Source organism: Salvia hispanica, chromosome 1 (genome assembly GCF_029641045.1).
Source record: "Salvia hispanica isolate PSC_SH4W2 chromosome 1, Shi_PSC_v1, whole genome shotgun sequence".
Taxonomy (NCBI): domain Eukaryota; kingdom Viridiplantae; phylum Streptophyta; class Magnoliopsida; order Lamiales; family Lamiaceae; genus Salvia; species Salvia hispanica.
Window position 1 is genome coordinate 54,721,080 of NC_142692.1, and position 72,089 is coordinate 54,793,168.

Here is a 72,089-nt window from a genome sequence, read left to right on the forward strand (position 1 = left end):
AAACCAAGGAGGACCCCGAGATTTATGTTATCAAAACAAATAAAGGGAAATACAAGTGGTGGAAGAAGCTATGGACCAAGTTGCTCCCTATGCCCATTTTCAACACTAGGGTCGCTGATCCGCCCAATTAGTGGGCCACTTCAAGTCGAGCTAACGACTAAAAAGAAAAGCGCTTGTTGGGAGGCAACCCAATTTTTTTTCGTTGATTTAGTTATTTTCTTTTATTTTTTTCGTTTTCGTTTTCGTTAAAAAAATAATAATAATTTAATTCACCGCGTGGCAGTCGCCGCATTTCACATGGCGGTTGCCACACTTATTTTCACATGTGCAGGATAGGACGGGCTTAGGGAAGGCTTAGGGTGGGCCAGATGAACCGCTGAATGGGCCACGGCGGCCCGCCAGAAATCGTTGTTTTAAAACGCCCTTGCGGCGGCCCGCCGCGCGCAGTCCAGAAGAGGGGAATGCAATTAAAAGGTAAGTTTTCCATCCTTCTTCTCATTCCTTCTCAAAATTCCTTCCTTGCACACAACCCCCACCTTTATAAATCACCAATTTCACACACCCACACCATAATTCTCTCAGTTCTCTTCAAGTTTAGAGTTCTTCATTCAATTCTCAATCAACACAAGGTATGCATCCTAACTAAATTTCTGAGTTTTGTTCTACTTCTTCCATGGATTTAAGCATGTTTTGGATGAATTGTTTGGTGAAAACTCTTATTTTATGATGGAGGATGATTGTGTATGCTTATTTGTGGATTCCCACGGTGATATTGTGTTTTGGTGATAGTTGTGAAGCATTGTGAATAGTAATTCCTTCTTGTTTCTACTTGTTTTTAAGTTGCAATCATGTTCATAGCATTGTGAGGCTATTATTACTTCCATGAATTGCAATACTTTAGTATCCTATAGAGATTGTTGATATATATTGAATTATTGTTGATACGTCTCTGCATGGGGGATGAATTCACGTTGGGGGTTGGTTTAGTGTTTCCTAGTTGGGAAGTTTATGTTTTACATGTTTCCTTGTTACCATCTAGGAAAATTTCTACACCTAAGCTTGCTTCTGTTTATCCGTTGAAATTGATTATAAGAGTGCAAGTTTGGGGGAACCTTTGATTTTCCCATTATTGGTATACTTTCTAATTGTTGAACTTCTCGTTTGTAGAAATATGGGATCAAAGGGAAAGCCTGAGAATGCGAAGAACTATGGTGTTAGCCTTGCTTCGGATGAGCAAAAGGCTATGTGGAAGAAATTGTGGGCACGAGAGACGGCACCTTCGCAGTATTCCCACGATTTCCCTCTTCAAACTTTGGGAATTGCGGAGGACTTTTGGGAATTATGTGATGTAGGTGACGGGAACGGCCTCCGGTACATGTTTGAGAGGAAGTGGCCGTCGTTTAGGAAGTATACTCTCGAGTTCCTAAGCTCGTTGAAGGTCACAAAGGATCACTGGCAAAACATCCCGCTTAGCATTGATTTCCGCATAGGCAACCGATGGCACTCGCTCACCATGGAGGAACTTTGCGGAATCTTCCATTGCTTCGACCCCGACCCCGAGACCGATAATGATTACGACTTTGATGAGGTTTGGGGTACAATGACGAATGAGCACGAGCATGCCGCGGGCTACGCCAAGTCTTCCTCAATCCGTAACCCGGTTTTGCGGTACCTCCACCGAGCCATGACCCAACTTATGTTTGCTAGGGTCGACGGGGGAAGTGTCTCCCAAATGGGGTTAAATGTGATTTGGTGCCTCCTCAACAAGAAGGGATTCGACTATGGAACCCTTTTTACTATCTATGTGGATCGGATCACGAAGAAGTATAGCGGCGTCATATGTTGTGGTGGTTTGATCACGGAAATCGCTGAGCATTTGGAGGTGAGCGCTTCATCACTTATGAGGTGTTATTTTCAGTGGGGCTCTTGAAGACTGATTATTGGGGGTAAGGATTTTTCCTACAAGTGGCGGGAGATCACTTCCCCGTTCCCATCCCGCAGTTGACTGAGGTCGACGTTTGGGCAAACCAAGCCAATTGGAAGCGTAACACCCCGGCACACCAGAGAGCCATTGAGGCTAACCTAGTAAATGGGGAATTTAGGAAGAGGAACATCCTGGCTCGCATCCCCATCTTTGAGGCCGATGAGGACTCCGCCTTCGATGCTATTGATCACTACACCGAAGAAGGGGAACACTCGCACGCCCAAGAGAGTCAAGTGTCGCCGCCACCGCCGCCCCAACGCCGCCAACAAGAAGAAGAAGAGGTGGAAGTCGAGGGACATCGCCGCCGGACTAGAGCAAACCGCCGCCGCGGAAGGCCTGATGAGGAGTTTCAAGCAAATACCTCCGCCCAACTAGGAGATATCTACTCCTACATGCAAAACATGTCCAACACTTGGGACACCCGATGGGTGGAGCAACAAAAAGAGAACGCCTACAACTGCCAAGGATGGACGGCTTAAGGCGATTGGCGCACGGCGGAGCAACAATTTTGGGAGCAACAAAGGCTAGAAGACGTGCATCGCCGTCAACAAATTGAAGAGCTCCAAAGGATGGCCGCCAAGGCTCGACAAGAGCGCCAAACAATGAGTGGCGATATCGCCTATCTTATTAGCGCATTCGACGACCTCAATGCCCGTTTCCCTCCTCCTCCTCAAGATTGAAGAAGTCAAGCTCAATGACAATGAATGAGCATTTGCGTCAATTTTTTTGGATGATTTTAAGACAATTTGTTACATTGTTTTTGAAGATTTTTGTTTTAAGTTAAGTATTTTTGGTTTTAGTTTAATTTTGTGCATTGAAATTTTTTTCGCAGGCTGTGACCTCTATGCGGCGACCGCCGCATGTGCTGCGGCGGTCCGCCACCTACTCGCTGGAACATTCTGTTGTTGCGCGGCGACCGCCGGACATGCTGCCGCAGGCCACCGCCTGGGCGTATTTTTCCAGCGCGATTTTTCCAAAAGTTTTTCAACTTTCGCCCGGTCAGGCCTCGACACAAGAATTTTCAAGGTACGTTTTTTTTTCAGTAGTTCACTCACACCGACTCTGCAAACTTATTTTACACTTTGTTGTAAATAAGTTTGGGGGGATGAAGTGGTGGACCGTGAGTTTAGGATTTTTTCTTTTTGCTTTAAGTTTTTGTTTTTGTTTCAATAACCCCGTAGGTGAATTTTGTGTTCTAAAAAAATGTTTTCTTTAATCCATGTCATGAACTTAACATGAAAAACTTAGAAACACGCATGCTTAGGGACACACTTTAGATTGAGTTGCCGATAATATTACATTCCATCTATGTTTAAGTGTGGCTTAACGTTTTGATTTGATGGTTTAGTAAAAAGGTGCATAATTAATGAATTGCTTGTTCGCCTTGAATCATGCTTATACCTTGTGAGGATTTGAGCCAAAAATTTATTCTTGTGTGATTTATCTGCATGTATTTATATGTTTCTAGAACTTGTTCCTAGTCTTGCCTAAGTTTACATAGTGTTTAAGTCGATTTAGGAGGATGATTGGCCATCTTTTCTTAGCCTACTTTTATCTAAAAACCATGACCCTCTAAAAAATTTTGAAAAAAAATTTTATTTTCAAAATTTTTCCCTTCGGAGCCAATTTTGAGCCTTTAAGCCTATTCTTTGGAAGCCAAAATAATATGGACAATTCCTTGGGTTAGTTAGTTTTTGCTATCTTATTTTGTAAAAGAATTGGAGAGATAAGGGGGAAATATAAAAGTAGTGTGCTTAATATAAAGAAAGTACAAGTTGTGAAACTGAGAAAAATTCTAAATATGTGCTTGATTTTAGAAAAAAAAAGAGAAAAAAAAAATGTGTGAAAGGTTGTGAAAAGAAAAGAAAATCAAAGGATTGGAAAGTGAGTTGAAAGAGATAAATTAAGTGTTAAAAGTGCCTTGGGTTTAGAAAAGTGGAGTTATATTTACTCTACTTGGGATATTTTTATTTTTAGTCACTTTTTAGCCAAATATTCCTAACCTACCAAAGAGCCTACATTACAACCAAAGATAAAGACCTTTCGGACTTTTGAAGCTTAATCACATTTAGTAGAGGAGGGAGTAGACTTTGAGCAAGATTATGGTAAACTTTGCATGATGTATGATTTGAGTGCTTATGTACACATTATCCTTATACACTTTGAGAGTGAGAGAACACTTCCCATCTTTGGAGGTTTGCCACGTGCGAGGGCTTGAATTCAAGGTGTTCCACGAGTTAGTAATGAAAGTGCACTAATAAGCCTTGCTTGATTTGATTGCGTTAATACATACTTAATCTATTATTTCATCTTTTGAGGCAATTATGACATCTAGTCCTTGTGCATTCCGTGCGTCTATTCTTTTATCTTTATTGTTTTGTTCGAGGACAAACAAAAATGTAAGTTTGGGGGAGTTGATACGCTCGGATTTTGCACTCTTTTAAGGCCATTATTTGGTCTGTTTTTTATGTCAAAGTCACTCTGCAAGTCCATTATTTGTATATTTTGTCTATTTTGGTATTTTGACGTGTTTTGTGAGAAATGTGCACAACTGAGCCGAAAAAGGGAGCCAAAATGCCAAGTTTGGGAATCTGGAGTCAGACGGCGACCGGCGACCGCCGCGGATGTGTGCGGCGACCGCCGGCGCCCGGCGGGCAGATCAATGCAGTGGTCCGCCTCGGAAAAATGTGCTTGGAAGAGAAGTCTCGCCCAGCGACCGCCGGAAGATGTGCGGCGGTCCGCCGCCGAGGGAACAGACTCTCTGGACTCCAGCGCGGCGACCGCCGGCCAAGGTGCGGCGGCCCGCCGGAAAAAGGCGGCGAATCCGAGAAGCCCTAAATTTGTGCCCAGTTTTACCATATTTTGGAGATTTTTTTTCCTTCTACAACAAGGCATGGCTTTTCCCTATAAATAAGGCCACAAGCTTCATCAAAAAGAGAGAACTTCTACTTGCAAAATACTTCATAGAGATCAAGACCTAGAGTACTTCATTGGTGCAAGGAGTTGGAGAAGGATTTCAAGAACATCAAGAACGACAAGGATTCAACCCACGGGTTTTATTTGCTTTAGTTTTATGTTCAAATTGTCTTCCCTTCAATCTATGTTTTTAGCTTATTTAACTATGTGTAACTAAACTCATAGGATTATAGGGAAGTGTTAGTAACGACTTTAGTTATACAAGTTCCGTTTTCTATTTAAGATCCGTTTTGTTTTTACTTTGTTTCTTTCCTAAGTAGTTTTGATGCTGCATGATTGAGTGACACAATCGTGTATGATTTAATATAACTTGCTTCATAACTGTGATAGAGTTCTAGCGAGTTAGATTCACTTAGTAGACACTACGGTTAGCTTCCCTTAAAACGGCACTGTTAATTGAGAGTGATGACTTTTCAAGGGTCTTAGGAGCTTTTTGGAGTTACGAGTTAGGATTGACAACCCTAATCTTGTAATCAACGTTTGTTTCGCAGGAGCATAATCTAGGTGACTCGTTCTATCAAATTAATAACTGTGCTAGGGTATTGTAGTTGGAATTTTGTATAACCATAACTGTGAACACACATCCCTGGGATTCCCTTATCTCTATTGTCTTTCTCTTGATTTATTTTCTTTTAGTTGATGTATGCTTTCTATTGTTTTTAGTTTTTCAAAACTTTTCAAAACCCAATTGTTTCTCCAGATAGTATTTGAATCTTAGTAGACGATAGACACTTTGAGTTCGTCTTCCCCGTGTTCGATATCCGGTATTAACCTTTAGCTATACTATATATACTCTGTATACTTGCAGGTTTATTTAGTGCTAATAAAAAGTGCATCAGCCATGCACTTCTCGGCAGTCGCAGGGCGTGTCTTTATCTTCGCTAAGCGCCGGCGGTCGCCGGAAGTGTTGCGGCGGTCCCCAGACACTACCTGAAGCTCTCCAGCTTTCCTACTTCGCGTTTTAACTCCCTTTTTAGGCTCAAATTTCGCACATTTTTCACAAAACATGTCAAAATACGAAAATAGATCAAATATGCAAATAATGGACATGAAATGCAACTTTGACCTTAAAAACGGGCCAAATAATGGCCTTAAAACCGTGCAAAATCCGAGCGTATCAACTCCCCCAAACTTACATTTTTGTTTGTCCTCGAACAAAATAATAAAGACACAAGAATAGACGCACGGAATGCACAAGGACTAGACATCATAATTGCCTCAAAAGATGAAAGAATAGATTAAGCATGAATTAACGCAATCAAATCAAGAAAGGCTTATTAGTACACTTTCATTACTAACTCGTGGAACACCTTGAAAACATGCACTCACATGTGACAAACCTCCAAAGATGGGAAGTGTTCTCTCACTCTCAAAGTGTATAGAGGTAATGTGTATATAAGCACTCAAATCATGCATCATGCAAAGTTTACCATAGGCTTACTCAAAGTCTAATCCCTCATCTACTAGATGTGATTAAGCATGAAAAGTCCGAAAGGTCTTTATTTTTTGTTGTATTATAGGCTCTTTGGAAGGTGAGGAATATTTGGCTAAAAAGTGACTAAACCCAATAATAACAAAAGTGATCAATTTCTACCACATCAAACATAGCACCCAACCAACAATTCAAATCTCAGTAAACTTAGACTTTGTCTATATTTCTTCTCACTCCCCAAATTCCTTTGATTTTTTCTTTCTTTTCTTCGCAACCTTCCTTTTTTATTTCTCTTTTTTTTCTTTTTTTTTTCTTTTTTTTGTCTTTTTTTTTCTTTTTCATAAGCATCCTATCCAGAATCAAGCACATATTTAGAAATTTTCACTATTTCACAACTTGTACTTTTCTTTACATTAAGCACACTACTTTTTGTACTTTCCTCCTTATCTCTCCAATTCCTTTACAAAAGATAGAAAATTCTAACTAACCCAAGGAATTGTTCCCATTAGTTTGGCTTCCAAAGAAAAGGCTTAGAGGCTCAAAATTGGCTCCAAAGGGAAAAATTTTGAAATTTTGAGAGGGTCGAAAATTTTGGAAAAAAGTAGGCTAAGAAAAGATGGCCAAACATCCTCCTAAATCAACTTAAACACTATGTAAACTTAGGCAAGACTAGGAGCAAGTTCTAGAAACATATACATGCATGCAGATAAATCACACAAAAAAGAAATTAAGGCTCAAATCCTCACAAGGTATAAAGCATGATTCAAGGCGAACAAGCAATTCACTAATTATGCACCTTTTCATCAAACCATCAAATCAAAACGTTAAGCCACACTTAAACATAGATGGAATATAATATCATTGGCAACTCGGTCTAAAGTGTGTCCCTAAGCACGCGTGTTTCTAAGTTCTTCATGTTAAGTCCTCGATATGGATTCAAGAAAACATTTTTAGAACACAAAATTCTCCTATGGGGTTTTGAAAAACAAAAGCAAAAACTTAAAACAAAAAGTAAACCCTAAAACAAAAACCTAAACTCACGGTCCACCACTTCATCCCCCCAAACTTATTTACAACAAAGTATAAATTAAGTTTGTAGAGTCGGTAGGGACGTGAGTGAACTACTAAAAAGAAAACATACCTTGAAAAATTTCGTGAAGAGGTTCGACGGGGCGAAAATTTCGTGTAGAAGTTCGACTGTCCCCAGGTGGCGGGCCACCGCGGCCTGTCCGGCGGTCGCCGCACATCGTCTGATTTTCCAGCGTTCAGGTGGCGGACCGCTGCAGCGATTGCGGCGGTCGCCACGCAAAAGATACTCAAAAACTGGAAATAAATGGTTGGGTTGCCTCCCAACAAGCGCTTATTTTTCGTCTTTAGCTTGACGTTCTTTGAAGTTCATGAGTTATCCCCCATCATGGAAATACCTTTGGGATGCCTTTGTACCTACAAGTTCGCAATGTGAGCATAGAATGAAGAAAATTATAGTAGGATACAACACATAGTATTTGGCAATCCCCCAAACTTGAACCAAATCAAGGTGTAAACATAATCACATGAAAGACCAAGTAATCCATCTTGATTCAAAAATCATCCCCCATCAACATTTCTATCCCCCACTATTTGCAAGAATTTTCAACAAAAGATCAAGAATATGCAAAACAATATAAGCTCAAGCATATACACAAGTCATGCAAGATAAAATAGCCTCACAATGCTATAAACTTGAAATATGCGTATCAACAATCAAAACATCAGGCTATTCAAATTTCATCCACGAAAAGAAGCTAATTCAAGCACACCCAACAATAATCAATTCCAATAACTCCCACTCACAAATTCACCAACAGATTATCAAAAGTATATCATCCCCCATCAAACTCCATGGTAAACTACCAAAACATATACCAATAACAAAATCATCCAATGAAAGTATTCAAGATCAAAGCTCAAAAATTACAAGAAGAACGTACCTTGCGTTGGTTGACATTTGAACACAAGAACAATTTGGCAGAATCCAAAGAATTTAATAGAGTGATGTGAATTTGGAGTGTGGGTGTGTGAATAATGTGGAGAAATGGAATGTTAGGGTTACAAAGGAAAAGAATGAAAGTGGAAGCAAGAAACATACCTTATGTGAAAATCTCGGCGGACCGCCGTGGATGGTCTGTCTTTACTGCTCCTCTTTCGGCGGGCCGCCACAATTAACGCGGCGACCGCCAACCCTGCTACAGAATTTTTTTTTTGAAAAACAAAAATAAACTAAAAAATCGTAAATAATTTATTTTAAAAAAAATGAAAATAAAATTTTTTTAAATTAATTTTTTTTAGAAATAAAAATAAAAAACGAAAATTAAAACAAAGGGTGCAAAAAAAAATAAAATGAAAAAAATACTACTAGCTTTAGTTCTACGGAGGAAAACTTCAACTCTACGGAGGTAAAAAAAATAAAAATAAAAACATACTAAACCAGAAAATTAGCAAAAACAAGAAAGCAATCAACATGGAACTTTATATCTCACCCACGCTCTACGGAGCTTATCAAGTGTTACAGCAGAAGATTGTGCAAACACTGAATTTGACAAAGGATACATAAGATTGAACCAACACATATTGTACCTTAGATGATTCCTCAATTTGGGTTCTTTTGCTTTGCTTCTATTTTCCCCCCATGTATGACTAAATTGCGGATCTTCATCAAAATTAGTTTCGTCAGCAATACAAGTAATTAACACCAATCATATCGTGTTTCTTCTCCCACTTTTCCCATGATTCCTTTGAAGTTGTTAAAGCTTCCATAGCAGTGTCCAATTTATGTTTGCTTTCAGACATCTCCTCTACACGTCTCTTGCTTCTTTCTAAGAGCCCACTCATCAAGTCTTCAAGGCCCTCGTATTCTCATGTCCTTGCCCACATCAGAAGTCTACTAAAACGGGACAAAGTCATTGTTGCGCTCCTTGCCTTCCTCAAGTACCTGAAAGAAAATAAAAATAAAATTAAAAATAAACTAAAATTAAAAACAAAAAGCAATTAAAATCCAAAGTAGTAAAATTGTCCGTTTGAATATATACTCCAAAGTGAATTGTCTTCCCCGGCAACGGCGCCAAAAACTTGATGCACTTTTTATTAGCACTAAAAATACCTGCAAGTATACAGGGTAGATCTAGTATAGCTAAAGGTCACTACCGGGATATCGAACACGGGGAATATAATTGCAACTGGCTATTATGTACTAAGCGTCAAATATTATATAGAGAAATAAGAGAAGTTTTGGGTTTTTGAAAGTAAAACAATTAAAAGCAATCAAACAACTAAATGCAATTAAATCGTTACTAACACATCCCTTAGTGAAGAAATAAAGTAAAAACAAAAAGGATATTAAATAGAAAAAGAAATTGTATAACCAAAGTCGTTACTAACACATCCCTAGAATCCTATGAGTTTAGTTACACATAATGGAATAAGCTAAACACATAGATTGAAGGGAAGACAATTTGAACATAAAACTAAAGCAAATAAAACCCGTAGGTTGAATCCTTGTCGTTCTTGATGTTCTTGAAATCCTTCTCCAACCCCTGCACAATGAAGAACTCTCAAATTTATGCTATGGAAGTAATTGGCAAAAAGATGATGAAGAATTTGGGTTGGAGCAGGAGCTATGAAAGCTCCCCTTTTGGGGTTAAGGAAGGGTTGAATTCTATGAATGAGGTTATGAGGTATATATAGGCTTGAGAAGGATTTAAATTTGGTAATAAGTTTCCTCCAAGAATTAGGAAAGATTTAATTTTCGTTCCCCATAGTAGAAGGAAAAGATTTGGTTTCACAAGGTAATATCTTCTTTCCTTCTTCAAATTTCCGCCTAGACTGCAGCTGGCAGCATTGCGCGACTTTGGTAGAACGACCATAACTTTCTCCACAGAACTCCGATTGAAGTGATTCTTGTACCGTCTTGAACGCTCGGACTTCAGGATCGCTGAAAAATTGAGTTTAAAGACAGCTGTCGCGCCGCGTTTTTGTGGCAGGCCGCCGCACCTTGCCCGGCGGTCGCCAGGCGTGTCTTTATCTTCGCTAAGCGCCGGCGGTCGCCGGACGCTACCTGAAGCTCTTCAGATTTCCTACTTCGCGTTTTAACTCCTTTTTAGGCTCAAATATGCACATTTCTCACAAAACATGTCAAAATACCAAAATAGATTAAATATGCAAATAATGGACATGTAATGCAACTGACCTTAAAAACGGGTCAAATAATGGTCTTAAAACCGTGCAAAATCCGAGCATATCATCTACCCTGTATACTTGCATGTATTTTTAGTGCTAATAAAAACTGCATCAAGTTTTTTGCCCCGTTGCCGGGGAATAACATCACTTTGTGATTGATATCTTCCAACGGATTATTTTGCTACTTTGGATTTCTTGCTTTCAGTTTTAATTTATAATTTTTATTTATGTCTCTTTTAGGTAGTGTATGCGAACGCGCTATGGGAAGGATAACTTAGAGCCGCTCGATCTCGAACTAGAAAGGACACGTATGAGAATAAGAAGTGAACGACTAGCAATGGCGAATGAGGATAACAGAACTGAGCTGGATCAGTTACTGGCTCAAGTGAAGCTGCTGATGGATGAGAATCTTGCTCGGGAGGCTCAGGAGGAAGAAAAACAGGGAGATGGTCCATGTTATGTAGATATTCAAACCACGGGAACGTTCTTACATTTCCCGAGGCCCCTCGTGTCAATGCTAACAATTTTGAGCTGTGCATACCCCGTATTCGAAGGGTTGAGGAACATCCTTTTGTAGGTAGGGCCACGGAAGATGCGAACCGCCACATCTCTAGGTTCATGGAGATTGCCAACACTCTCAAGTTGAATGGTATCGATGACGATGCCATTAGGGTACGGTTTGTGTTGGCGGAATAACCACCCGGCCTACCAGCTTCTCGACGTAGAGTTTCCGAACTTCCTGTGGACTTGGGCGTGGAACCATTCTTTCAGGCATTTTGCGATTTTCTTTCCATCTCTTCCGATAGATTGTGGTGGATTTGGGAATTACGGTTTGTTTTCACCGGAATCTGCAGAGATAGATCGTGATGAGAAATTTGGGGAGTAGTTGGGGGAGTGGAGTATGAAGGTTTCAAAAATTACTATTCTATTATCGACTCTTCATTTGCCCTCCTAAAACCTATGTTTTCCCCCTTTTTTCCTTACTCGTGCCGGTCATCCCCTCTTTTTGACACTTGGCGAAAAAGAAAATTCTATCTAAAAACTTGGGAATTCAGACCAAAAGGATCAAGTTGAAATTTTTATCTCCTTTCAATAAGCGTGGCTTGATTTACCCAATCTGAGCTTCCAAAAATATTTTTTTTTTTTGGAGATATTTACTTTGTTTTGATTTTCATTTTTAAAATTGAAAAAGACACTAATCATTTATATGTACAAATCATGTTAACAATCTAGAGATTCACTTGATCCATCCATGATTTGACATGCTTTGTTCAACTGATCAAGTGGACCACCTAGATCGTTTACAAGCTGATCAATTTAGGCGAGAACAACGGTTGTGCGCATTGGAATTTCTTCCACTGTGCCCACCTCCGAGTTGTCACTAAATGGTTTTACCGTGTGACCATTAACCATGAAAGTGGGAGAGTTAGAGTCACTCCCTTGATGTTCCACATCCCTATTTGCTCTTAGGGCGACGATGGTATATGGTCCTATCCATTTTGATTTCAGCTTGCCTGGCATCAGCTTGAGCCTTGACAGGAACACCATAACCTTCTGCCCCACTTGTAGTTCTTTCTTCCTCAGGCTTTATCGTGCCACGGTTTTGTTTTCTCCTTGTACCACATGGCTGCATCATAGGACTCCAGTCTGAGCTCTTCTAACTCTTGCAATTGGAGCTTCCTTTCTTCTGCACATATATTGGGTTGCATGTTCACTTCCTTGACTGCCCAGTAAGCCTTGTGTTCAATGCCCACAGGAATGTGACACATTTTCCCAAAAATCAACATGTATGATGACATGCTGATTTGGGTTTTTGTACGCAGTACGATAAGCCCACAAGGCATCATCCAACATTTTGCTCCAGTCTTTCCTTGAAGGACTCACTATTTTCTCGGAAATGCTTTTGATCTCCCTGTTTGAAATTTCGACTTGGCCATTGCGTTAGGGATGATAGGGGGTAGACAGACGGTGGTTCACCCTGTACTTCTTCATGAGAGCCTCAATCGTGCGGTTGCAAAAATGAGTGCCCTGATTTGAGATAATAGCCCTAGGGATCCCATACCTGCAGAAAATGTTAGATTTTAAAAACTTTGAGACCTCTTGAGCCTCGAAAGTCACTGATGCTTTCTCCTCCACTCACTTGGATACATAATCAACTACGACCAAGATGTAAGAATTCTCATAGGATGGAGGAAAAGGTCCCATAAAATCCATTCCCCATACATCAAATATTTCATAGACCACAATAGGCAACTGCGGCATCTCATCCTTTGCTGAAATTCCACCTGTAAGCTGACACCGGCTACACTTTTTTCAAAACTCATAGGCATCTTTGTGCAGGTCTGGCCAAATAAACCCACTGTCCAACATCGTCATAGCTGTCCTCTTGGGATCGAAATGACCACCGCAGACTAGAGAGTGACAATGAATCAATATGTCCTCTTGATCCCACTTAGGAATGCACCTTCGGATGACCTGATCAACTCCTATTTTCCGTAGGTAAGGGTCGTCCGAGAAATAATACTTTTCTTCACTTTTAATCTTTAGGCTTTGGGCTCTGGTGGTCACCTCTGGTGCAGAGGGTAACTCTCCAGTCACCAAATAGTTTGCCATATCAGTGAACCATGGTTCGGCCTGCCTCTTACTTACTTCATTCAGGAAGGCTACTGGATCAGCTGCGTCGAGCACATCTTTCCAGCTGATCAAGCCATTCGATCCTTGGGAAAAATATAAATGATTTTATGGAAAAGCATTCGGGACATCTTCCTTACCCTCGCCTTGATTTGTTATGCTTAAGTGGTCGGCCACTCTATTTTCTGTCCCATCTTTATCCTTTGCTTCCAAATGAAATTCTTGCCAAAGCAACACCCAACGGATCAGTTTGGGTTTCGACTCTTTTTTTGCCTAAAGATATTTGATTGCTGCATGGTCAGTGTAAACAATAACCTTAGACACAAGTAAATAAGGGTGAAATTTTTCGAAGGAGTACACTATAGCCAACATCTCTTTTTCCGTCTTATCATAGTTCTTCTGAGCCTGATTGAGAGTTTTAGAAGCATATAGTCCTTTTTATTTTTAAATTAACTCATATATGAAGGAGGAAATTACAAATAAACTCCAAACAATGGAGGAAATTACAACTGACGTCAAGAGGGCTTGAACTCGGCACCTCATACATTGATGTCTAAGCTCCTTGCCGCTAGGACAATGGCTCTGGACCTGCTTGTTAGAGTTTGTATACTAGAAATCACCTTTCAAGTGATTGAATACTGTAAAAACTCTTATTTTATTTTTCAAGCAATAAAAAAGATTATTTTTGTCATAATGTTGATATGTTTTACATTTAGTGGATGTTTATTACATGTTTAAATGTATAAGTGACTTAACAAAGTCTAAGTCTTTGTTTTAGTAGACCGGTTGTGGGCGTCGTCCACTTTAAGATAACACGGTCAGTTCTAAAAAAAGAAAAAGAAGAATTTCACAACCTTGATAGGCTTAGACTACCTATCATGAATGGTTGAAATTTCAGTCCGCGTATTTCTAAGCCTTACTGAAATAAGAATGACATTGGTGTGGTATAGGACTAAATTGGATCTAACAGCGAGAACATGTCTTTATGCTATCTACTGAAAGACGAGTTCTTGATAATTATTATTTCTTAATCAATGTACGTTAGCATTGAGCATACGCTATTGATTATGCACTACTTTGACTTACTAAATGGTGCGGGTTTTTGCAACCCAAATAAACTTGGTATATTGGGTAGTGGTGATTTATATCTAGCGGTGCTAGGATTGCTATTATATTTAATCGTGCGCGAGGTGAGTCTCGTTTAATAACATCCTCAAGAGGAGCTCGAAATAAGGTTTTATTATTTGGAACCTAGCTAGTTGGAGTTTGTTTACTCTATGAATAATAAATAAGTGTTTCTTGCTAAGTCCACTCTTGGAATTAATAAGAGGTTAAATAATTAACTCCATAGCAGACACTGATTAATTAATGGGGAGTGCAATACTACTTCTGTAGTGGCTGCTCGTAATATTCCAATTAAAAGCTTATATTAAATTGGAGTTCAATATAATTAGTAAAAAGCTAATTGGAGGAGCCTATATCCAAATCCTTACATAGATCTCTATCTGGGCCCAATATGTGACTTAATATAAATAAGAGAATAAAGGAATCAGAAAATACATATTATTTTCTTCATAATTTTCGTACCCCCCTCTGTCTAGAAAAGGGGTGATTTAGTACTGAAGATCTTCACGTGGAGAACGAGCTAGCTATCTTCGATTCTTTGGAGAACCATCAAGGAGGAAATAGCTAAACCGTAGAAAAACATGTTTTAGGTTTCAATTAATTTAAAGCTTGATTTATTTGAGTTATGAGCATGACACATGTGATAATTGCGTGAATAGAATTTGTCTAAATAATCTGCTAAATAGATCTTGATTATCTAATTTATTTATTGTGCATTAAACACTGCACGCTTCCGCTGCTAGTCCCTTCAATTGGTATTAGAGCCAGTATTTGGCTCTGATTATTTGGATTTAAATTTCACAAAATTCATGTAAGCATGCGTTTTATTGTCGAAGCATGTTCTTGTATTTAGTTGTTATTTTCTACATGATGAACTCAAGAACATTCGAAACAAAGAACTCAAATATTTCGAACGCACGAGACGTGCGATTTGTCGGCGCTTGCGCCGAGACGTATCGCGCTACAAGCGATCAAAGTAGGGTTGTCGAGCGTGTGGAGGCAAGGGAGGCGATCGACCGGCGACGCGCAGATGAGCTTGGGCTCGTGCACGCCGTTGGCGACACGACCGATCCTGGAAGCCCTCGGAAATCAAGGGCTCATCCACGCCGCCGGCTAGACCGCAACGCGGGGATTGTTCCGTCAAGGAGGCGGTCAATGGTGGTGCTTGTTTCGTCCGAGAGCAGCGCAGGTCCTCCCACCACGAAACCCTAGCCCTAACTCTAGTGGAACCCTAGCCACGCGACCCAAGATCGGAGCAGCACCGCCGCGAGTAGTTGTTGCTTGTTCACGCGAGATCGACAGTGGCAAACGGGTGGTACAGGAGCTGCGCGGTGGTTGCCGCACGCTAGCTGACTTCGACTGAGGAAGCGAACGCAGCGTATCTTCATTATCGCGATTGATCGGCATTCTTTGCGGCAGAGTGGGAGAAAGGAAGCAGCCGCGCGTCGCGCCGACTGCCCTCGGTGGCTGGACGGCAAAATCGTCGTTCCTACGAGTCTTCACCAATCGATCTTCATTTGATCGTGCAAACCTTGATCGACGAGATAACGATGATATAATATTTTAATGATTATTTTATTCCTAAATTAAAAGATATCATCAAAATTAATATTATTTAATGGAAATAATATATTTTGGAAACATTTTCCTAGATTTTAGGAATATTTAGATTTTATTGGTCATATCTTTGGAAATAAATATATTTATTTTATTCCTAGATCATATGGACAAGAATAATTTAATAATTTCCTAATTATTATTATCTATAATCCTAATAAGGATGGATATATAGGATTACATTAAATAATATGATATTATTCTCTTCCCAGTCTTAATAAGAAATTAATTTAGGTTTATTTATTCATGTCATTCCAAGATATAATAATTAAATTATTTTAGAAAAAACTTATAGAAGACATGAATATGGATTAAACTTTAGTAATTAAGATATTATCCTTTAATAAGATCTTTTAAAAGATTGTAAAAGTTTTAATTATCCGGTTAATTAAATACCAACAAAATTTAATTAAGCCTTTAATCTGCACTAAGGCTAAAGATAATTAATGAATACCATAACTCAAATATCTAAGCGATAATTATGAACTATGATTGTATATGGTCTCCATCGATTGGTCCACAACTTATGAAGTTACATTCTGAATCTTATCGACACCCATGCTGTGGGGACAATAATTCTAAGAAATAGCGAGTTCGTATAGGTGGACTTCTCATATGTAAATAGTATGGACTAGAAAGTAGTTTCCAATATTATCGCCACTCATGCTGTGGAGACAATAATCTTAAGAAATTACGAGTTTCAGAAGTCCAAATAGAATTTACGAGATAGCTTGGTCTTGTTATCAACTCATAAGCATTGTTATGGGAGTGTGTTGTAGAAACAAGATTCTGTAATGCTAAATCTGATGGGCGTGCTTATGCAACATTTGGCGGCCATGCCGTGCTGCGGTCTCTGGACTATTCGTCGGTGTTGTGACCGGTAAAATGTTAAAATTTTAATGCATATTGACCTCTGCTTGAGGGTACAAAATTTTAATTTTATAGTTATAAGAATTTGAAAAGTTCTATGGTTAATCTCTTCAATTTCACTATATAAGTTTATGACAAATAGTAAATATTCTGTTTTGCAGTGCAAACTAAACCGTCACAATGTCACTCAATCCTCAATCAGCAATTCTATAAGAAAATAAACTCGAGGGCCAAAATTACATAAAATGGAAACAAAATTTGGATATCGTTCTCACGGCTGATGAGTACAAGTTTGTGCTCACTACTCCATAGCCTCAGATGCCAGCGGCTAATACTGCGCAGGCAATGCGAGATGCGCATAGACGGTTGCATAAGGCAAATGAGATGGCTAAGTGTTATATGTTGCCCTCCATGTCAACAGTGCTTAGACATCAGCATGCTGCCATGGCGACTGCCGCCGAGATTATGCAAAATCTCATGGATCTCTTTGGTACTCAAAATCGAACGACAAAGTCTCATGCCTTTCGGAGTATCATGGCAAAGACTATGAAGGAAGGTTCTTCTGTGTGGGACCATGTCCTCGAGATGAAGAGCCACTGATACACTCAGATTTTGCACGATTTTAAGGCCATTATTTGTTCCGTTTTGAGTTTCAAAGTTGCATTACATATCCATTATTTTCATATTTTATCCATTTTGGTATTTTGACATGTTTTGTGAGAAATGTACAAAATAGAGCAGAAAAATGGCATATAAAGGTGAATTTCCGAAAGCAAGAGCTGAAGGGCAACCCAGCGGCACATTGCACCCAATGCAGCGGTCTCTGCAACGAGTCCAGGGAGTTCTGGAGCTGTCCAGCGGTCCGCTGGGCCCTTGCCAGCGGCCCGCTAGGAAAACGCGGCGCAAGACAGCTGTCTTCAAACTCAATTTTCTGGCGATCCTGAAGTCTGATCAGAGCTTTATATACATCACTCTCTTCTTCGTGAAAAGAGCTTCAAGTTGGTACCAAGATCACCTCAATCAGAGTTCTGTCGAGAGAGTTATGGTCGTTCTACCAAAGTCGCGTGAAACTGTCAACTACAGTCTAGGCGGAAATTTAAAGATCACCATAACCTCATTCATATAATTCACCCTTCAATAGCCCCCAAAAGGGGAGCCTTCAAGGCTCCTCCTCCAACCCTAATTCTTCATCATCTTTTTGTCAATTACTTCCATAGCATAAATTTTAGAGTTCTTCATTGTACAAGGGGTTGGAACAAGAAGCAAGAGATCATCAAAGAGCTACAAGGATTCAACCTTTGGGTTTTATTTGCTTTAGCACTTAGGTTTATTTTGTCTTCACTTCAATCTATGTTTTGAGCTTATTCGATCAATGTTTTGGATGTGTTAGTAACGACTTTGGTTATACAATTCCTATTTTCTATTTGATATCCGTTCTGTTTTTACTTTGTTTCTTCCCGAATTTATTCTTGACGCTTCACGTTTGAGTGACACATTCTATGCTGATCTAATATAACTTGCTTCATATTTGTGAGAGAGTTCTAGCGAGTTAGGTCCACATATTTGTGAGAGAGTTCTAGCTTCCTTTAAAATGACACTGTTAATCGAGAGTGAGGACTTTTCAAGGGTCTTAGGAGCTTTATGGAGTTACGTGTTAGGTGATTGACAACACTAATATTAGTAATCAACATTTACATCGTATGAGCATATGCTAGGTGACTCGTTCTATCAAAGTATAAACTGTGTTAGGGTATTGTAGTTGGAATTTGTATAATTAGTTGTTTTCTCCAAAATTCTCTTATCTCTCATACTTTATCTTTGTGATTTAATTGCAATTAGTTGTTTTCTTGCTTTTAATTATTTTTTCTTTCAAACATAAAAATTCTCTTGTTTCTCTAGATAGTATTTCACGCTTCGTACATAATAGCCAGTTGCAATTATATTCCCCGTGTTCGATATCCCGGTACTGACCTTTAGCTATAATATTCCTACTTTGTATACTTGCAGGTATTAATACTACTAATAAAAAGTGCATCAAAGATGCCAAGAAAGGTTTCTTACCTTTTAGACATGGCATCCATTTATCTCGGTAGATGTGTGCTAAGATATCATCTTTGATAGCAGAGATGAGAAGGATACCATACGCTTCGGCGGTTGGTAGTCTCATGTATGCTATGCTTTGTACAATGCCTGATATTTGCTTTGTTGTTGGCATGGTGGCAAGATATCAGTCGAATCCGGGCCAAGGACATTGGACTGCCGTAAAGAACATACTTAAGTACCTTAACCGGACTAAGGACTATGTTGTAGTTTACAATGCAGCCGAGCTCTGTCCTTTGGGATACACTGATTCAGACTTTCAAGCTGATTAGGACTCGAGAAAATCTACTTCAGGATATGTGTTTACCGTAGGAGGTGGAGCCGTAATTTGGAAGAGTGTAAAGCAGAAATGCATTGCAGACTCAACCATGGAAGCCGATTATGTGGCCGCTTCGGAGGTTGCAAAAGAGGCTATATGGCTCAAGAACATTCTTATGGACTTAGGTGTGGTTACGAATCTGCCCAAGAGCATCACCATTTATTGTGACAATTCGGGTGCTGTGGTAAACTCGAAAGAACAAAGGGCTCACAAAGCGATCAAACACATAGAGAGGAAGTATCATATCCTTAGAGACATAGTGCAAAGAGGAGACATACAAGTGATCAAGATTACGTCAGAGAACAACCTGGCAGATCCATGTTGAAGGAATGAGAGTTCGACTCGCTAGAGACCTCAACTCGCTTTCAGTATAAGTGGAAGAATTAGACGTAGTACACATTTTTTTTGGTATATGGGAAAGTTGTTTTGAGTATAAGTGGGAGATTGTTAGAGTTTGTATACTAGAAATCACCTCTCAACTGATTGAATACTTTAAAAACTCTTATTTTATTTCTAAGGAATAAAACATATTATTTTTGTCATAATGTAGTTATGTTTTATATTTAATTGAAGTTAATTACATGTTTAAATGTATAAGTAACTCAACAAATTCTAAGTCTTTGTTTTAATAGAACGGTTGTGGGCGTCGTCCACATTAAGGTAACACGGTCAATTTTTAACATTCAAAAGGAGAATTTCATAACCTAGATAAGCTTAGACTACCTATCGTGAACGGTTGCAATGTCAGTCCGCATATTTCTAAGCCTTACTGAAATAAAATGACATTGTTGTGGTATAGCACTGAATTGGATCTAACAGCGAGACATGCCTTTATGCTATCTACTGAAAGACGAGGTCTTGATAATTATTATTTCTTAATCAATGTATGTTAGCATTGAGCATACGGTATTGATTAGGCACTACTTTGACTACCAAATGGTGCGGGTTTTTCGCAACCCAACAAGCCTTGTATATTGGGTAGTGGTGGTTTATACTAGCGGTGCTAGGATTGCTATTATATTGAATCGTGCACGAGGTGAGTCTCGTTTGATAACATCCTCAAGAGGAGCTCGAAATAAGGTTTTATTATTCAGAACTTAGCTAGTTGGTGTTTGATTACGCTATGAATAATAAATACGCATTTCTTGCTAAATCCACTCTTGGAATTTATAAGAGATTAATTAATTAAGTCCATAGATGACAATAATTAATTAATGGATGTTTAAATCTTAAACGCGGGATATAATGGAAACCCGAATTACTTATAATTTTTTATTTGGATGGGGAATGCAATATTACTTATGTAGTGGCTCCTCGTAATATTCCAATTAAAAGCTTATATTAAATTGGGTTCAATTTAATTAGTAAAAAGCTAATTGGAGGAGCCCATATCCAAAACCTTCCATGGATCCCTGTCTGGGCCCAATATATGACTTTATATAAATAGGAGAATAAAGGAGACAGAAAATACATATTATTTTCTTCATAATTTTTGTCCCCCTCTCTGTCTTGGAAAGGGGGGATTTTTCTCTCCTCCGTAAGATAGGTTTTCCGTCTTCTTTATTTAAGTCCTACTATACTGGTGAGATCAGCCCACCCTGATATCAGTTTACATTCTGGGAACCAGATAGAAGATCTGTGGTTTTACTATCTTCGATTCTTTGGAGAATCATCAAGGTAAAATAGCGAAACTGTAGAAAAGCATGTTTTAGGTTTCAATTAAGTTATGAGCATGATATATGTGATGATTGCGCGAATATAATTTGGCAAAATTATCTGCTAAATAGATCTTGATTATCTTATTTATTTGTTATGCATTAAACATCGCACGCTTCCGCTATTAGTCCCTTCACTGCTTCCACTGCAAAATAACTAGCGTAGCACATCACCTCAAAAGGGTGATTCTAGTCGGGAGCCCTGTTGATAGGTGCTCAGACAAGGCGATCAGAGCTGAAATGCCTTCTGAAACGGCTCATCGATCACAAATTCCATGTCATTTTTTAGCAGATGGGTCAATGGCTGAGGAATCTTCGCAAATTCTCTGATGAACCTTCTATTAAACCCAGCATGTCCAAGAAAAGCTCGTATCTCCTTTGGGATTGTAGGAAAAAGAAGCTTGTTGATGACCTCCACCTTTGCCTTATCAACTTGAATCCCCTTCTCTGATACAATATGCTCCAAAATTATTCCTTCTGGTACCATGAAATGACACGTCTCAAAATTTAAAACCAAATTCTTCTCCTGACATTTTTTCAACACTCTATCTAGATTGCCAAGGCACGACTCAGAAGAATTTCCATAGACTGTTAAATCATCCATGAAAAACACTTCAATCGAAGAAAATACTCATCATACACCTTTGGAATGTCCCTGGTGCATTGCAAAAACCAAAGGGCATCCCTCTATATGCATAAGTTCTGAATGGGCAGGTGAAAGTTATCTTGTCTTGATCCTCAAGATCCACATAGATCTGGAAATATCCATTATATCCATCCAAAAAGTAGAAATATTGTTTCCCAGCCAATCGCTCCAGCATTTGAGCTATGAATGGCAAGGGGAAGTGGTCTTTCCCTGTAGCATCATTCAGCTTGCGGTAATCTATACACATCCGCCACCCTGTGACTAATCGTGTGGGCACTAGCTCATTTTTTTTCATTCTTTACCACCTGGAATTCTGACTTTTTAGGAACTATGTGAAGTAGGCTGAATCATTCACTATCCGAAACCAAGTAGATGATTCCCAACGACAGCAGTTTCAATATTTCCTTTAAGACCTCTTCACGCATGTTGGGATTCGACTTCCTCTGCGGGTACCGATGCACTTTAGCTCCTTCCTCTAGTCTGGTATGGTGCATGTAGAGGTCAGGGCAGATCCCGACCAAATCTGACAAAGTCCATCCAAGAGCCTTCTGGTTCCTTCTCTGTACCACTAACACTTCTTCTTCTTGCTTTTCTGTCAACTGGCTGTTTATTATATCTGGAATGGTCTTCTCGTCCCCGAGGTAAGCATACTTTAAGCCCGGGGGCAACGTCTTCAGCTCCCTTTTAGGTGTAACAACCTCTTGGGCCAAGGGATTTTTCTCCATATTTTTCGCTGCTAGCTCCCCAAAATCGGGCACCTTATCCAAACTGCTTAGTTAAGCAATTCCAGCTGATCCAGTTGATGTTGACTTCTGGCAGAATCCCATGATTGCATCGTTGATCTCCTCGTCAGTCATGTTCTGTGTCAGTGTCTCGCACAATTAAGAATTCTCTTCCTCAATCAAGTAATTCATCTCAGCAGCTACAAGTTGTTCATGAAACAGCTCAGTCTCCAGATATTCCATGGAATGTAGATTTTCAGTGTCCAAGGGTTTTTTCATAGCCTCATCAATATTGAACGTGAACTTCTCCCCATGACAGTCCAAACAAATCGTACCGACACTTACATCGATTATAGTCTTGGCCATCCGCAGGAATGGACTTCCTAATAATACTCCACTGGCTTCACCAGCTTCGGAATCATTCATCTGAATCACATGGAAATCTGCAGGGTATAGGAAATTATGCACCCTTACGATCACATTCTCCAGCACTCTCTCGGGGCTGATTAAGGATCCATCCGCTAGCTGGATCACCACCTTCATGTGCACTAGGCTGACCTTAGTCAACCTTTTGTAAATAGAGAACGGTAGCACATTGATAGATGTTCCCAGATCACACATGGCATGCTCGATGTTCACGTCCCCAATGACGATGGGTAGGGTGAACATCCCTGGATCGGTCATTTTTTAAGGAAGCATCCTTTTCTGGATCACAGCAGATACACTCTCCCCGATTACAATCTTCTCGTCAGCCTTGGCCTTCCTAGCTATGAAGTCTTTGATGAACCTGCTAAACGGAGGTAGCTTTAATGCCTGCATATAGGGTAGGTTGATCTTGAACTTTCCAAAAATTTCCTTGAAGTCAGTTGGCTCCTCCTTCTGCCTCTTGACCTCTCCCCTGTATGGATAAGGTTTCATGCGCTTTACTGAGTTTCTAGTTCCTTCACCTGAGTCATCTCGTTCATGTTTCTTGACTTCCTTCCCAAGCTCCTCTAGTTCTGGGTCGAGAGTTCGTGGTTCGGGAATTTGCGGGAAATGGGTCTCTCACCTCCTTCAAGGGGGTACTCTCACTGCTCTCTTCTCCATCTTCCTCCCCTGTTCGGCCCAAAGGTTCATCATAATCCCTAACTGACCTCAGAGTGATTTAGGGTATTAGCTGTGTCTGGCATCTTCACAGTGGCAGGAAGTCAGCCATCGTGTCAACGTATTTCATTTAGTGTTGTGGATATCTAGGATAGTTATCTGGTGAGCATATCCATGGCATCTTTCTGCTCTTACTGAGCATCTTACATTTTATGTACCAAGTCATTAATGGCTTGTATGTTCCCTTGAATGTGTTGTTGAGCATTCAGCAAATCCCCTACTACATCATCAACTTGCCTTGGCCATTTACCCGCGTTCATTCCCGACGGTTGGCTTGACGAAGACCGATGCCCTTGGTGGAAATTCTCATGCGGAGCTTGGTTTCCATGCGGTTGCGACTGGGGGTTCTAGTTGCTGTTTTGATACCCTCTCTGATGTGGAGGAACATAGGAAACCATTTGATTACTCTGATTTCGGTTCTTCCAATTAGGTTGGTTCCACTACCCCCTATTGTTGTTCCACTGGTTCTGACCTTCTAGGTTACGATTCTGCCAATAAGGCTACCCTTCCGACTGTTGTGGATAAGTAATAGCCGGTGGTTGTTGATATCCAATAGCTGGAGGTTGCTGCTACGTGAGTGCCAATGGTGGTTGTTGAGCTGTATTGGGATCTGACCACCTAAAATTTGAATGGTCCGTCCATGGAGCATCTTCAAATTTCCACGGATTCCAGTTGAGATTCTGATTCCAATTCCCCACTGCATTTGCTTGCGCTTGGAATTCTTGATCTCCGGAAGACTCGTAATTAGGATAGGCTTTCTCCTGACTTGACGCAGCTTTCATCTTCTCAATGGAGTAGTTTGTGCATTTTTCTCCAAGGCAGCTAGTATGGCCTTCTCAAACTTATCCATCCGAGCGTCGATCCTGAAGACATCTTCAGTTGCTTCCACCGTGGTATTCGCTGTCACCCGTCTCATTATCAGGGCTCTGGGAGAATTATATGCTCTCTTAGCATTCACCAGCCTCTCCAGCACTCTTTTGGCTTCACTTACTTTCAGTTTCGAAAAATCTCCTCCAATAGAAGAATTCATCAGGTCCTTGCTCTCGGGTGTCATCCCTTCATAGAAGTTGTTGAAAATTTCCGCCTCCTCCATGTGATTATTTGGGCAGGCATCCAACATTCCCTTGAGTCTATTCCAATACTGAGTCAAAGGCTCATTTCAATCTTGGTGGAAGGGAAGAAGTAATCCAGAGACTGAGATCTAAAGTCGGCCCATGTTCTGATAGAGTTGAGCGGTAACCTCATTAGCCAAGTATTAGCTTCTGGGCGAAAGGTATCACCCCAAGCTGGACGCTTTTGAATCCCACAAATCTTGCAAAATTCATTTAAAAACTCATATAGGCTCTCAGTTGACTTCCCAGCATATTTAGGCAGGATGGTCAATGTGTTATTCTTCGCGTCTATGTTCGCCTGCCCTGGAGTCACCATTATTGCCTGAGCTGGTTCTCCAGGAAGGTGATCATTGAGAGCTCCGATCTCCAGATCATTATCCACCACTTCAGCCATTCTGACTGGTCAACCTTCCTTGACAGTGTCCTCCTTAAACTCAGCAAACGGGTTCTGATCTTCCTCTCCTTATGAGCTTGTGTAAGATGGCCTCCTGTGTTCAGTCCAGATCTCGTAACGACCGAGTTGGCTGCTTCTCGGAACCTCCAATTAGATTCCATATTTCTCCAGTAAGTGGGACTATTCCAGTGCCTAAAGTTCAGGCCCCTGTTCACAAACTGCAAAAGAAAAAGAAAATGAAAGGATCAAAACTATGTACACCAAATATCTCAAACACAGGCACATATGACGCCATCCATCCCCGTTAACGGCGCCATTTGATAAAACATGATTTGTTTTCCTTCGTCAAACTGGTTTCACAAGTAAATTGAAAACACGTAGAACATGCACAACTTGATCAAGTCAGAAGATGGACGAGTCAAGCTGGATGATAGCTATTATCGTTGTACCTTAACCCACAATACTATCAAGTCAGAACATGCTAAGAACGATTCTCGCTTGATCAAAATACTTCTGACTAACCGCGACCTGATGCTGGAAACTTGCTCAAGACAGGAGACTATCCAGAAATGGGAGAAATGGTTTGCTTCTAATGGTGTACAGGATGCTTATGAGTTCTTCCGCCCAAAAGGTGAAAAGCTTGCCTAGCCCCGATATGTTCGGAAGGATGTGGTTCCGCCCAAATACACTTTCATCACTTGGCTTGCGGTTCGGGGAAGGCTTTCTACTTGGGACCGGCTGCACTATCAGGATATCGATCATTCGTGCCAACTTTGTGGTTTTCATGAAGAATCGGCAGAACACCTTTTCTTTAAATGCACGATGACTTAGGCTGTTGGGGTAAAATCATGCTCTGGCTCAGCACGGTGAGAAGATCCACAACTATTAAGAGTGTCATCAAATTGGCTAGGCGCCACTCGAGAGGCTCGACAATTATTCAAGTGGCTAAACGGATATTCTTTATGGCCACGGTTTTCCTTATTTGGAAGTCGCGTAGTGCTGTTATTTTCGATGGTAAAGCTTGGGACGTGACTCGGGTGATCTTCTATCAAGGAGGCCACATACAGCCTGCTCTACTCTCGGTTTCCTCAAGATCAAGTGATACTACATCTTCCAGACCGATGATTATGGAGCATTGTCTGTTGGGAGTTTTGGACCTGTTTTGTAGACGCATCATGAGTTACTCCTCAGAGTACTCCCTTTTTCCCTTTGGGGGGTTTTATCCCACTGGGTTTTCCCCTCGAGGGGTTTTAACGAGGCTGCCCACTCTAGGTTTTGATGGATAGTTCATGATGTTGCCAGTGATCTCTTCTTGTATGTTTTTTGCTAGTCTTTTGCTAGACTTAGCGTTTTCTTCCATATGAAATTTACGTAAACAAAAGCAGATCTAAACTATCTTACCTATTCTCATGCAAGTTGGCGAACACAAATGTAAATCTACCTACGCGAAAGCATAATCAAAGTTGAACTAAGATAAAGAAAAGCAATCACAGCAAAAAATGTCAGATCTAAAACAACTTGAACTAAAAATTCCATTTCATAAAAAAGATCTTCGGTAAAAGGTGATGAAAACAGAATTCTAGCACAAACGTAAAGATCAAACGACAGCCGAAAGGAAACTAGAATAGTAACTGAGAATAAACATGAAAAACAACTAATCTACGAAAGTAATGAACTAAAAACAAAATTGAAATTGTTTTAACTCCTCGGGGTGCTACAAAAGCATCGACCTATGCAGATTCGGTCTCTTCTCCCTTTATGGGGAAGAAGAGGTGAAGACATGAGGCGGAAACGGTGACTCCAACTGCTAGCTAACTTCTACTCCATGCTAAAAAACTAAGTGAATTTGAGGTGACTGAAAATGATGAGTCTCCCTGAATCTATGCACTCTCTCCATATTTATAGGACGATGTTGGGCCCAAATCCCTAGGGTAAGCCCATCCTATCTTTGACAATTCTGCCCCTCTGAGGTAGCATCTGCTCTTTCTCTCTCTTGTGACTCATCACTTTAGGTGATCGACTCCACTGGATCAGTTTGTCGGCGCAGCAGATCAACTTGGCTCTACTTTTGGTTATTTATACTTCTTTTCTGAGTTGATCCGGTCATTCCTGCACTCGCCGTTTTCTTCGTTTTGTAGCTCCTGCGAACTCAAATTCACTATTCTTTTTGCACATTATTAACCATGTTAATGCAATAAACTCTAAAAAACCATGCTTATAACGAGCCCTATCAAGGGAGTATAATATATTAAGTCCACAAAATATATATTCAAATTTTATTTTAAAATTAATCTTGAATTCTTTCCAAATTAATTCCAAGAGTTAGGATACCCTAATTTAAATTTGGAAAGCGATGTCACGAGATGAGACGATTCGCCGTTGCACATAGGGACAACCCTAATCTAGCGCCATCGTTCTCCCACTCGAAATTCGCCGCTAAAGGAAGCTGATAGGACCTTCTCATCCGCCTGGGTCAGTATGCACAGCCCAAGTCATGAGATCAGCCAACAAGAGGCTCCTGCTGAAGCTCACAACGCTGCTGTCCGGCTGCTCGGAAGGACACACCTCGCTTCATCGTCACCTCCGAGCCGGATCACGCTGCAGCTGCCCGTCCAATCAGCGGCGCTGTTCACGCCTGCAGCCACTGCAGTCGCAGCTGCGCTGTGTTGCTGTCCGATCACCTTCATGGCTGCTGGGTCAACGTTGCTGTTGCGACGTCGGCGTCTCTGCAGCCGTCTGCGCTGCTGCTCCTCCATCCCGACCCCGAATTCAATTCACTCACGTATTGAATTCTACCGTCAAGAGAAGTCAACAATATCGGCGCATGAATACAAATGCAATCATTACTTGAGATTTCTTGTATGTAATCATTAGTCATTACCAACGTCATGAATGCAAACATAAATTGTATCTCAATTTTCACGTAGCCATTAATTGATTACGTACATGGCGAGAATTAATTCTCCACGCAGCCCTTTCCCTCGTCGTAGAGGATTTGTTCATTCGTACAAATATGTAAAAAATATGTAACAAAGAACTCATGCGATCAAGTAATTCAAATAACATGAAATTACTCTCAAAATAAAGAGAGAAATTCGAAATTCGCTATGTAGAGATTTTCAAAAATTATGAATGAATAATCATATGTCTTCTGTCTAGTGTCCTATATAATGTTATGATGGGTCATATTAGGGATCTATGAAGGGTTTGCTGGGGTTTGGTGCCCCTTGCACAGCAGAAGACTTGTACAATAACAAATAAATCAGACAAGAATCTATTTGACCGATTATACGATTAATTAATTCACATGTTAAACATATAATTGCATGCTAGAACGCAAATAATTCATGCTTAAAGAAAGTAAATCCTAAACTTGAATACTACGGTTTAGAGTTACCAATTTGATTCTCCAAAGAATCGTCGATTGCCCGCGCCTTCTCCACGATGATCTTCAATACTAGACCACGGATCTTCTGACTGGTTCCCAAACTGTATCTCGATATCGTAGTGGGCTGATCTTATCAAAATACTAGGACTTGAATAAAAAAGATAGAAAAATTCCTCACGGAGGAGGGCCTGAAAATCTCACAGAGGAGAAAATCAAGAAAAAAATCGTCTCTTACTAAAGAGAAGAGAGAGACGCTATTTTTAATGGGAAAAGTGATTTCCATCTCATTTATTCTCCTATTTATATTAAGTTCATATTGGGCCCCAGTCAGAGATCTATGGAAGGTTATGGATATGGGCTCCTCCAATTAGCTTTTCACTAATTAAATTGAACCCCAATTTATTATAAGCTTTTAATTGGAATATTACAAACAGCCACTACAGAAGTAATATTGCACTCACCATCCAAATCCGAGATTACAAGTAATCCGAGTTTCCATTTTGTTTATTATTTATTAACGCGCTTAATATATAAATGTTCATTAATTAATTCATGTCTGCTATGGACTTAATTAATTAACATCTTATTAATTCCAAGAATGGACTTAGCAAGAAACACTTATTTATTATTCATAGAATAATAAAAATCCAACTGGCCAGTTTTACGAATAATAAAACCTTGTTCAAGCTCCTTTTGAGGACATTATCAAACGAGACTCACCTCGCGCACAATTCAACATAATAGCAATCCTAGCACCGCTAGACATTAATCACCACTACCCAATATATCAGGATTATTGGGTTGCAAAAAACCCGCATCATTTGATAAGTCAAAGTAGTGCATAATCAATACCACATGCTCAATGCTAACGTATGTAGATTAAGAAATAGTATTTTATCAAGACCTAGTCTTTCAGTAGATAGCATAAAGACACGTCTTGTTGTTAGATCCATTCAGTGCTATATCACACCAATGTCATCTTATTTTAGAAAGGCTTAGAAATAATCGAACTGAGATTGCAACCTTTAAGGATAGGTAGTCAAAGCCTATCTGGGTTGTGTAAATTTTCTTTTTCTTTTGCACACCATTGCATAGAACCGACTGTGTTACCTTAATGTGGACGTCGCTCACAACCAGTCTACTAAGCAAAAGACTTAGACTTTGTTTGCTTCTTATACATTTAAATGTTTATAAAACATCTTATAAATGCACAAGCAAATACAATGTAATAATATACTGATTCTATTCATGCTAAACTGCTCGAATAATATTGAATCGGGTTAAAAGTGGATTGTAGAGTTTTACATATACAATCTCCCAATTATACTCAAAACATGCTTTCGAGTATACCCACTGCCAAAAACTCTCCCACTTATACACAAAGTAGGTCTTGGTACTAGATATATCGAACCACCATCATTTCACATCATGTTTGAACGCCGCATTTTATGTAAAAAATCTGCTTGGTTGTTCTCTGATCATATCTATTCCATCATAATGTCCTGCTGCATACTTGATCTTTAATTAATTTCATCCTCTACATGATTGCTTAGCTTTAATAGATCGTGTGTCCCTTCACTAGAGTCATACTCCAAATGTAATACTCATAGGCATACTCAAACTTACGATTAAAGCTATTAGGAAGATACTCCTAAGGTAAAGACATATACAGAAGATGACTTACTGGATCACTGATTAGTCATAAAACTAAATTAGTGTAACCCTAAGAACATTACATGAATGACTGGTAAACTAGAATATAGCAATTAGTCTTTCTCAAGCACTATGGTATACTCTTTACCTCAATCAAAGTCCTTTGTCATGGTTAATATGATATACGCTTTACATGCATAAGCACAACTAATATCAAACTTAGTACACATTATAGCATACATGAGACAACTATCTCCGAAACTAGTTTCATAATTCTTGATCTCACTAAGCGTCAAACGACACTTGACTAGAGACAAGACAATTCCATCTTGAAAGGTATAAACCTTTTCATGGAATTTCTAATAGATGATTTCCTCAAGACTTTTATTTATAGAAGGCTGTCTCGACAATCATAATACATACATTCTCATTTATGTAAGTTCTAATAGACAATATGATCGAATAAATCATGGCACAACGATAGCGAGAAGATAACCCTCTTTGGGCATAACCCATTGTCATTGTCTAGCCATTTGAGATCCACATTTACACTTGCAAAGATACTTGCTCCCACTGACTGGCACAGTCTGTAGGTTGTATTGCAAGTCTTGTAAAACATGTTGTCTATCTTAGATTGTAATATGGAATCTATCACCTTTTCAAATATGATTATCCAAATTAACCAATACTACATTGTAGTTAAAGGGATTATATTCAAGTTAATCTAAGACTGAGTCTTATGATTAGACTCATGAAATTGTTGTGTTCTACAACGTTCCCACTACGACATGGTTCTTACAATCTTAGGTACTGAAGTTGATTTTATTAATGCAAAAGTTTCTAATGGTATGACTTCTTGGTAATGTGGAAAATATGATATCTCTCTCTTTACTTTGAGAGTCATCACGCTGTTAGGCTTATAGATCCTCTCTTGATCTTTATACAAGAATTATATCTTTGAAGATTACAGAACTTATATCTTTACATCATTTAGGACAACCTTAAATCATACCTCAGTACTCACCTCCAATTACTTGGATACCTTTCCAACACGTGTTGGAACAACATTACACCTTGAGATGTGCTAGACCAGAGTTGCTCTAGTCCACAACTCGTGTTTTGTAGAAGGTACTTATGCTGATGCTGGTAGTTTCTTTAAGGTGATTCTCGTTGTATCTAATGCTTACCCATTAATGATAAGATTTTAATGAGTACATCTTATCACATAATCAAACTTGTCTTGGAAAGACTTTGATATCTTCTTACATAAATAGGCTCTGATACCAATTGTTGGGGTTTGGTGCCCCTTGCACAACGGAAGACTTGTACAATAACAAATAAATCAAACAAGGATTTATTTGACCGATGATGCGATTAATCAATTCACATGTTAAACAGATAATTGCATGCTAGAACGCAAATAATTCATGCTTAAAGAAAGTGAATCCTAAACATGAATACTACGGTTTAGAGTTACCAATTTGATTCTCCAAAGAATCGTCGATTGCTCGCGCCTTCTCCACGATGATCTTAAATACTAGACCACGGATCTTCTGACGTATATCGATATCAGGGTGGACTGATCTTATCAAAATATTAGGACTCGAATAAAAAAGCCAGAAAATTCCTCACGGAGGAGAAAATCAAGAAAAAAATCGTCTCCTAGTAAAGAGAAGAGAGAGACGCTATTTTTAATGGGAAAATTGATTTCTGTCTCATTTATTCTCCTATTTATATTAAGTTCATATTGGGCCCAGCCAGGGATCTATGGAAGGTTTTGGATATGGGCTCCTCCAATTAGCTTTTTACTAATTAAATTGAACCCCAATTTAATATAAGCTTTTAATTGGAATATTACGAGCAGCCACTACAGAAGTAATATTGCACTCCTATCCAAATCCGAGATTACAAGTAATCCGGGTTTCCATTTCGTTTATTATTTATTTTCCGCGCTTAAGATATAAATATTCATTAATTAATTATTGTCTGTTATGGATTTAATTAATTAACATCTTATTAATTCCAAGAGTGGACTTAGCAAGAAACACTTATTTATTATTCATAGATTAATAAAACTCCAACTGGCCAGTTTTCCAAATAATAAAACATTGTTCAAGCTCCTCTTGAGGACATTATCTAACGAGACTCACCTCGCGCACGATTCAACATATTAACAATCCTAGCACTGCTAGACATTAATCACCACTACCCAATATATCAGGATTACTGGGTTGCAAAAAACTCGCACCATTTGATAAGTCAAAGTAGTGCATAATCAATACCATATGCTCAATGCTAACGTATGTAGATTAAGAAATAGTATTTTATCAAGACCTAGTCTTTTAGTAGATAGCATAAAGACACGTCTTGCTGTTAGATCCATTCAGTGCTATACCACACCAATGTCATTTTATTTTAGAAAGGCTTAGAAATAGTCTAAGCTTATCTGGGTTGTGAAATTCTTCTTTTTCTTTTGCAAAGCATTGCATAGAACCGACTGTGTTATCTTAAAGTGGACGTCGCCCACAACCAGTCTACTAAGCAAAAGACTTAGACTTTGTTTGCTTCTTATACATTTAAATGTTTATAAAACATATTATAAATGCACAAGCAAACACAATATAATAATATACTGATTCTATTCGTGCGAAACTGCTGGAATAATATTGAATCGGGTTTAAAGTGGATTGTAGAGTTTTATGTATACAAACAAAATTCTATTCGAGCGAAACTTGCTCGAAACATGCTTTTCAGTATCCCAAACCTAACAGGTTTGTATTCAGGCCACACCCAATTAGTTTTTATCTAATTAATTGAACTTTAATTTAATATAAGCTTGAATTTGAATATTATTATCAGCCACTCCAGTAATAATATTGATTTACTCATCTAAATCCGAAATTGCAAGTTATCTCGGTATCCTCGTTTAAATGATTATTTACTCCATGAGTGGACTCAACAAGAAACACTTATTTATTACTTATATAAATGTTCATTAATCAATTGATGTCTGTTATGAACTTAATTAACTAACATCTTGTTTACTCCACGAGTGGACTCAACAAGAAACACTTATTTATTACATATAGATTAATTAAATTCCAACTGGTCAGTTTCAGAATAATAAAACCTTGTTCGAGCTCCTCTTGAGGACATTATCAAGTGCCGATTCAACATAATAACAATCCTAGCACCGATAGATATTAATTACCACTACCCAAGATACCAGGATTATTGGGTTGCGAAAAACCTACACCGTTTGATAAGTCAAAGTAATGCATAACCAATAATGTATGCTCCATGCTAACGTATGTTGACTAAAAAGTAGTCGTTTATCAAAACCTCGTCTTTCAGTAGATAGGATAAAGACATGTCTTGCTGTTAGATCCATTGTCATCTTAAGTAAAGGTAAAGAATAATCGGACTGGCATTGCAACCTTTTGCAATAGGTAGCCAGGGCCTATCCAGGTTGTGAAATTCTTATTTCTCTTTTGCAAAACATTGCATAGAACCGACTGTAGTTACCTTAAAGTGGATGACGCCCACAACCAGTCTACTAAGCAAAAGACATAGGTTTTGTTTGCTTGTTATGCATTTAAATGTTTGTAAAACATTTTATAAATGCACAAGAAACACAATGTAATAGTAATACTAATTCTATTTGTGCGAAACTGCTCGAATAATACTGAATCGGGTTAAAAGTGGATTATAGAGTTTTTGTATACAAGCAAGATTCTATTCGTACTCAAAACATGCTTTTCAGTATACCAAACCTAACAATTAATTGTTTGGAGAATAAAATTAGAGATGGAATTAAATAAGAGAGAGGAAGAGAATATAAAGTATAATGAATATTATTTTTTACTAAAAATAGAAATGACTCAATTATTTGAAATTTCTTTAAATCAAAAGATGACTCAATTAACAAGGAATGACAGGATTAATGAAAAAACTAAAATGCTCTGTATAGAACGTATAATTTAGGATTCCAAGGGATCTAATCGGGGGTTGTACTTGGTGTCAAAAAAGTTATACATGAGAAAGAGTTGTTTTTCTTAAAGATTGAAAGTAAACATAGGTACATTTTCCTTATGAGTAATTTTCGTAATACATGATTCCTCTGCCTGTTTTAGGCTATGTGATTTTTAATGTCAATAAGTTACGCAGTATACCTTTACGTTTACTCATGGTTCCTCAACTCTCCACTCTTACAGTGGCAGAGTGGCTTCCTTATTGATAATCTTGGTCTCTGTCGCTGGAAGAATTTGATCACAGAATTAACAACAAATCTTCCTACATTGATCCGAGTGATGTCAGGCCTGCCCCTTTCTAAGCTAGGGGGAAAACCAATGTATAAATGGACTTGGCTCAAAATCATGGAAATAAGTTGAATACAATCAGAGTATCATCTAAACGAGCACTCAAACTCGACCAATAATATGCGATTTCAATAGAAAAACTATTTTAGCAGAAGTTCAAGAGCAAATGACATCATATATGAAGACACGATATGCATCCAATCACCATTCTATAAAGAACATACGTCGTTTAAGCTCAACATCGCCCACCGTCATCACCTCAATCTGCATGTAGGGAAAACACATACAGAGCTGAGTACTTAAAGTACTCAGTGAACACAAGCTAAATACATTTTTATAAAACTGTCATGTCAAGACATAAATGAGTGAGCTAGGGATTTTATTAAAAATAACCGAGTACACAAAAACATTTCATCAATCATAACACTGATCTCTCCTTGCATTTAAAAACTATCAAATCTGTTCTTTCTGGTGCCGAGAAGGTGGCCACCTCCCACCGTCACAATAACCGGCCAACTCACTCGATGACTCACAGTCCCTGGTGTACACTAGTCAAAGTAGGGACGCTACCCATACTAAGACCCGAATTCGATTTAACCGTACGTGGTAACAACCACTTCAGATAGGTCCCCTAGGCCAAATCTGAACTATACATGAACTGGAAATGTGGCTCCCTGTGCTAGATGAAAAAAAGACATTTCTCAAAACAAAATATGGCATGTCATAGCATTTGTATCCTCCTTTCCTCATAACACTCATTTGAAACTTAACTCATATTTATCGGTCAAAGCGGAGCATCATATAACATCATATCGATAAAGTCGAGCATTGTATAACATCATGTCGGCAAAGCCAAGTGATTCACAATCCACTCAATAAAGCATCACTTTCACTTAAAACGCATCATCACTTTCTCTTGAAAAACATACTTATCATCCGTTTCACTTGCAAACCAAACTGAAAAGATATTTCCTCTTTTAAAATAAAGCTAGCAAAAATACTTAGTTAGGAAGCCCACAATCATATCTTAAAAAGATCATCTCGTTCGTTTAATTTCTCTAACTCGAGATTTCTCACTTTTCCCTCAACTCGTGAAGATCGTTCTTTTTCTCTTTTGGATATTTCGCAGCCGCCTAAGGTGTCACTGGCGACGCCGGCCGGCCAATCTCGCCCTCAGTCCGTACGTAACACTTTCAACACATATTTTCTGCCCAACTAATTAGTAAGAAGGGAGCCCAAATATTTAAAACTCCAGCCCAACTATTAAAATTCCAGCTCAAAACTTTCTTTAATTAATTTGCTAGCTCAACTAAAATTTATGACTTGTCCCAACCAATAAAAAAAACTCATGGCTCAAATCAAAAAATTTAATACTGCAGCCCAAATACCAAAATGAGTCCAGTCATTTTTATAAAATTCAAACAGCTCTCACTAAATCTCACGTCTCCTTCTCTTACACCATTCCAGATTTCAGAGAAATCAAAACGAATAATCACCATGACCTCCGTTTCTCTCTGCTACCTAATACACTTGGATATTGCACTATTTTAGGACCTTTATTTGGTCTGTTTTTAGTGTCTAAACATGTTTATATTTCGTATATTTTATTTAATTTGGTATTTTGACATGTTTTGTGAGAATTGTGCATATTTGAGCCAAAAAGATAGGAAAAAGTCAAAGATGGAATTCCGGCACGTTCAAAAAAGCCCAGCGGCCCGCTGCATTTGTCGCAGCGACCGCTGGACCACAGCGACTCCTGTGCTTGAAGCGGTCCGCTCCGGAAAGTTGTGCTGAAAAGTCTGAAGACGCCCAGCGACCACTGGGACGTGTACAGCGACCGCTTGAGAAAATCCCGTAGCCACTGGACTAATTTACAGCGACCGCTACCCAAATCCACAGAAGCTTCGGACAATCCACAGCGACCGCTGGCCAAGGTGCAGCGGTCCGCTGCGAGAAGGCGGTGCACGAATTTAATTATATTTTCTCAAGATTTTACCTACACACTCTTTACTACACAATTCTAGAGCGAAAATATTTGAGAGTTCATCACTGTGCAAGAAGTTGAAGACGTAGTCAAGTGAAGATCAAAGCTACAGGATTCTACCTTTGGGTTTTATCACTTTAGTTCTTATGTTTAAATTGTTTCCCCTTCAAACTATTTTTTAGATTATTCTACTATGTGTAACTAAATTCATAGGATTCTAGGGATGTGTTAGTAACATACTTTTGGTTTATACAATTCTGTTTTCTATTTAATATCCGTTTTGTTTATACTTCGTTTCTCCCTTAAGTTGTTCCGTAACACTGCATGTTTAAGTGACACATTCGATGCTGATTTATTATAACTTGCTACATAATCGTGAGAGGAGGTTGGCGAGTTAGATCCACTTAATAGACACTACAATTAGCTTTCCTTAAAACGGCACTGTTAATTGAGAGTGAGGACTTTGCAAGGGTCTTAGGAGCTTCTAGGAGTTACGTATCTAGGATTGACAACCCTAGTGTTAGTAATCTATGCTTGTACCATATGGGCAGAACTTATGTAACTCGTCCTATCGAAGTATAGACTGTGTTAGGCATTGTAGGAGGAATTTTTATAACCACAGTTGTGAACGCACATCCTTGGAATTCTCTTATCTCATTTATTGAATCTCTAGTTTATGCTGCATTGATTTGTTTTTTATTTTCAATTTAAATGTTTTCACAAAACACTCTAGTTCTCCGAATAGTAAAAGAGGCTTAGTAGAAGATAGCCAATTGGTGATTTTATTCCCCGTGTTCGACAACCTGGTACTGACCTTTACCTATACTAGATTTATCCTGTATACTTGCATGTATTTTTAGTGCTAATAAATAGTGTATCACTACCTCACGCCCTCCGCGTTCTCGTGCCCATCCGGACCAGTCACCTTGTCGCTGCTCATCGTGAGCCAGCGATTCCAGGCCGTCAGCGCCTTCCCCGTCTCCTGCTCGACATAGGGATGCTGTTCGGTGCCCTGCGTTCGCTGCTGCTGCTGCATCGAGACCAGCCCCTCGCCCTCAATCAGAATGCAGCACAGCTGCTGTCACTGTGGAGTCGGCATTGTCTCCGGCAGCCCCGTCCTCCGCAGTTCCGCTCCTGCTGCCATCAGCCCACACCGAGCTGTCTCAACGACAAACTCTACCGATGCCGTGTAGTGTCGCCGCTACTGTACTGGCGGTCAGCATCGCACGCGCTCATTCAGCCACAAACAACTATGCTGAACAGCTACGAACCGTCCCAAAAGAGTCCGGACAGCCTCCGAAACAGTCCCGAAACACCCCGAAAGCTGAGTTCTTTGGGTTTGCTAGATTGAGCTTCTAGTTTTGACTAAAACAGCTTCTCTAATTCTTTTTTGTTCTCTCTTCACGTCTTTGATATTTGTTGTGAAATTCGGACGTGACTTGTGAAACAGTGATGGAATAGACCAAGTATATATATTGTTGAACGATTATTGGAAATCAATGTGGAAATAAATTGTGATTAAAGGTGGATTAAAATCTGAATTTATTTGACTTAATTGTCCAATATCAATTCCAGATAGTGGAGGGGAAGATGTGCAACGGTAGGAGGAAATGGCCGATTGTGGTAGACAATAATTAATTGAGTGCGATTATTAGCATTCAAGATCAAATTGATTGCTGACTTTATATGTAATAAAGTGGGATTAAATTAAATGGGATTAAAAGTGAGTAATTGGTGTGCAATAAAACGAAGGTAATGGATTAATTGTTGCTTAATTCTGCAGTTTAAATTGCAGGTAGTGGTCTAGCGGAGGAATAATAAAAAACTAACGGTAAAGATGTGGATGAATGATCTTGTCGCTTGGAACGACAGATTGGGAAGAGAGAATCGGCGATGACTCACGAGAGAAAATTTATTTGGAGAATTGGGCATATCAAGCAAATTGGGCTCGAAGAAATGCAGTGAAATTAATTGGACTTTATATTTAGGGCTCGATTGATAGCTCCTATTGGGTCATAAAAGCCTAAAAAGACATCCTTTTTACCGTCTTCTACTCAGTTTGGTAGATCTAGATATTGTCGGTGAACCCGGAAGAAAAGAGTCGGATCTTCGACAAATTTATACTGCAATCAGAGATATTGGCAATTCTTTATCTTCGAAAATTTGTGGTATTAGTATTTGTCCAGATCTCCGACAATGTGAAGTGCATCTGCATACCTATTTTTCCCTCCGACAACTCCACTCTGTCGAACCAGCTACCCAGTAAAAAGAAGCTCGGAAGGCCCTCAGTCGTTGCTTGATATTCATCCTTCCAACCACCACAGGTATGTCGATGCAGTCGTTTGTTATATGAAACACTAATTATCCAAGAACCTAGAATTTTAGGGTTAGGCGAGGAACGATTAACGATTACGTACATTTGTAGATTCAATTAGTTCTGTTAGAAAGGTTACTGACGGTGATGTAATTCAATTGATTATTGCTTATTTGTGTATTCAATTTTTGAGTTGTGTTAGCAACGTCTGGCGATTAGGTGCGGTTGATTTCAATAAGATAACAAACATAATTTGTCTCGTATGTGTGACCTGCCCTAGTTTGACGCTCAGCTATGTTTCATACCATACGTTTGTGAGGATCTTGCAGACTATTCCTTCCCCGGTTGATGAATCTTAGAAGATTTGGCTAGTGAATCCTTTTTCACCATTGTGTTCATTGAGATTGTTCAGAGTTGTTTCTTTGACATATCCTTCGACGTCGGCCCCTCACTATTTGTATGTTGCCCCTACTGTGTCTGATGTCGTCGTAGATCTGGTTGTGTGTTTCAATGCTGCTTTTGGATCATCCTTGTTTGTGTGAAACTATATCCATCACATTAAATGTGGAGTACAAGGTGTGAGTAATTGCACATACATGATACACATGCGTGTATATGCGCATATATACACATGCTGCAGCTAAAATTTACTCTCGAATGTACATATATGCAAATATGTATGTGATACGACATGGCGAGTCTCAAAAGGGGAGACCGACAGGTTGTTGATTGGGCAACAAACGCGGGAGAGAAAGAAGGAGAGTAGACGAAGTCAAGAGGAGCAAGACACATCGGCTTAGTAGTTGCAAATTCATTTTCTGTTATTTTGAATATTTGATTTTCTAGCTAGCAGATTTGTTGAGATTTAGTTGTTGCTATATTCCCTCACATGTAAGTCTAGATATTACAATTCCACAATGATGATTGACATCTTGGGAAATTGGATTATAGGCGATCTTCAGATCGAGGGCTTCCTTGGAGGATTTATCTTCTTATTCATTATCATTCCATATCAATAAAAGCCGACAGTTCCTCTTTCCCATACTTTTGATTCATATTTATTCTATCTACATTTGAGCACTCCTCGTGCTCTACATGATCCGGCGCCTTTACTCTTATCAGTATGTGCTACTTGTTGTTAACACCAATGAACTGCATAACAATGATGAAGAGTAATAAATACAAAGAGCTCAGTGAGATTTTGTAAAATCTCCATGATTGGATGGCCAACCTCCCATGGTAATGACATTTAATTTTAAACTGCGTATTGGGAAGAGGTATGACCTGAATGGGGGTTGGGGACGTCGAAGTCGCTTGGTGGGAATAGATAGCAATACCAGATATTGTCATGCCTGCAGCAGATAAAATTTACTTCTGGTTCAGAAGGGGAGATAAATCCATATTTTGGAGTTGCATTTATGTTGCGTGTCATTACATTTATGTTATAAATAAGTTAACACAGTTATATTCACCCACTTATTCACCCACTGGCGCAAAGGCGAAAAATGGGGGCTACAAATCGGATATAGCCCTCACATTAAACACAACACCCCCCCAAATGAAAAATTCTTCGAATGTGAATACATATTCTAATCCAAAAATAGATACGCACGGTTGGACTTAACATCATTCAATACACCCAACTACTTCGTCCACCAATTTGGAAAATAGGTAGACGAAGATAAATGTGAACCCTACAAAATAGATCACCCAAAACACATGCAAATAAAAGATATGGATGATGTAGTCAATACTTGTCAGACAACGAGAAACCGGTGAATAGATCCAACCGTTCAGGCTCCTTCACTAGAATGTCTAACGCCATGAAACGATGTTTCTATGGAACTTCCGGAATTTCCTCCAACATCTTGCTGATCTCAACTCGCTTGGCACTCAAATCGAAGTCGTAACCGATACGAGAGGACAGAGTTTGAAGACGCTGATTGGTGTCCTCATGAATCTTCGTCATCACATTCAACATTGACTCGAACAAATCCTCTGACGGCTTCTCTTCTTACCGGAGCTTGGGCTCCGGACACTTTTTCTATCAGTCACCAAGAAGGACATTCGTGGTAGCGTCAAAGTTGAGGGTGTCTTGGATTTGGTCATCCGTGAAGAAGTCTTTCAGTGTGTACGCAACCATATTTGGTTCGGACTCGTCGGCCAAAGATGTGTCCTTCCCGTTCAGTAGCTCATCTGCCACGTCTTCTGCACGCACCCCGTTGCTATAATCCTTCCCAAAGATAGACTTCCAGTCCTCCTAGTATGGCCAAGACTTGTTTCACAGTCTTCGCACTGCCGTCGCCCTACTATATCAAACAAACTCTTTGAAAGCGTAACACAAAAAACGTCGCACATGTGTACGTCTACAGCTGTCACACCTCAACCCTTATGACATATGCACTTACTATAAATAAATTTTAAAAATTTAAAATAAATAATCCACACGTCAAGTAAATAAAACACATATATCTACATGCAAAAATGATGAGGAGAAGGTTGCCAAAATGCATCAGCCGCCGACCCTTATAATAACTGTAACTCACATCAACCCACGCATCACTGATATCTTATTCCTGAAAAATTATAATGGTTTATATGAGCTACAACACAGTGTATATAAACCTTACCTTTAATTTCACATACAAATATCAAACTCATTCTTTCACCAAAATATATCACAAGAAATAATAAATATCATAAACAATCTAATATTCATATACATATGTCTCTCCATTCTTTTTATTATTCTGTGACAGATCAAGCCTAGTATCGGCCCGGGATTTCCATTGCATACAACCTGCAGGTCCTTTTTTATTATTTGACCTTTCCACGAAGGCCCCTCTTTGATTTGACCTTTCTAAGAAGGTCCCTCTTTGTATAATTTCTTTGACTTGTAGGTCCATTATCATTGTATGTGACCCGTAGGTCTATTTCCATTATCATTGACATCAGACCCAGGGCAAGACCGTCACATATCCTCTTTAATTCCATTATTCAAATAATTCCAATACCATGCATCAAACATATCCATTGCACCAATTATATATCAATATATTTCACCAATAACTCCAATACTATAGATAAACACATTCATTGCACAAATCACATATCCACATCATTTACAACATCAATATCAAATAATACATAATCATTTCAGGCTCATATCATATAGTTTAAATATTCACTCCATTTTAATACATAGCAATTAATTACATAAAATATGTGAACTAAAGGTGTGATTTATACGCACCTTATAACATAGAGTAATGGAATCGAGCCTGTGATTCGACCTCCCATAACTTACAGTCTTTCGGCTTCGGCCTACTGAAAGTAAAGATATGTGTAGAGTTTGAATAGGAAACTACTATCATTTTTTTTCCCCTCATTTTCTATCTCTAGAAACTATCGTATTTCCACTTTCTATTTCTTCCGAAAATTCCCCTTTTCATTTACATAACCAATAACTAATATATACTGAAGTAAGGTCGGTTTAGCTAACCCAACTATTCATTTCTATAAAAAAGTTGAAATAAATAGCTTAGCTTAAAATCTTACACGTATACAATCGTATTCATAACTTATCCATCAACATAACCAATAAATATTTTAACATATAGTTGTGTCTTATTTTGCAAAGCAAGTACACTAGAAATATGACACGTGTATATATTATACTAATATGTAACACATTTCCAATTTCTCTTTTTTCTATAGCTGCCATATATATTATTATGAAATACTCCCTCCGTCCCTGAATACTTGACACAGTTTGCCATTTTAGTCCGTCCCCGAATACTTGGTACAGTTTACTTTTTTCATTTTTGGTAGTGGACCCCATATTCCACTACCTCATTCCTATTCACATTTATTATAAAACTAATACTTTAAAAGTAGGACCCACATCCCACCAACTTTTTCAACACACTTTCCATTACATTTCTTAAAACCCGTGCCAGGTCAAACCGTGTCAAGTATTCGGGGACGGAGGAAGTAGTATTTTAGTTCAAGATATTTATGCATATATATTGTGCACAAAGGCCACTTTCGCATATACCTATAGTAGTATAATACTGAACATGCACACATTATTACACATATACATTCATTTAGATTAACTATTTGGTATTTATAATATATATGTATATATATAATCACATGTATAATATTTATTGTGCAAACAATAATATAAATATGTAATAATAATTAAAAATGTGTAAAATATGTAAAATGATGCATGTTTCGGGTTAGGGATGTCACAACAACATGTATTAAACCGAACCTTCACAATCTGAGCACTACTCGTCGTTGCATTCAATCCGGAAGTCGTTGTTCGAATTGAACCCGACACCGCTGCGATCAAGGATTTGAGACAAAGCGTCGTACTCACGCTTCCAAATCGTGATCTTAGAGTTGATGTGCGGCCACACCTTTAGCTCCGTGTTTGGTATTTCGCATTTCATTACTTGATACACCCTTGTGGCATAGCCGTTACGGAAACCGTTGTCAGACTTCCACCCTCCCGCGACAAGATCATGTAGCGCCACCAATAGAGCTGCTTCCTCGCGTTTGGTCCATGACCGACGTGTGCGGTCACCCTTCACCTTGTCGGCATTTCCATCACTTGCAGCACCTGCAAAAAAATAGAAGCATCCATGACTGACGATACACATGTGAGCGAAAACAGAGGATTTCTGTAGGAGAGAAAGTGATACGAGACATCTTACCCTCGTATATCAACTTTCTCTTTCCTTTCGAACCTATGGAGGACAAATGCAGTGGTGGTATGAGTTGCAGGTGGATTTGGAGTGAAAAGGCATGAATTAAGCACATGCTTATATAGAGGGAATATGATGAAGATGGCGCAAAACAGAGTAAAGTAGGCGCCATTTTGCAGAATGGGGGATCGTCTGGGTATTTCATTCCAAAAAGTAGGGAGTTTTTTATCTTCACATGTTTTTTTTCCTCTGCTAGGAGTAACCATTCAAGTGACAAAGTAGGAAATGAGTGTCTACCAAACAACAGATAAAGGCGTAATTGGTTTCACTAAAATTGAGAAAAAAGTTTATCTATACATCCATGAATATATTTTCAGCCAACCAATCACACCCTTAGAGTGAACTACATAAATGGCAGGATCTTTCATTTTCGCACATAAATGGTACCTAACCTTTATTTTATGTCGTTTTTTTTATTTATAAATCACATTTTGGGTACTTGATGCAATTTTCACCCTAAAATTTCCTCTAAACAAATACATTTTCCTATTTGTATCATAGAGGATATTTTGGGTATACACAAAACTAGTACCAAAAGTGATATTATAATATCTTCTCTCATTCTCCTCACTCTTTATAGTACTATTATTATTAATCAATATTAATATTATTATTTTGAATTTATAAATTAATAACTAATTTGTTTTTTAATATAATTCAAATATACTTAATTATAATTATAGTTATAATTATATTTAATTATTATAATAATATTATTATTATAATACTAAAAACTAATAGTAATTAATAAATAATTATAATATAATTATTTAAATTAGGAATCATATAATATTATATAATAATAACAATAATTACTATTATTATTTTATATTAAATTAATAACTAATAATATGGTCTTAATAAAAATTCAAATTTGTGAATCGTATTTAACGATATAAAGAGTTGAATATTTTTAGTTAGGTATTTCAACCCTAAAATGAGTATAAAATAATTTAATAAAAAATATTTAATTGATTTAATTGTTTTAAATAATTAATTTAATTAGGTGTTTTATTCTTGATTTATATTATGAATGTGTATGTATAAAACACTAAAAAGAAAGAAGAAAAATAAGAGAAAAGAAAAAAAGAAGAAAAAGAAGAGAAAAGAAAAAAAGAAGAAAGGAGATAAAATATTAAAAAGAAAAAAAAAATGAAGAAAAAGATCACATGTTTGGTGATTGAAATTTTCGAAAATATCCTCCATAATAAAATATCACATGTTTGGTACCTAGAGTTATTTTTGTCCTGGGTACCAAAAAAAATATAAAATAAAAATCATGTACCACTTATGTGCAAAAGTGAAAGATCAGATACCATTTATGTAGATCACTCTTATATTTATTTGATAGTTCCAAAATAAATATAATCCAATTTAATTCTCTAGCAAGTCCCACGTATAAAGACTAAAGAAATTTCCCACTGTTATTCCGTGTAGCAAATGTAATTTAAACTCTTCTTGATCGACAATACTATCCAATACTCCTTACATCTATAGTTGGAAATAAAGAAAAAAAATATTCGGCTTCAAATTCGACCTCTGAGAGGTCGGGTTGAGAGCACAGTACATATCAATTAATTCATAATCCTCATGTCAAGGAAATTTACTAGACTGCAAGATCTAGGAACTCAATAAACAGGAAGATCACGGTCGTTGAACTCACCTTCAGCCCGATGTCAAAGAAAATAATACCTCAACCCACTACACTGTAACTAGCATAGAGAAGCAAGGGTCGAACACACAGAGACAGATATGACGCGAGTGAGAGTTAAGAGGACTTTGGACTGGTTTGGCTGCTGCCACGCAAACTTTGGTTGAGAACTTAACTATTAGACTCGGGAAGTGCAAATGATCTATTCTAACAGCTAGACTTAGGAAAAAGAAAACATAACGAAAACAAGCATGATGAAAACAGAGATTTAAACAGAGTAATACTTCAACGACAAAATTTACCAGACCTAGTGAATAACTTTCCTAAAATAACTAGACAGACGAAGAACAGACTGTGAGCACCATTTCCAAAAACAGCAAAGGTACGAATGGAAAGCTGCAAATAACTAACTATGAATTTAACTAACATCCATCTTCATATCTTCAACCGATACAAGCATAAACATGAATGAAGCAGAGCAATAACCCAGATTGAAACAGAACATGACGATTCAAACGTCGGAAAAAAAACAAAAATCACCGGAAAATGCTCAGATCTACAATAGCTAGACGAAGTAAACTAAAGCAGTGACTAAAAACCAATAACCATGCAGAATTAAACAGATCTAACATTGAATGCATCATCCGTTCCGGATCCAAGCTATCCACAACAAACCACAACAATTTCCATCTCATATCACTCCGATCTAACCAAATTCATCCAATCAACTACAATTCCAACACAATCCAACTTCAACAAAACAATTCAAGTGTGAAAAGCATCCAAGGTAAGGCAACAATCTATGCAAATATAAAACGAAAACAAAACATAACTCCCAACAACAAGGATTCAACAGCAAAATAACGCCGAGCTTCGAACAGCGAAGACTCGGGGAAATTCAGAACAGGAATTAAAACGAAAGCAGTAAATTGTTTCTTCACCTCTCGTGGAGACGGTGGTTCACAACAACAACTCAAAAGACGAACCCCAACCCCATGAATTTCCGATGTCCCCTCAAGTGCATGTAGAAGTGTGTGAAAGTGAGCTACGAGCAAAATGTGAGAGATGATAATTTCATGTGTGTTGCGTGCTCTCTATTTATAGACGTGGAGGAGAATTTCAAGAATTTTCTAGAATTCCCTTCTTTACCCTCTATCTAGTAATCTCCTCCGTCCGGCAATTTTTCCATTTGTACTCACTTTCTCGCCAAACTCCTTCACCAGGTGATTTTCTTCCTTCCTTCATGGATCTGGCGATTTCTTCTACACACCTGACTTAAAACCTGTGTTAGATCCAAAAATTCGTTGAATTTAACCCAATAACCAATGCATGAAATTAGCCTTATCAACCTCCTTTCGAGAACGACTAAAAGAGATAGAAAAAGTCGGGGTGTACAAGTGACCGAATTTGATTTCTTTCATATTTTTCTTAGAAATTTTAAGGTTGTACTGCACTTTGAATTTGTTTGTTTAGTGTTGATTCTTGCATTTCAAATTAAATTGGGAAACGAATGCTGTTATGATTTTTGAAAGAATATTTTGTGAGAGAAAAGACAGTAATTTTTGTGGTAGAGGTAAGAACATAGTTGTCGAAAATTTTGTTAGGTACTCTCTCCGTCCCATAGAAATAGACCATTTTTGGGATTGACACGAGTTTTAAAGTAAGAGAGGAGGGAAAAAAGTAGTTGAAATTATGTAGTGAATGGTGAGACCCATAAAAGATAAAGTAAACAGAAGGAGAAAAATGTCATAATTGGATATGCGCTATTTGTATGGGACAGATGAAAAATGAAATATGACCTATTTCTATGGGACGGAGGGAGTATAACGCAAATTTCATACAATTATCTTTTGAGTAGTAATAAAAAAATAATGAAATTATACTCCCTCCATCCCACTTTGAGATTCCTAGTTGGATTATTCCATAAATGGTAATAGGTTCCACGTTCCACTAACTTTTTCCCCTCACATTTTATTATAAAACTAATATATAAAGGTAGGATCCATCTTTCACTATTTTTTCTTTCCTAACTTTTCTTAAATTTCTTTAAACCGTGTCGAACTTAAATGGGACTCCTAAAGTGAGACGGAGAGAGTAATGCTTAATTATCGACCAAATCTCAACTAATAGATCTAAAATGAAAGAAGAAGATTAAATATACGAAGTTATTTGTAGATACCAATTAGGTCTTTGTGAGATCGTTTTAGATCATACGAGGTGTATGAATTTGTATGTACCAAAACAATCTAAAAATGATGTCCCACGTTATGAACTAACTATATAAAAATGACTTAATCTATACAATATATAAAAGGGGAGTTTTGGGGATATTTAGGGAAATAAATGGAGTTTTTGGGATATTTAGAGAAATGCCTTTTAAACTAGATATTAGTATTATTTAAATATTAATTGCAACTATTTTTTAAAAATGAATTTTTACATCTTTTAGCATATGGCAGTTTCAAACATAAATGTAATTCACGGCTTAGGTGAAGTGTATTTGTATGATTGGTTAATTGAAAAGACGTGGGGGGAAACGGTATGTAACTTCCTCAAGAATAAGGTTAAATAGTCATTATGCACGTTGTATAAATTATAGTATAATGAACAAAGCTGAAGAGTCGAGAATTACAATTTACAACATTAATGAGGTGTGAGTGTATTTGTATGATTGTTTATATTTCATATTACATAGGGTAATTGATTCATATTCACATTGTCATTGTATAATTGTATACAAGATACTTATCATCATGTTTCTGGACAAGCTGCTTTCTCAAATTAAATCTCAAGCGGTGTGAATTTGGTTTTTAGTTTGTTCATGTGCAATTGTTGGAATATATATTTCATTAGTTTTGGAATTATCCACTAAAAACCAATGCTTTATACATTTTTTTACAGAGCCCAAATTTATTCGTAGTGGTAGCCCTATGGCTGTATGGCACCAACTGAATTTGGCGTTGGGAGGAGACAAACGAGCATAGTCTTGGTCTCAAAAATATAAAGAACATGAGAATTCCACCTTGGCCACAAGAAGAAATGGCTACTACAGCTCTGCGGACAAAGGGCTCCGAAGAGAAGTTATTAAGGTTTTGTTTTCTCTTATATTAACTTTCTTACCTACTAATTGTTTTTCTTTCTGTCTCTTTGGTGTGCTGATGTAATAATAATGTATATAACATTAATATTACATGGAGTAGTTAATACAATATTCCAAATAAAAATATTTTTTGTTTTTTCATAGAATGCATGTGATGTGAATTGTGATGGTGTACTTTTATGGGTCTTATCTTATGCTTTGCCCTACAGATTATCGTTTTAATACATATTGATTGTTGATTTTGTGCATTGCAAATTGATTTTGTTCTTTATTTTTATTGTAGTTTTAGGTCAGGCGGGCGGCTTTAAAAATGACAAACGAGTTATTTTACCTATGAGTTCTACTGAAGAGTGACGAATTGTGAAGAATTGAAGGTTTTAGTTTATAATAATGAGATTTATTTTAATTTTAAAGTTAAGGTAGTCTAGAGAGAAGTTTTAAAAATGATGAGTAATTATCCTTGTGTTTAATTCTTTATTGTGATAGATTTTTATATTTCTATTCCATTATTTAATATTTAAACATTATATTATGTAATTTGATTCAAATTTGTTATGTTTCAATGCTGATTTGTATAGATTTTTTATTCTCATATAACTAAAATTGTTACACATATTGTTTATTGTAATCTTGATTCTAATTTTGTTTAAATAATATTTTAAAAATATATTACTCTATACATAGCACAGACGTGATACTAGTTAGTATCTAAAAATGACCTTTGTGTTTGGTTACTAGGTTATACATTAGGATTTGATTATTTTTTTTAAAACTATCCATAAAAATAATACTTCCTCCATCCCACAAAAGATGACACACTTGTGGGATGGCACGAGATTTAGGAGGTTTTGTTTTGTGTGTTAGATAGAGAAAGAAAATATAATTTTTATATTAATGTGAGAGATAACTTTTTTCAAAAATGTAAATGTGACATCTTTTGTGTGACAAACCAAAAAGGAAATTGTGTCATCTTTTGTGGGAGGGGGGGAGTACTAAAAACGTGGAACCGACAGACCATTATGTTTTTCACCAATTTCCTTTACAATGTCAAATAATTTCTTAAAATTCGTGCTGAGTTAAAACGTGAGTTTTAATGGGAGACATAGAGAGTAATTGATAAAAATATACTCCCTTTGTCTCACTTTAAGTAGCACATTTTTCCTGTTAGGTTGTCCTACTTTAAATTACACGATTCTTGATATAGAAACACCTCTCTCTACTTTTTTTCTTACTTTATTGTCTCTTTATTAACTCACAAAATAACGCTACATTAAATCCTTTGTCAAATAAGAAATGCTCCACTTAGAGAGGGACGTGTGGATTAGTATATATATTACTCTCCCCGTCTATGAAAAATGTTTTAATTTGCCATTTTGGAATATCTGCGATTTAAAATCGTTATTTTTAGCATTTAACTAAATCATTACGCTCCCATTCTATTTTAAAACTAATATATATTTTTTTATCTTCACAATATTAAATTATTTTCTTAAAATTTGTGTGAGGTCAGAATCAGATTTAAATAAGGAAGAAGTAGTTAAAGACATAAAATTTTGAAGGACCACACTTCCACTGAATGTCTCTTCCATAAAACTAACTTGAACACCACACAACACATTATTATTACAGGGCTTTTGAAGGCCCCTTGCAAATTACAATAAAATGAAATGGATTCACATAACTGGATCAACATAGAAAACAAATTAAGATATTTGAGGTGGAACACCTCAACTTATCATAAAAAACATTTATAAACACGTAATTAGTAATTAATAAAGGCTGCGTTACTTGGAAAAGACTTACAACATAGTACTTTTTTATCCGTACCCAATTTCCCCAATTTCAGAAACAAGAGGCATATGATCAGGTTTAGCCGCCAGGCCTCTTGCACTTATTGATATAGTCGCATTTCCGTTTTTGATAATTTTTGCTTGCTTTGTCGCAAAGATTATCTCCGTTCTTGCAAGCTGGCTTATTCCTCCCATTTACAGTAGGATATGTAACTGTCTTACTTGGCTGCATCAGAACCCTTCTCGCGCTTTCAGACTCCATTAAGAACTCCTCAGCGTCCAGCATGTTGTCGGCGATTCTGGTGGCGTTATTGAAGCACTCCCCATTTCGCACTTCGGTGCTGAGAAAGACCAGAGATAGAGCTACCATTGCTGCCAAGTGCAGATAAGCCTTCTTCATTTTTTTATTTCTTATTTTATTTCCCAGTGACTTTTTTCTCTCGTGTGCATTATATAAGAATCATGAATTCTACTTGTTGTGGATAACAAATTATTGGTGGCTATTAATTATTGGAATTGTGCAATAATGGAGAGTTGGTTTTTGTCGGCAACAACGTATTATCCCCACTTGCAAAAAAGTAAATGTTACTGTATCGGTGGAGGTGGAGGGGAAGGTGGGCCGTGGGGTAGTGACTGAAATTCTTAGTTTTGAATTTACGACTAAATTTATCTTTACAATAAAGCTATGCATCCGGGTAATGTCATCCACAGTAAGACACCAAAAGCCTAGCACTAGAACTAACCATCTCCTGTCATATCACTGGGACTAATCATAGCACAATAATAGCCTAGTACTAGGACTAGCCGACGCCCTAGCCAATAAAACAAATTCACAAATTTACGAATATGGAATTAAAAATTCGACACGGATACAAATAAAGTGCACCCATTTTATTTAATAATTAAAAAACATATATATTTCAATTTTTATTATAAAACATAGTGCAAAAAAAAAACATATCAAAGCTTCACCACACGCGGCCCCCGTCACTCTTCGTATTCCCCTTGGCCATCCCTGGCGGCATCGGAATCCCCAGAAGCTCCCCAACGGCACCCTCGACGGGGTTTGTCAACCCCAACCCGCGCCTCATATTGGACCTCCGGGGACCCGGGTGGAGGCTCCCCTAGACAGTGGTGGCGGCTCCCCAACCGGGCGATGGCTGCAAGGAACTGGTGGAGGGGCCTCTTCGGCATCGTCAGGAAGGTCGTGGGAACCGGTACTGCTGCTGTACTCGCCGGAGAGATTGAGCTTCGTCTGCTTCGTCCAACCAGCGTCAACCTCATCACGAAACTTGGGGGACTCCATCAGCTCCACATAGGCATCCCAGTATTTAAACTTGCCGAACTTTCTGGGCAGGAGGAAGTGTGCTTACGTGTTAGGATTGACAACCCTAATCTTGTAATCAACGTTTGTATCGCATGAGCATAAGCTAGGCGACTCGTCCTATCAAAGTAATAGATGTGCTAGGTTATTTTAGTTTGGAATTTATATAACCATAACTGTGAACGCACATCCCTGGAATTCCTTATCTTTATATTTTATCTCTGTGTTTTACTTGCAATTAGTTGTTATTTGCTTTCAGTTGTTCTCTGTTTTCAAAATTTCCCAAAAACTTTCGGTTTTCCAAATAGTATTTGAGTTCTAGTAGAGGATAGACAGTTTGTGTTCGTCTTCCCTGTGTTCGATATCCGGTACTGAACTTTAGCTATACTATATATACTCTGTATACTTGCAGGTTTATTTAGTGCTAAAAAATATTGCATCATTGAACATCTGCATAACAGGGACCATCTCCCTGTTTTTCTTCCTCTGAGCCTCCCGAGCGAGCTTCTCATGCATCAGGAGCTTTACTTGAGCCTGTAACTACTCTAGCTCAGTTCTATCATCCTCGTTCGCCATTGCTAGTCGTTCACTTCTTATTCTCCTACGTGTCCTTTCTAGTTCGAAATCGAGCGGCTCTAAGCTGTCCTTCCCAGAGCGCGTTCGCATACATTACCTGAAAGAAACAAAATAAAAATAAAAATTAAAACTAAAAATCAAAAACTGAAAGCAATAAATCCAAAGTAGCAAAATAGTCTGTTGGAAGATATCAATCACAAAGAGATGTTATTCCCCGGCAACATGATGCACTTTTTATTAGCACTAAAAAGACCTGCAAGCATACATGGTAGATTTAGTATAGCTAAAGGTCAGTACCGGGATATCGAACATGGGAAATATAATTGCAACTAGCTATCAGTTACTAAGCGTCATATACTAGAGAAACTAGAGAAACAAGAGTTTTGGTGTGAAATTTATAAAACTAGAGATAAAGTAAAACAATAAAAGCAAAGAAGATAGAATTAGGAAAATAGAGAAATTTCAAGGATAATGATTTCACTAACTCTTTAGTTATTCTAATTAGTTCTACGTTTATCCGACTCAAATTTTACCACGGTTTCTCCCTATGCATCAATACTCATGTCACAATTATTGTATGAACATATAAGATAAACCAATCAAAGCTATCACCGATCAAAGATTGACAGTAATCAGGGTAACGACCAATTAGTCAAACAAAAGTTCAAGAAAAATAACTACATAAAAATCAATTACTATTAAACCTCAAATTTCTATAGTTTAGTAATCCATAGACATATTAACTAAAACAATAATTAAAGTACGAGACATGAAATAAACAAACAAAACCCAAGGATGAATCTTGAAGTCTCCATGCTCCTCTTGCCTTGCTTCAATCTCCAAGAATAGTGATGGAATGATGGATGAAGGAATTACGGTTGGAGAATGGAGGGAGGAGCCATGAAGGCTCCCCTTTCGGGGGCTACGGATTAGTGAATTCTATGAATGAGGTTATGGGGTATATATACGTTTGAGAAGGATTTAAATTTGGTAAAAAAGTCACCTCCAAGCAATAGGAAAGATAGAATTTTCGTTCCCCATAGTAGAAGGAAAAAATTTGGCTTCACAAGGTAATATCTTCTTTCCTTCTTTAAATTTCCGCCTAGACTGCATTTGATAGCTTTGCGTGAGTTTGGTAGAACGGCCATAAATCTCTCCACAGAATTCCGATTGAGGTGATCTTGGTACCATCTTGAAGAGCTTTTCAAGACGAAGAGAATGGTGTGTACAACGCCCTTATTGGACTTTTGAATCGCCGGCAAATTGTGTTTGAACACAGCTGTCGTGCGCCGTATTTTCCCAACTGGCCGCTAGCAAGGGCCCAGCGGGCCGCTCGACACCTCCAGAACTCCCTGGAATCGTTGCAGCGACCGTTGTATTGGGTGCAGCGGGTTGCTGGGTTGCCCTTCAGCTCTTGCTTTCGGAAATTCACCTTTTTATGCCCATTTTCCGCTTTATTTTGCACATTTCTCACAAAACACATCAAAATACCAAAATGGATAAAATATGTAAATAATGGACATGTAATGCAACTTTGACACTCAAAACGGACCAAATAATGCCCTTAAAACCGTGCAAAATCGAGCGTATCAACTCTCCCAAACTTGAATATTTGTTTGTCATCAAACAAAACAATAAAGAAACAAGAAGAGATGCACGAAATGCACAAGGACTATGCATCGTAATTGCCTCATAAGATGGAATAATAGATTAAGCATGAATTAACGTAATCAAATCAAGCAAAGCTTATTAGTGCACTTTCATTACTAACTCGTGGAACACCTTGAATTTAAGCATTCACATGTGGCAAACTTGCAAAGATGGGAAGTGTTCTTTCTCTCACTCTCAAAGTGTATAAAGGTTAAGTGTATAGCACTCAAATCATGCATCATGCAAAGTTTACCATAGGCTTGCTCAAAGTCTAATCCCTCCTCTACTAGAACGTGATTAAAAATCAAAAGTCCGAAAGGTCTTTATTTTTGGTTGTAATGTAGGCTCTTTGGGAGGTGAGGCATATTTGACTAAAAAATGACTCAAAATAAAATATCCCAAGTAGAGTAAATTAACTCCACTTTTCTAACCCCATTGCACTTCTAACACATTATTTTTTTCCTTTAACTCACTTTCCAATCCATTGATTTTTTTTCTTTTTTCTTTTTCTTTTTCACAACCTTTTACACTTTTTCTTTTATTTTTTGTTTTCTCTTTCTTTTTTTTCATAGGCATTCTTTCTAAGATCAAGCACATATTTTGAATTTTCACTATTTCACAACTTGTACGTTCTTTACATTTAAGCACACTACTTTTTATACTTTCCACCTTATCTCTCCAATTCCTTTACAAAAGATAACAAAAGCTATACTAACCCAAGGAATTGTCCCCATTTATTTGGATTCCAAAGAAAAGGCTTAAAGGCTCAAAATTGGCTCCAAAGGAAAAATTTTAAAAATATGAGAGGGTCAAAAATTTTGGATAAAAGTAGGCTAGATAAGATGGTCAACCATCTTCCCATATCAACTTAAACACTATGTAAACTTAGGCAGACTAGGAGCAAGTTCTAGAAACATATACATGAATGCAGATAAATCACACAAGAAAGAATTTAGGCTCGAATCTCACAAGGTATAAGCATGAATCAAGGCGAACAAGCAATTCACTAATTATGCACCTTTTCACAAAACCATCAAATCAAAACGTCAAGCCACACTTAAACATGGATGGAATTAAATATCATCGGCAACTCAGTCTAAAGTGTGTCCCTAAGAATGCTTGTTTCAAAGTTCTTCATGTTAAGTTCATGACATGGATTCAAGAAAACATTTTAGAAAAAAAATTCACCAAGGGAGTTTTGAAAAACAAAAGCAAAAACTTAAATCAAAATGAAAACCCTAAAACAAAAACCTAAACTCACGGTCCACCACTTAATCCCCCCAAACTTAAGTTTATAGTGTAGGATGGGACGTGAGTGAATTACCAAAAAGAAAGCATACCTTGAAAAATTTGGCGTAGGGGTTGGACGGGGCAAAAATTCCAAAAATTTCGAAAAATCGCGCTGGAGACTGTGCTCAGGTGGCGGTCCTCCGCGGCCGTTCGGTGGTCGCCGCACGAAGTAAGATGGTTCCAGCGAGCAGGTGGCGGACCACCGCAGCACATGCGGCGGTCGCCATGTAGGGGTCAGAACCTGCGAAAATTTTCAAAGCACAAAATTAAACCAAAACCAAAAAGGTACTTAAACACTTATGCAAAAATTACTCAAAAACATCCAAAATAAGGATACAAGTGCTCATTTAAATTCATTGAGCTTGACTTCTTCAATCTTGAGGAGGAGGAGGGAAACAGGCGTTGAGGTCGTCGAACGCGCCAATAAGATAGGCGATGTCGCCACTCATGGTTTGGCACTCTTGTCGAACCTCGGCGGTCATCCTTTGGAGCTCTTCAATTTGTTGACGTCGATGCACATCTTCCATTCTTTGTTGCTCCCAAAATTTTTGCTCCGTCGTGCGCCAATCGCCTTGAGCCGTCCACCCTTGGCGGTTGTAGGCGTTCTCCGTTTGTTGCTCCGCCCAATGGTAGTCCCAAGTGTTGGACATGTTTTGCATGTAGGAGAACATATATCCTAGTTTGGCGTAGGTGTTCGATTGGAACTCCTCATTGGGATTAGGCCTCCCACGGCGGCGGTTTGCTCGAGTCTCGCGGCAATGGTCCTTCACTTCCTCATCTTGTCTTTCATGATGATGTTGGGGCGGCGGCGGTGGTGGCACTCCACTTCCTTCTGCATGTGAATGCTCCGCTTCTTCATTATAGTTGTTGATTGCATCATCGGTGGAGTCATCCTCGGTTCAAACACGGGAATGCGAGAAGGGATGTTCTTCTTCCTAAACACCCCATTGATGGGGTTGGCCTCAATGGCTCTTCGGTGGGCCGGAATGTTGAGCTTCCAATTGGCTTGATTCGCCCGAACATCGACCTTGGTCAATTGCGGGACTGGAACGTGAAATTGATCCCCCTCCACTTGCAAGAAGTAGCCTTGACCGAAGTAGTCGGTCCTCAATAGCCCCACCGAGAAGAGCACTTCATACGTGATGAACTGTTCCCCTCCATCTTCCGTCAAACCGGCGAGAGAAATACCCAAGTGTTCGGCAAACGCCGTGATCAAGCCCCTATAACAAATGACACCTCAGTCTTTCTTCGTGTAGCCACATAGAGAGTGAAGTGGGTTCCATAGTTGAATCTTTTCTTGTTTAGGAGGCACCACATCACATTGAGCTCCGTTTGGGAAACGCTCCCCCCATCGACCCTTGCAAACATCAATTGGGTCATAGCCCGATGGAGGTACCTCAAGACGGGGTTGCGGGTGGATGAAGACTTAGCATAACCTGCGGCGTGCTCCTTCTCATTGGTCATCACACCCCAAACCTCGGAGAAATCATAGTCATTGTCATCCTTGGGGTTGGGGTCAAAACAATGGAACACCCCACTAAGCTCCTCCATGGTGAGAGAGTGCCAACGGTTTCCTAGGCGGAAGTTGGTGCTCTGCGGCACATTGTAGCGGCGATCCTTGGTGACCTTTAGAGAGCTAAGAAACTCAAGAGTGAGCTCCCTAAATTACGGCCACTTTCTTTGGACCATGTACACGAGGCCATTCCCAATGCCCACGTCGCACAACCCCCGAAAATCCTCCATGATCCCCAAAGTTTGGAGAGGGAAATTGTGGGGAAATCTCAAGTGTGTCGTCTCTCTTGCCAACACCTTCTTCCACATAGCGTTTTGCTACTCCGTGGCAAGGCTAATGCCATAGTTCTTCACAAAATAAATTCATACACTTAAAAAGAGCACCAACAAGTAGGCATACAAGGGTTCCCCCAAACTTGCACTCAACTAAGGAAAAATAAAAAATAAACAATCATGTGCAAGTTTGTACAAAATAGCATCCTAAATTGTAACATGTAGACATGTAGATCATAATCAACAAAAATATGACACATCAATCCATCCCCCAACGTGATATCATCCCCCATGCAGAGACGTATCATCAATAAATCAAGACAAATCAACAATCTCTAATATTTCACAAGTATTGCAATTCATGGAAGTAATAATAGCCTCACAATGCTATGAACATGATTGCAACATTTAGACATTCAAGAACAAGAGCGAATCACTATTCAAAAATCAACAATTCATCACACTATATCAAAATTCAACCATGGAAATTCAAAAATAAGCACACACAATCATCCCCCATTATAGAATAAGCGTTTCTACCGAACAATTCATCAAAGAAAGACCAAAATCCATGAAAGGATTGAAGCAAAACTCAGAAATTGAGTGTGAGATTCATACCTTTTGTTGGAGAGAATTGAAGGATGGAAGCTTTAACTTGGAATGGAATAAGAGATTGAGAGTGTGGGTGTGTGAATTTGGTGATTCATAATGGTGGAGGTGTGTGCTAGGAAGGAATTAGAGAATAAATGGAGAAAAGAGAAGGAAAACATACCTTTTAAAGGTGAATTCCCGTTTCTGGTCTCTCCGTGGCAACCGTTGATGTACTATTTCTTAGCACTAAATAAACCTGCAAGTATACAAAGTATATATAGTATAGCTAAAGGTTAGTACCGGATATCGAGCACGAGGAAAACAAACACAAAGTGTCTATCCTCTACTAAAACTCTATTACTATCTGGAGAACCTAAGGTTTTGGGAATTTTTGAAAACTAAAAACAATTAAAAGAAAATAACAACTTAATGCAGATAAATCACAGAGATAAAATATAGAGATAGGGTGAATTCCAAGGATGTGCGTTCACAGTAATGGTTATACAAATTCCAAACTACAATACCCTAGCACAATTATTACTTTGATAGGACGAGTTACCTAGCTTATGCTCATGCGAGACAAACGTTGATTACAATATTAGGGTTGTTAATCCTAACACGTAACTTCAAAAAGCTCCTAAGACCCTTGAAAAATCCTCACTCTCAATTAACAGTGTCGTTTTAAGGGAAGCTAACTGTAGCGTAGGCTCTTTGGTAGGTGAGGAATATTTGGCTAAAAAGTGACTTAAAAATAAAATATTCCAAGTAGAGTTAAAGTGACTCCACTTTTCAAATAACCCAAGACACTTTTAACACTTATTTTTCTCCTTCAACTCACTTTCCAATCCTTTGATTTTATTTTTCTTTTCACAACCTTTTACACCTTTTTTTTTCTTTTCTTTCTCATTTTTTTTTCATAAGCATCCTTTCTAGAATCAAGCACACATTTTGATTTTTCACTATTTCACAACTTGTACGTTCTTTACATTCAAGCACACTACTTTTATACTCTCCTCCTTATCTCTCCAATTCATTTACAAAAGATAATAAATATTATACTAACCCTAGGAATTGTCCCCATTTATTTGGCTTCTAAAGAAAAGGCTTGAGGGTTCAAAATTGGCTCCAAAGGAAAAAAATTTAAAAATTTGAGAAGGTCGAAAATTTTGGATAAAAGTATGCTAGAAAAGACGTCCTAACATCTTCCCTTATCAACTTAATCACTATGTAAACTTAGGCAAGACTAGGAGCAAGTTCTAGAAACAAATACACGAATACAGATAAATCACACAAGAAAGAATTTCATGCTCAAATCTCACAAGGTATAAGCATGATTCAAGGCGAACAAGCAATTCACTAATTATGCACTTTTTCACCAAACCATCAAATCAAAACGTCAAGCCATACTTAAACATGGATGGAATATAATATCATTGGCAACTCAGTCTAAAGTGTATCCCTAAGCATGCGTTGTAACGACCCGTCATTCTAGGGTATAATAAATATGGCGATTGCTATCTAGGCGGACTTAAAAGCAACAAGAACATAGGCTTGGGTTTCATTTAAAGGGTTTTGACCAAGGCAATTTAATGAACTATTAAAGCAATAAGTCAACGGCTTATTCAAGAAAAATCAATCATGAATAAATATCATAAATTATGCTTAAAAGACAAGGGTTTAATATAATCCAAATACGCATTATGTCTCAATATTCTAAACCAAAAGGAATAAGTTCAAACTCAAACAAGCGATGATAAGTTTCACGGTTCAGCGGAAGCATTCAAGAGAGAAGGTGAAGCTATGTATGAAGACACAACTACATTCGGAGTTTCAAATGATCATGTTATTCAATTAACTTGCTCAACACCGCCAACTGCACATAGGGAAAACACATGGAGGGCTGAGTACTTTAACATACTCAGTGGTCTCATGCCAAAACATTTTAATAGATATACCATCCTTACCATAGTGAACTCGAGTTTACAGTTATAAACGAATATCATCGAGTATCACAAAATAATTTCATAGATTGGCCAGTCAAATAATTCCTCCCACGATCTCAACAATCAACAATTCCATAGTGCAACGAAAGTGTGGCCACACTATTCGCCCATGAGACCGACTGACTAGCAAGGACGGCTCCCGATCCCAACTGTGTACACTAGCCTGATAGGGTTTGCGGCCCTACTTAGACCCGAATTCGTTTATATAGCTCTATAGCCTAATGGAGCGGACTCACAAACTAGGCATCATGCACACAACATAACCAAAACAATCACAGGCATGGCATAACATTTTAATCCACCCTTATAACACCATAATCAATACTTTGGTAATGAAAGAGTTTAGTGAATAAAGCCCACCTCGACTCCTTAGATCACAAGTACGCTCTTCCTCTTGCTATCACGTCGAGAGCGCGAATTATCACCTTTAAATTATGTGTATCACAAGTAAGTCTCAATCATCTACTCAAAATCATGCATGTTCCCAACGTTTCCCTTTTCTCCATCGATTCGTTTTATATAATCATTCAAAAATCAAGGCATGATTATCATATCACTTTCTATTGGCACCACAACTCCAGGTCCATCATCAAAACATGTCACGCATGAGTGTTCCTCAACACATCCACACGCACACACACGAACACACACACACACACACACGCATACCGATGCACACACACATGCACATCATCCCATATTCATCAATAGTTTCCCCTTTTCACTCAATCTATATGCATGAGGGTTCAAGAACACAGATTTATCGGTTAGATGAGAAAGATTAATATAAAAATACCTTTTCTTGATAGAACGAACGGTAGTACAAAGTAATAGCCTTGATTCTTCAAAAATTCTTGAGTTTCAACTTCAAATCTTCTCAAAAGATGAAGAAATAATGGAGAAAAGTAGAAGAAAAATTGAGAGAGAGTGGGAGAGAGGGGAGGCGTGTATTTGGGGGAGTGGGAGGCGTGTTTTTGTGTTCTAGGGTTAGGGTTTTGCTCTTATTTATAGAGTTCAAGAATATAATCCCACAATTAAATAAATAAAGATTTGGAAATATATGGGGGAGGGAGTTGGCGTTAACTCTGGTGAGAAATAAGGGGGTTTTGAATTTTATATGCTATTTAATTAGCATATGATTTAATTTGGTATTTCAGGAAGTAGAATAAAATATCACGGAGCAGAATAAAAATAATAATCTTCCCCAAATAATTAGGAAAGTGGCGTTAATATTGATTCCTCCATAAGGAATCAATTTCAAATATTAATTAAAATAGGATATGGCAAGATCTCCTTAGATATGGTAAGATATGCTAGGATATTTGAATTTATTCATGGAAGAGAATAAATAAGGGATCAAATAATATAATAATAATCCCTTCTCCCATAAATAGGAGATTTTCAAAAATCTTCATGTAATAAGGTGGGTTTCGAAAATTCATAGAGGAATTAGAGAAAAATTGGACTTTGGATTTAATTTGGATAAATATCCCAAGCGAATAATTAAATTCACGAAAAATAGAATTCCTCTCCAATAAATCATGAGGGTCGAAAATTCCAATAATGTGTAGGATATTTATGAAAGTCCTATTTAATCTCACTCATCCCTTAGGAAATAATTCGCCACAATATATTCTACCCCGCATCAAAATATTCACACAATAATTTCATAAAATCCACATTTTTAATTCCACCTCATATTCACAACATATTGACCTTTCAACGGCCACGTCATATTTTCCACATCTTTGACTATTCAACCAATCTCAACTCCAAATCGAAATTAGGTCACAAAGAAATCATGCACTTAAATCACTCATCAATTAATTCACATACTCCATAGCATTAAAAGCATTCAATGCAAAAATTTTATGTTTCGAAAATTAGGGTTCGAAAAAGTGGGGTGTTACATGCGTGTTACTAAGTTCTTCACGTTATGTTCATGACATGGATTAAAGAAAACATTTTAGGACACAAAATTCTCCTATGGGGTTTTGAAAACAAAAGCGAAAACTTAAAACAAAAAGAAAACCCAGAAACAAAAACCTAAACTCACGATCCACCACTTCATCTCACCAAACTTATTTACAACAAAGTGTAAAATAAGTTTGTAGAGTCGGTATGGACGTAAGTAAACTACTGAAAAGAAAAACATACCTTGAAAAATTTCGCGCATAGGTTGAACGGGGCGAAAATTCAAAAAAATTCGAAAAATCGCGATGGGTACTGTGCTCAGGTGGCGGTCCGCCGCGGCCTGTCCGGCGGTCGCTGCACGTCAACAGAGTCTTCCAATGTTCAGGTGGCAGACCACCGCAGCGCATGAGGCGGTCGCCACGTAGTGGTCCGAACCTGCGAAAAAAAAAATTTCAAAGCACAAAATTAAACCAAAACAAAAAAGTACTTCAAAATTAAAACAAAAATTGTCAAAAATGGTTGGGTTGCCTCCCAACCAGAGCTTTATTTTTCATCTTTAGCTTGACGTTCTTTGAAGTTCATGAATTATCTCCCATCATGAGGATTCCTTTGGGATGCCTTTGTACCAACAATCTTAGTCTCTGCTCCCGCGAATGGTACCAACTTGTTGAGAACTTTCTTCCACCACTTCTATTTCCCATCTGAGGTTTTGATGACGTAGACCTCAGAGTCGACTAGATGATGAGGACACTTCTTCTTCTTCTTCTTGGTTCGTTCCTGCAAAGGAGGCTTATCATGCTTAGGCTTGCCTTTTTTGGGAGCTTGAGGTAAAGGGTTAATAATAAAAATAGAAGGTTGAGAAAGATCCTCCCCTTCTAGTGGCCTATAAGGCTTCGACATGTTAGTCATCATGACCACCCTGCAATCATGCTCCATCTTAGCTTGTTTCGCCTCTTCATACTTAAGCATCGCGCTTTCGATGTAGTAGGTCGACTTTCCTCCATGGTCACTTATTGTGATATCTCCTCTACCTACATCAATAAGAGCTTTGCATGTGGCTAGAAAATTTTTGCCTAAAATCAGAGGAACTTGTTTATCAACTTTCTAAAACAAAGAAATCGGTAGGGAATATGAAATTATCAACTTTTACCAATACATCCTCAATTACCCCTACCGCATTTACCGCAGTGTTATCAGCCATCCTTAGGCAGACATCTGTGGATTTGAGCGGCTCGATGTTGAGCTTCTCGTAGTACTCCAATTGCATTATGTTGACGCTAGCTCCAAGATCACAAAGAGCCTTGTCTACCTTACCATTCCCAATGGAACAGCGAATGATGAATTGGCCAAGATCCCTCTGCTTGACAGTCCTTTGCTTTCGGATGATTTCACTACAGTGAAGAGGTAGCTTTAGATCAGATTTCTGGAGCTTTTGCTTCTTCATCACCGCTTCTCTCAAGAGCTTGGCATACCTAGGTATTTCCTGCAATGCATCAACGAGAGGGAGGTTAGTATGACATTTACAAAACATATTTAAAAACTGTTGGAATTGCTCTTCAAGCTTGAATGGCTTCCTCGGCAGGATGGTAAGTACGATCCCGTTGTGTCGCACGAGTTCCTTCTTGGCGGGCGCCTCTGTCTCTTTAGTGGCGGGCCGCTGCGGGGTTTGCGGCGGTCCGCCAGTCGTCGGGCAGTTTCTGAACTGTGCCCCAGTGGTGGCCCGCTGCGTGGTCTGCGGCGGTCCGCTGGGTGTCGGGCAGTCACCAAAACTCGTTCCGGAGGTGCTGGCTTCATCCTTGTTGATATCGACAACCTTGGCAACAGCCTTGCCTTTATCCTCCACTACCTTCTTTTGGAATTGATCCATTTGTAACTTAATGATGGACATAGTGGAGACAACAGTGTTTAAGCCAAATTCAAGCTTGGTAAGTTTTCCTCTACAACTCTCATCTTGGTCTCGTTGTTCTTTCTATCCTCTAGCATTAGCTCCAAGGTCTTTTGGTTGCCAGCCTCATATTTGTCTTCCCTGGTAGGTGGCTCCACTCCTTTCTCCATTCCTAGATTGAACTCAGCATGGGATCCGACAAAATTATGATTATTAGCATGAGATACATGTGGATGTGGGTGATTTCCATTATAATTATTAAAACTACCATCCCTGTGACTAGGGTGATAATTATTATTATAAAGCCTGCTGGGATCACCCCCATTTCGTACATATTTGACATCTTTGATGACATTCCCCTCTTTGCCAGGAGCTTCTAATTGTTCAAGTCTTGCTCTGATGGATGCCAATTCTTGAGATGTCTCATTCCCACATGGTCTCTTCACTGCATCTAGCCTTTCAGCTTTGTGCTTTTCCTTGGACCAACCTCCGTAGCAGCATCTCCTCCTTTCCTCAAGAATCCCACGTTCGCCCCTGAATCCAACAAACTATAAATTTTTTCGTTAAACCCATTATAAAGGATTCCTACCCAATGGTCTATTCCAAAATCATGGTTTGGGCACTTGCGGAGAAGAACTTTGAAACGTATGAGAGCTTCATATAGAGGCTCATCGGGTCCTTGCATGAATTGGAAGATCTCACACTTAAGCTTAAGGATGGTGCCAGGCGGGTAGTACATGTCGAGAAAGAGTACCACTAGATCCTTCCAATTGGTAGTTTTATCTGCAGGCAGACAATCATACCATTTTTTAGCAGCATCAGTTAATGAAAAAGGGAAAAAGTCTTACCCTCACAATATCATCATCAACACCATTGATCTTGATGTGTTAGTTATTTCCACAAACTTGGTGAGATGTCGATTTGCGTCCTCAGTGTCTCTTCCTACGAAGGAATTTTGTTCAACCCTATTGATTAAGGGCATCCCCAACTTGAAGTTGTTGGCCTCTATCTGCGGACCTGCAGGAATGTCCACAATGTTACCATGACTAAACATATTCAAGACTGGAACTACCTCCCTTGCTCGTTTTTCTTTTTCAGTTTTTTCCCAAGCTCTCTCTTCTCGCATCTCTTCCACCACATTTCGGAGGGCGACGATAAGATCGTGGTTGGTAGGCTCCGCCATCTTATTTTTTCTCTACAAAATACGCAAGTATGCACAACCTGCAGAAACTACTAAAAAGAAGAAAAATAAAAATAAAAATAAAAATAATAATAAAAATAAAAACGAAAATGAAATAAAATAAAATAAAAAATGAAAGCAGTAAAATCCAAAGTAGTAAAATTGTCCGTTTAAAGATATCACTCCAAAGTGAGTTGTCTTCCCTGGCAACGACGCCAAAAACATGATGCACTATTTTTTAGCACTAAATAAACCTGCAAGTATAAAGAGTATATATAGTATAGCTAAAGGTCCGTACCAGATATCGAACATGGGGAAAACAAACACAAGGTGTCTTCTCCTACTAGAACTCAATTACTATCTGGTGAACCGAAAGTTTTTGGAAATTTTTTAAAATGGAAAGCAATAGAAAGTAAACAACAACTGATTGCAAATAAATCACAGAGATAAAATATATAGATAATGGGAATTCAAGGGATGTGCGTTCAAAGTTATGGTTATACAAATTCCAAACTACAATACCCTAGAACAGTTATTACTTTGATAGAACGAGTCACTTAGCTTATGCTCATGCGATACAAACGTTGATTAAAATATTAGGTTTGTCAATCCTAACATGTAACTCCAAAAAGCTCCTAAGACCCTTGAAAAGTCCTCACTCTCAATTAACAGTGTCGTTTTAAGGGAAGCTAACTGTAGCGTCTGTTAAGTGGACCTAAGTCGCTAGAACTCTCTCACAGTTATGAAGCAAGTTATATTAAATTATGCATAATTGTGTCAATCAATCATGTAGCATGAAGATTACTTAGGGAAGAAGCAAAGTAAAAACAAAACGGATATTAAATAGAAAACTAGAATTGTAAAACGAAAGTCGTTACTAACACATCCCTAGAATCCTATAAGTTTAGTTACACATAATGGAATAAGCTAAACACATAGACTGAAGGGAAGACAATTTGAACATAAAACTAAAGCAAGTAGAACCCGAAGGTTGAATCCTTGTCGTTCTTGATGTTCTTGAAATCCTTGTTCAACTCCTTGCACAATGACGTACTCTAGCTTTTAATCTCTGTGAATTTATGTTGCAAAAGGAAGCTCTCTTTTGATGAAGCTTGAGGTCCTATTTATAGGGGAAAGTCAATCCTCATTGTAGAAGGAAAAGATCGCAATTAGGATTCGCTGCCTTTGGTCGGCGGTCGCCGCATTGCAGTCCAGAGTATCGGTACCTTCGGCGGCGGACCGCCGCATGACCTCCTGCAGTCGCCGGGCGAGACTCGTTTCCAAGCGTGAATTTCCGTGGAGGGCCGCTACAGAGCACTGACCGGCGGGCGCCGGTTGTCGTCCGGATACTTTGCGTTTTGACTCCCTTTTTCGGCTCAAATATGCACATTTCTCACAAAACATGTCAAAATACCAATTTGTATAAAATATGCAAATATTGGACATGTAGAGTGACTTTGACATAAAAAATGGACCAAATAATGGACTTAAAACAGAGCAGAATCCGAGCGTATCACTCTCTCACATTAATTTCACCCTCTCTCCCCCCTCATCAATTGTTGTTGCTCGAAAAACCCTAAACGCCGCCCCACTCACCATCATAACGTCGCCCCACTCACCATCACTGATTTCTTCTCTCCTCTCGACGCATTTCTGACGATGAAGAAGATGAAGAATCGGTCGATTTCCTAACACCAGCAAGTTTTACTTCTATCATCTCGACGACGACGGAGAATCACCCGGTATTTCTCATTTTCCCGTACATTATTTAATACCAATTGTTATGTCTACTGTAATCTAATGTTGTTGTGGGTTTTCACTGATTCAGAGGGGGATTTTGAGAATAATTGTAGTTGATTTGCCTTTTAGATTATGTTAAGTAGTGTTCATATACAATTCCCTTTTTGATTTCATACATTTGTTGGAGTCTTTGTTCTTTATTGAGGATGGGTTCGAATGTAATATTGACGGTGGATTTTATAGTAGGGAATCTCAGATGAACATTCCTTTTTCCTGATGTTGTACGGTGGTGGTGTTGTACATTTTCTGTGAAGCTTCTAATGCTCTGTTTTCCCCCTCTTTTTCTGTAATCTGCAATGATACAGTGACTGATTTTATTACATTATTCACCACATTGTGTACATTAGTGTAGAGTAAATGATACATTATACATGCATACTTGTACATTAGTTAAGAACATCCTTCTCAGTTACATCAGTTACATGAAGTAGTACATTCAAAAATTTTCTAATTGTATGGAAAACATGCTTAGGTACAATAATTTTCTGCTGCTACATCATCTAGGTAGAAATTTACATTTATCTTATTAAATAATGTACTCCCTCCGTCCCAAGATATTAGACCCCTAATCCATTTTGGGGTGTCCCAATACACTTGAACCATTTCTATTAATGGTAAAAATTTACTCTACTACCAACTCCACATACACCACTAAACAACTGTCTCCTAAATTCTTGTGCCCAAAAGAAAGGGATCTAATATCTTGGGACGGAGGGAGTATTTGTTTTTAGCTGTGCTCGTACATTTTTCTACTAATGTGCTACATTATCTATTTATATCTATCAATCCATACCTTTTGGGTTTATCTCGTTAAAGTTTGGCGGGAGTTGAATCAATACTCTTTGGGTTTAGCAATCCATGGGGCTAGGTTGTACCTACTCACAAAATGAAATCATCACCAATGGTAGGAAGTTTGAATCATTTTCTTAAGGTTTAACAATCCATCAGGCTAGGGTATAGTACCACCATATGCATTGACTTTCATTTTGTATGTATTTTAGATTGCATATAGAAAATAATGTACGAAAAGTGACATTTAATGTACATGCGTAATAGTAAGTGATGTACCTTTGTAAGGATTTAATGTGTACATTAATTAGTTATGTATTGATACATTATTCAGCCTTATATGTACATCAAGTCTTCTAATTTGAAGCGTCATATTACATCGATTATTTTGATCTCTACATTGATATGTTGTGTTATTAGACATTCAATTTACATCTAGACTAATAAATGTACGCTTTTCTTATTAGAATCAAAGAGGACAATGACCGACTTCGATGATGACTGATGAAGACGTCCCCCTTTCATTTATACACCAATTTAGGGAGGAAATTACTGCAAATAGGGAGGTTTAGCGTGCTGCCGCGCCCAAGCGTTTACATTGTTTATAATATTTATATTTTAATGTACAATTTAACTTTTGTACATTAATGATAGCATTGTGTGCATTATACAATTGTACATTATTATTGTATGAATAGTACATTTATTGTCAAAAAATGCATACATTATTTATTATGTTGGTAATGTACATATAGGGAAAAATAATGTAATGCATCAAGACATAGTAATGTACCATTGTAATATAATAATTGGAAAAGGTACATAGTCATAACTAATGTAGTCATTCACTTCTAAATAATGTACGTAAACTCATAAATAATGTTGGCATTCACTGCCTAAACGAATGATGTACATAAAATACATAACTAATGTAGTCATTCACTAGTGAATAATTTATGAAAACCCATTAATAATGTAATCATTCGGTAGTAAATAATGTAGATATCTAAGCAGCTATTAACACAATATGTTCGGAAACAAACGAAAAATATCAAGATTTTTTCTTCCCCTTACGCTTTTCTTTGCCGATATCCGTATTGTTTCTGGACATGATCTCGAATCATGATGGCACATCGCACCACATGTCCTACACTTTTGAAGCGGTCTGCTCGCCTCCTTTATAGCCTTTTCCCTCTGGGAGATCGTTCAATTAGCATTTGTACACAAAAACAAATATAATTGTCACCAAACAGAATCCAAAACAGTATACATTATACGATTACTTTTGTACATTATCCTGTTAGGTACATCATTTAGTAATATGCATGTACATTAAAGGCCAATTTTCGTACATTATTTATTGTATATAATCCAAAACACACATAAAAATCGAAATGAAATGCATGTGTTGGTACTATACCATAGCCCCTTGGATTGCTAAACCCCTAGGGGAATAATTTAAACTCTCTGCCCTTGGTGATGGTTTCGTTTGTGAGCAGGTACTACAACCTAGCCCCATGGATTGCTAAACTCTTTAGGGAATGAATTTAACATCTGTTCCTTACCAAACAAATACAAATCTACATTACTAGTTATGTGATGTATACATTAAACAGATTCATTCGTACATTAACGACATTTTTATGTACATTACACAATACCGCGAATTACATTAGGATGGGAAGCCCACAAAATTGAGATTTAAGCACAACCAATGAAATTAGGATGTTCTACCATCATTCAGTAAATGAAATTCACAAAAATTGACACCCGTCCTAGGAACCTAATCTCAATTCAAAAATCATTGTAATAAAGTAATTCCCAAAATAAACAACGAACTAATACTCAAAGTGACACCGATACGAACCTAATTTCAGTTCACAAATCACAGAATGAAATTAATAACCTTCTTCCATCGTTGATAACACCGAAGGATATGAAAGAATTAATAATGAACTACTACGCAAACTCACGATGAGAATGAAGAACTACAACTGTTCAACTAATTGGAAGCAACGAAACTATGATTCGTAGGTTGCAGAATCGGCGCAGAATGAAACCAAAAAATGATTACTGTAGTTGTATCGTAATTAAGGAATACAAATCTTACAAATAATAATAGAACGTGAATTAAGGGAATAGAATAACTGGCATGAAATTGGTCTTCCATTCTTGCCCTTTTCTTTTTTTTTTAATAATTAAACTAATTACAAGTGGCATCAAAATCAACCATTAGATGGAAAATATAAATGGATGAGATTAGTTTTGTGTTTTAGTACTATTTAGCATAAGGATATGAATACATCCATAGGAGAGTGTTATATTGCTAACCCACAATTTAATTGCTGACTACAACTAAATAATAGCCATTAGATATTCAAATTAAGGGCTTAGTTCATCAATCCCTAAATGTCAATACGATCAATGAAAAACGTCAATAGACCATAGGATTAATTCCAAAAAATATCAATAGGGGTATTAATGTCAATTAACTACATGTTTAGTCATAACTAACTTTTAAAAAAAATCCCAAAACTTTAAATTCATATAACATATATCAAATTAAAGATAACACTTACAATTCGTACTAAAATGTCAACAACTCGTATTAAAGATAACACTTAAAATGTCGAATGTCAACAACTCGTATTAAAGATAACACTTACAATAGTGAGAATATCGAATGTCAACAACTCGTATTAAAATGTCAACAACTCGTATTAAAATGTCAACAACTAACAAATAACACTTAAAATTCATGGTATCAATACCGAGAATATCGAATGTCAACAACTCGTATTAAAATGTCAACAACTAACAAATAACACTTAAAATTCACATATCAATACCGAGAATATCGAATATCAACAACTCGTATTAAAATGTTGATTCACTTGGATTTTACATGATTTTATGGGGTATTTTTACTTGGTTTTGATCATATATTGTGTACTTTGAGACATGATTATAGCTACTTCTCTATTATGTTGGTATTTTGACCATTTTGTGAAGAATGTGTAGAAAAATGTACAAAATATGTGGATGTGCAGCTGCTCAATGTTCGAGACAGCTTTTCTGGAGATTTTGAAGTCCGATTTGCATTTAATGCATACCATTCTCTTCGTCTTTGAAAGAGCTTCGCGTGAATATTTTAAACGTCTCAATCGGAGTTCGGTAGAAGAAGTTATGGCCGTTTTACCAAGACTGCGCAGAGCAGTGACATAGCTGGCGACCCGCCAGGTTCGCATGCAAACGAACCTGGCGACCCGCCAGCAAAACACGAAAAAAACGCCGTAAGCAGCTGGCGACTCGCCAGCTTCGACGCACACCCAACCTGGCGACCCGCCAGCTTCGTCGGACAGCTTATTTCGGGTCCAAAGTCAACCCTAGGTATATATATGCCTAGGAAACGCCTCCAAACACACCTTACCCGCCTCCTACCCCAAAAATACCACTTTTTCACCTAGAAAGAAGAGAAGAACGAGCAGAGGACGAGTATTCATCGCAAGATTGAAGGCGAGACCTCCAATCCGCCCAATCCAATTCTAGGAGTTTCTACTTTTAGTTTTATTCTTGTTCAAACAATGTTTTTGAATATTTCTTTGAATATTTCTTTGACTTTTGTGTTGAACATGAGTAACTAAATCCTTCGTAGAGTTCTACGGGGGAGATACAATAATTCTTATGTTTAATTGATTTCCTTTTTCTATGCCTTGACTCATGTGGTTATTTTTATTTCTTCTGTGCTTATACATTTATTTGACTGATCACCTTATAAATGCATGTGGATTTTACTACAAGAACTGAGAAGTGAATAGTTTAATTTGAAAGAGAAGAAATTGACGTCTTTGCCAATATAATCGAGAAATTTGAGCCTTTGAATGAAGCTAAGTATCTTAGGAGCTATTAGGAGTTGTTGCCTTAGTTCTAGGAAGGAGACTTCGGTTCTAGGTAGCAATCTACAAATTATATGCTTTGAGAAAAGATATAGTTTTACCTTAGTGATAGCTTAATAACCCTTGAGACCCTTTGTTGGCATAGTTAGGAAGTTAGTTGAGCATAGGATAGTTGTTATCGATCCCGTAGGATTCTACCATCTTCATCCTTGATCTACATCCGCTTTATCTTATTTGCTTTTAGTTCTCTAGTTGTTTTTAATTGTTTTAACTTTGCTTTTAAGTAGATTTAGAAAACCCAAACTTACCGATTCATCTAGATAGTAGTTGAGGTTGGTTCGTGGTAATTAGGTTGACACTGATTGTCTCTGTGGATACGATACTCTTTGCTTACTATTTGCTACATTAGCCCCGTACACTTGCGGGTATACTTGTGTTAAAAACAAGTTGAGTCAAATGTCAACAACTAAAAAATAACACTTACAATTCATATATCAATACCGAGAATATCGAATATCAACAACTCGTATTAAAAAGTCAACAACTAAAAAATAACACCTACAATTCACATGTCAATAGCGAGAATATCTAATGTCAAAAACTCGTATTAAAATGTCAACAACAAACAAATAACACTTAAAATTTATGGTATCAATACCGAGAATATCGAATGTCAACAACTCGTATTAAAATGTCAACAACTAACAAATAACACTTACAATTCACATATCAATACCGAGAATATCGAATGTCCAGCACGTATTAAAATGTCAACAACTAAAAAATTACACTTATAATTCACATATGAATACTGAGAATATCGAATGTCAACAACTCGTATTAAAATGTCATCAATAGCGAGAATATAAACCGTCAACAACTCGTATTAAAATAGCTTAAACCAAAGTAAAGTTGACACTAATATTTTTGTTTTTCGAATTAAGAAATAGCTTAAATTAGAAAAAAAAATCATGGAAAAAGTTTAACAAACTGTACAGAATAGTAGAATAACAATAGTTTAAAGAAACAAAAGTCAAACTTAGCTAAGAAGAGCAATTTAGAAAACTTCCAAAATTACTGTAAATTGAATTAAAATGATTCAGTAAACATGAGCTTAGTAAAATTATGATATAAATTGAAAACAGTCTAAAAACCGTGAAATTAATCAGAGCAATAACTTCAAGTGAACTGAACCTCAGAGCTACGCTCTACTTCAAAATTAGCTTCAACAAATCAACATACAAATTCGATATTGTACGAAAACTAACAGAATTCCGATCTCGATCACCTGGTGCCGGTAATTCTAGTAGCTGTTGGATCCAGCGAACAGGACAGCCCATTGAGTCCCCTCGGAGTCGGCGGCGTCGGCGCTCAATTTCCTCCTCGCTCTCCTCACACTCTCCACGATTTTTCTCTCGCTCCACGCTG

At 38.0% G+C, this 72,089-nt stretch overlaps 1 protein-coding gene, 1 long non-coding RNA gene and 1 pseudogene across 3 annotated transcripts; all 3 read right to left on the reverse strand.

The window, feature by feature from the left end:
* Positions 1-22,511: 22,511 nt before the first annotated feature.
* LOC148934166 (uncharacterized) lies at positions 22,512-23,036 on the reverse strand. The gene has a single exon (XM_089062218.1). It carries the CDS (start codon positions 23,034-23,036, stop codon positions 22,512-22,514), a length of 525 nt encoding a protein of 174 aa, XP_088918344.1.
* A 16,508-nt stretch (positions 23,037-39,544) lies between these two features.
* Positions 39,545-42,121, reverse strand: LOC125185246 (uncharacterized). 2 transcript variants are annotated; one of them, XR_016134391.1, is made up of 4 exons: positions 41,913-42,115; positions 40,414-41,235; positions 39,944-40,011; positions 39,545-39,811 (listed from the first exon to the last, which is right to left on the reverse strand). It is a non-coding gene; the product is annotated as an uncharacterized LOC125185246 (long non-coding RNA). The 2 variants fall into 2 exon arrangements; XR_016134390.1 differs by lacking the exons at positions 39,545-39,811; positions 39,944-40,011 and having other exon boundaries at positions 40,219-41,235; positions 41,913-42,121.
* A 19,680-nt stretch (positions 42,122-61,801) lies between these two features.
* Positions 61,802-62,555, reverse strand: LOC148934167 (uncharacterized; annotated as a pseudogene).
* Positions 62,556-72,089: the final 9,534 nt, after the last annotated feature.

Excerpts from the sequence above, each read along its gene's own strand:
- LOC148934166 (XM_089062218.1), bottom strand. The coding sequence starts at position 23,036 with ATGACCGATCCAGGGATGTTCACCCTACCCATCGTCATTGGGGACGTG.